Below are 69,478 nucleotides of genomic sequence, written 5' to 3'. Positions count from 1 at the left end.
GAAGAGTCGCTTCCGGCCTGTTGGGCGCACAGTGTCTCCAATATCCTCGTCTCGGGAGACTGAAGCGTTGTCCATCGCATGTTCTGCTCTTGTCGGGTCAGTTGCAACTTGCAACTTGCACTTTTCACCATTGAACTTTTGTTGAGAGATGCGAGTCGTAAACAACCCCGCGCAAATCTCCTCGGCGAGCCGGGATTTTAATAAGAGCATGATGCTGGTACATATGGATTATTATGGATATCCAGGAACGGATCGAGACTGGACAATGGGCATTTATGTCCCCGTGGAGACGGTCAACCCTCCATCCACAACTATTGTATGTCCTGTGATGTATTTTGCTGCTGCACTTGCCAAGAACACAGCAGCATCGGCCACATCAAAAGGTGTACCCATGTGGCCCATTGGCACGTTGTGCTCGGTCACTTTCCGAAACATCTCTCTCTTCCCTTCATCAGGACTGAACTCCATTGCCTCTACCAAGGGTGTCAATATCAGTCCTGGAGCCACACAATTCAAACGCACACCGTCCTTGGCAAATGCGGCGGCTGTCACTCGTGTGAAGTGCATAACAGCGGCCTTGGCAGTGTTGTACGCGATCTGCGGCTTGCCTAGGTATCGGAGTCCTGCGATGGAGGAATTGTTCACGATTGATCCACAGCCCTGCTCTTGCATTATAGGTATGACTTTTTGGCAGGCGAGGTAGACGCTGTTGAGGTTGATGTGGAGTTGCGAGTTCCAAAGTCCCTCGTGTAAGCTCACAGCATCTCCCTGAACTGGGAAGCCGACGTTGTTGATGAGGATGTCTATGCGGCCGTAGGTGGATATACAGGTATCGACGACGCGCGAGACATCGGTGGCAGATGTCACATCAGCGGCCATGACCGTGCATGGGCCCGGCAGTCGGGATTTCGTTCGCTCTGCTGCGGCCATGTCCAAATCGCATCCAAAGACGAACGCGTCGTTTTGTGAGAGTCTGAGTGCGATGGCTGCTCCATTGCCCCAAGCCTCTGGATTGCAGCTTGTGGTCTGCCCGATGCCCATGACAAGGGCGACCTTCTGTCGTAGATCCGGATAGGTTGGGAATTCATCCATAATTTGAGACGTGCCAGGTGCCCGAGCGTAGGTACGATGGACATGCTGACACGCGGCTGCGGGCCACATAGGATATAAGTGCTTCCACAGCACTGTATAGCCTCATCATTATTATTGTCATCACATTGTCAATGTCTTCGGCCTTTCAAAGCCTAGCATCACGGTCGACGGGGGGATGCGTGATGCCCGATGCCCGCGGGCATGTGAGGAGGATTTGGCACTAACCATATATAGCTAGCACAATTTTCGGAGTTGCACTGTTCTCCCCCACATTATTATTGTCTTCGACGTCTGGACGTCCTCTCTCCGAACAAGGACATGCTCCCCTCATCTTCGCCGTCCTCCATGCATTATTATTGAGCATTGACACTATGCAACCCATGGCAAGTTATATGGCCATCTTCTCCCGCATGGGAGGGGCTTGTTCCACTCGACCTGCTATCTTCATCATCGTCTGGGGCTTCTATAAACTCCCGAGTCGTTGCACATGGTCTGACTTCGGCCCATAACCTCGTAATAATGCACTTCACAGCTCTGTTCACAAACATCCTCCTTGCGTGCTGGTCGATAGCGTGCCACGCTGCCGAAAGCTCGAGTGTGCGCAATGTCACGACATCCGATGGGGTCCGGCTGGCCGTCATACAGGCTGGACCGGCTAATGGCCACGCACTACTGTTTATCCCAGGCTGGCGCCAAACTGCCGCCCAGTGGAAGAAGCAGGTCGAACATTTTTCCCAGGCTGGCTACCGGGTGACGGCATATGACTATCGCGGTCACGGGGACTCGGAGAAGCCTCACTATGGATATCGACTGTCTAGATTTGGTGCAGACCTCAAAGACATTCTGACTGGCCTGGACCTTCGCAATGTTACCATCATCGCACATTCCATGGGCTCTTCCGTAACCTGGGCGCTATGGGATCAGTATCCCAAGCAACGATGGCGGATGAAAAGCTTCGTAATCGCAGATCAGTGCTCCGTTCTCGTACAAGATCCAACCTGGACCCAAGCTCAACGCGACACATGGTCGTGCGCCTTGTTCGAGCCCTCTCGGGTGTATACCTTGTCCGCCAACCTGTCGAGCGAACTGAGACCATTAATTACCAGCATGTTCACGAAGGAGATCTCTCAACACGACTTGGATTGGATGTTAGCACAGAACTTGAAAATGAGCGACAGCAACGCCGCAACTTTGTTGATCAATCACGCCTCCGCAGACTGGCGAGACCTACTTCCAACTATCAACATTCCTACAAAGGTGCTTTCTGGAGCGGTCAGCATAAATAATGCGACTGGTATCAACTGGGCAGCCACCCAAATCCCAGGCGCTACGACGTATACATTCACAGCAGAAGAGTTGGGCAGTCACTTCGTGTTCTGGGAGAATCCGAAACGATTTAACCAGATCGTTCAAGATTTTATCTCCTCGTAATTGCTCTAATCTGATTTCGAGCATGCCACAGTACATTCTTTGTCTAGCTAGCTGGAATTAATAGCAATGTAGGGAGTAATAATAGGAAATAGGAGAGTATACATCTTGGCGCGAACATTATGTCATCATCACCCCGCGAAGCTCCAGAGTCGCTTGTTCGCGTTTGGCCTGTGCCTGAACCAAGCTCTCAGGTACATGGCACACAACCACAATCCTTTACATGACACAGTCCTTTAGTGCTCCTTGAGCAGATATTCAACGTGGAGTCGCCAGTGCACAAAAGGCTCAAGATGGCGGCTGTGAGCCCGGTGAAGGAGGTTCCGCCGCCTCTGCAAGACTTGCCGACGGCGAAGGAGAGAAAGTACGACCGGCAACTGAGGCTTTGGGTGAGTGAACATGGCTTCAATTGCTGTGGCTGCACATGGCTAAAATGGCTAGGGCGCAACTGGTCAAATCGCTCTGGAAGAATCGCACATCCTTCTCATCAACAATGGACCAGGCGTGACAGGCGTCGAAACGCTCAAGAACATCGTCTTGCCTGGGGTCGGCCAGTTCACCATCCTCGACTCGGCTTTGGTCTCAGAAGCAGATCTGGGCGTCAACTTCTTCCTAGAAGACTCGTCGTTGGGCAAATTCCGCGCAGAAGAGACAGCCAAGTACTTGACGGAGCTCAACCCTGATGTCCAAGGCAACTTCATCACCGAACCGCTTGAGAGCTATGCAACCAAGGATAATCTCTTCGCTTCCTATAACCTCGTCCTGATCGCCGCACCCATCGATCCTACTGTTCTCGCGCTGATCAGTGAACACCTGCAAAAACGCGACATCCCCGCCTTCTACATCCACTCGCTTGGCTACTTCAGCCATTTCTCGCTCTGCCTACCATCTGCATTCCCGATTGTCGAAACGCATCCAGATCCTACTGCCACGACCGATCTTCGCCTATTAACACCATGGCCGGAGTTACTCGACTTTGCGCGGAGAAAGACTGCAAACATGTCCACGATGAAAGAGGATGAATTCGCTCATATACCATACGTGTGCTTGCTGCTACATTATCTCGAAGAGTGGAAGAAGCAACACGGAAAGCTACCAGAATCATACAAAGAGAAGACGGCATTCCGAAGTCTGGTTCGCTCAGGCAGCCCGAGCGAAGAGAACTTTGACGAGGCTTGTGCGGCCGTGCTCAAGACACTGAATCCTCCAACACCGCCATCTTCTGTGCGGGAGATTTTCAAAGCGCCTGAAGTGGACTCACTGACATCCACATCGCCACCTTTCTGGCTCATTGCAAATGCAGTATCCCAGTTCTACGCTAAGCACGGCGAGCTACCACTTCCTGGAGCTGTTCCTGACATGAAAGCTCAATCAGACACATACATCCAGCTGCAAAACATCTACAAGCAAAAAGCTCGGAAAGATGCCGCCGAAGTCTTGACCATTGTCCGCAGTATCGAAGCAGAGACGGGGCGTGCCTCGGATCTGGTTATTTCAGAAGCTGACGTCGAGAACTTCTGCAAAGGAGCTGCTCACATCTCTCTCGTCCGTGGCCGACCTTTCAAGATCGCCACACCCGGCATCAAGGCCACTTTCGGCGACCGGGCTAAGTTCCTCTGCAACCAGCTCACCAATCCCGAGAGTCTCGTCGGCCTTTACATTGCCTTCTATGCATGGGACCTCTTCGCAGCCAGCCACAGCTCTGGCCCAGCTGTGCCCGGCGGACCTGCACTGCAAGCTGCTGGTGCCCACGACTACGAACAAGATGCCGAAAAGCTAGCCGAAATAGCTCAGACTGTCGTCGATTCTATCATCAATGAAGCAGGAACGCGGATTGAGGATCCAGAGTACTCCAACATCAAGACCTCTGTAGGCAACTACGCCCGCGAGCTTGCACGTGCAGGCGGCGGCGAATTGCACAATGTTGCTTCGCTATCGGGTGGTCTAATCGCTCAGGAAGTGATCAAAGTGATCACAAAGCAGTATGTTCCTATCGACAATACTTGCGTCTTCGATGGCATCACCAGTCGGACTTGGGTGGGACGGATTTGAAACCGCATTTCATGACGAAGCGGGCGGCGTTGAGGGCATTGAGAGACGGCTGAGCATTTCGCCGGGTTGAGCAGGTAGCATCACACAGCCGGGTTTGCTATGTTCGCTAAGAGGAGACGTTGACACGAAGTAGATGAGACCAAGTACTGAGCAAAGCGCTCAACAAATGAGGCGCGCAGAAACATTGGATTCGGAGAAAGACGCCGACATGAACCGGAAAGTGCATGACTCCATTTATCAAGCTTCCTCTTCACCGCTTTCGACTTCCAATCTCTCTCCATTTGCTGTCCCTCAAAATCAAATGCAAAATGATCAACATACGCCATATACACCCCAACCCAATATAACAGTGCCATGCAAATATCTGAGCTACTACCTAAAAATCTCACTTCGGTGCATCCGCCAAAGCAGCCCGAATAGCATCACAAGTCGCCTTTGCATCACCAAACAACATCTTCGTATTCGGCTGGAAGAACATAGGATTCGGAATATCCGCATACCCAGATCCCATCCCCCGTTTCATCACAATGACCTGTTTCGACTTGTACGCATCAATAATCGGCATCCCGGCAATCGGACTACACACAACGTCAGCAAAAAAACCTAGACACCCACACTTCCACGTGTCGACTCACCTATCCTTCCTCAAAGCAATAGGATTCACAGTATCGTTAGCCCCAATGACTAACGTCAAATCCACATCATCAAAACCTTCTTCATTGATCTCATCCATTTCCAAAACGATATCGTATGGAACCGAGGCTTCGGCGAGGAGGACATTACATTGTCCCGGCATTCTTCCGGCCACAGGATGGATTGCGAATTTCACTTCCACGCCCATACTTCTCAACATACTCACGATTTCCGCGATGGGATATTGGGCTTTGGCGACGGCCATGCCGTAGCCGACGACAATGACGACTTTCTGGGCATTGCGTAGAGTTTCGACCGTTTCTTCGAGTGTGGTTTTTGTGATTTCGCCTTCGATTTTTTGGTCGGTGGATGTGGGCGCGGAGATTCCGCCGAAGAGGACGTTGGTTAGGCTGCGGTTCATGGCTGTGCACATTATGTATGATAGGATTGAGCCGGAGACGCCGATGAGGGAGCCGACGGTTGTGAGGATGGGGGAGTTTAGCATGAAGCCTTCCGCTACGAGGGCGAAGCCGGAGTAGGCGTTTAAGACGGTGATGACGACGGGCATGTCTGCGCCGCCGATTCCTGCGGTGGTTGTGAAGCCTTTGGCGAAACTGAGGGCAGTGTTGGCGCCGAGGCAGGCGACTGCTATGGCTGGTGCTCCTGGGGCGAAGGCGCAGAAGGCGCCCATTGTTGCGACGTTTGCGGTTAGCATGCTGGCGTTGATGAGGTGGCGGCCTGGGAGGATTGTTGGACGAGATGACATTTTGCCGGCGAGTTTTAGGAAAGCGACGATTGAGCCGGTGAAGGTTACGCCTCCGATTAGGACACCGAGGTATCCGGAGACCATATGCGTCATGTCGAGATGGTTGATAGAGGCCATGATGGCACCGATACTAGTCAAGACTGCTGCGAGACCGACGACGGAATGCAGTGCTGCCACGGTCTGGGGTAGCTCAGTTGGACTGATACGACGACCGATGAGCGCTCCGACTAAGCTTCCGATACCTGCAACACCAAGGAGCTGAATCAGTGATTCCATGGGAAGCCCGACTGCAGCTAGCGAGGCCAGAACACCAGAGCTGACACCCAAGATACCCAGCAGGTTGCCAGATCTTGCTGTAACCTGCGAGGCCAGGCCAGTCAATGAACCAATGCAGAGAACTGAGCTGACGAGATATCCAGCTTGTACCAGGCCGGCCATGCCTGTGGTGGTCGCAGCAATGAAACCACCACCGAAGAGGACACCCGGGATAGCGTACAGCCAGGGATATTCAGGAGGATCTGTAGGTCGTCTGAACATGTCCAGCATGCGCTTCGTGATCACGAATCCTCCAGTGATATTGACAAAGGCCAGCAAAACGGAGGCGGCACCGAGCACCTGTGGCACTGTTTGTGGCAAGTATCCTCCTCCCATGATGAAGAAGCCACCAATACCGACCATGCCAGAGATGGCGTTGGTGACGGACATGAGAGGTGAGTGCAGAGCAGGAGCGACGCCCCAGACAACCCGATAGCCAATCAGACCTGCAAGAGCGAAGGTGAAGAAGTTGCTCATGAATAGTGGACCTGTCGCCTTGCCGAGTGCCAGCGCAGTGGTCATGCCACCAGTAACGACTCCAACTTCACGAACAGCCTTCTGCCATGGAGTAAGCGCAACGACTTCCTCCTCTTTGACTTCCTCCTTGACAGGTGGTGGTGCAGGCGGAGCGACAGGCGGGAGAGCCGGCAGAAGCTCACCATTGTAAGTGACGATAGATCTTCTCACCACTTCGTCATTCAAGTCGATTCCGAAATGACCTTCCTTGGGCGACATCGAAAGCAGGAACTTGGTGATATTGTTGGAGTACAATGTTGAAGCTTGAGTTGGCAATCGAGATGGCAGATCCGTGTATCCGATTACAGTGACTCCCTGATAATGGATAAGTTCTCCAGGAACTGTGACCTCGCAGTTGCCTCCATTCTCAGCAGCCAAGTCAACAATCACGGATCCGGGCTTCATAGCGGCGACCATCTCCTCGGTGATCAAAGTCGGTGCAGGCTTTCCAGGAATCAGGGCGGTAGTGATTATGATGTCGACGTCCTTCGCCTGCTCCATGAAAAGCTTCATCTCCGCCTCGATGAACTCCTTAGACATGGTCTTGGCGTAGCCTCCACCTCCGGATCCATCTTCTTTGATCTCGACTTCGATGAACTCTGCTCCGAGGGATTGGACTTGCTCGCGAGCCGCAGATCTGGTATCGAAACCACGAACGATGGCTCCCATTCGTCTCGCCGTAGCAATGGCACTGAGACCAGCAACACCGGCTCCAATGACCAAAACCTTGCCAGGTGGTATCTTTCCTGCGGCCGTGGTCTGGCCAGTCAAGTATCTGCCGAAGTGGTTACTCGCTTCTAACACCGCCTTGTATCCAGCAATATTCGCCATGCTGGACAGAACATCAAAGGTCTGCGCTCTCGTGATCCGAGGAATCTGGTCCATAGCAAAGGTGGTGATCTTCTTCTGGACCGCGGCATCTACGATCTTCTTGTTCCTCTCAAGATTCGGCTGTAGAATGGAGATCAACACACCGCCTGCCTTGAATCCTTGAAGGAAGTTGTTGGGCGATGCCATGGTACTTCTCAGGCGGGGAGGCCGGACTTTCAATATGATGTCGCTGTCAAACCAGACTCGACTGGCGTTCACCATCGTGGCGCCTGCTTCCTCATACTCGTGGGCCGAGAACTGAGCCTGGAATCCCGCGCCATGCTCGACCAGGATCTGCTTGAAGCCTTTCTTGAGCAGGAGTTTTGCATTCTGAGGCGTGATGGCAACTCTCCTCTCGCCGGTGCGAACCTCGAGAGGCACGCCAATGGTAAGTTCGGCATACGGGACAGTCTTGACCTCCTCAACGTGCTCCTCGGCCGGCTCACTGCGCGGTGCTTGAGCCGCTGCTGCAGCTCCTTGACATCTTCGCGAGCTCTGGTATAGCGGCCTTGTCGGCACGAATGCACATAACAGACTCTGCTTCGGCGGGAGCAGCGATGAAGTCAATGGCCTCCACGGCCCGCATCCGCATCCAGGCCACATTGTGGCGATGTGGTCTTGATCATGTATCGTCCGCGTGAGCCGGGCCCCTGCTTTGGTCGAAGAACGGGCTTCCTGCTTCGTATGACACGTTCCAACCACACAGCTAGAGCTTCGAGCAGATGACTTTGGCAGCTTTGTTGCTCCTTCCTGGAGAAGCCCAGTGTGCAGACGCAGTGGAACGCGCCACGACACGCGTAGACGCAGGAAGTAAGATTCGGCAGCAGGAGAAGGTACCTCTTCAGCCGAGACAGTTCCCCCAAGGCCAAGGCCAAGCACACCCCGCGCGACTCAGACGACCTCAGCGCGATTTTGGTAGAGGAAGCATCGAAGTGGAGTACCGAAGCCGCTACTCTACTGCACCCCAGTGTGGAGCCGCTGCCGCCGAGCCGTGCACGGGCCTCGCCTTGCTCCAGCTTCTCCATGACGCCTCTCCACGCTGCATACCACAACATTGCTGCTTTTCTCGCGTGGCTCATTTCACTGATCACGCTGCTTGAGAGTATATGACAAAGCTTGCGGAACGTGATGGTTTGGAGATGGTTTCTGGACGACGGTCCACACGCGTCGCGCGAGCCCATTCGCAGCACTGCAGCAGCACGTAAGTAAGCAAATATCCATTCGTTCTGACATTTTATGCAGTCGCCACGTGGAGATATCTATATATAATGTTCAATCACTGCTCGTCCTACGATGGCTTCTCTTCGCCCTGTGAAATCGTCAAATGGCCCTGAGACTGGACCTCATACCGCCCGAACTTTTAGACGTGATCATGGAAGCGGTCGTCGAATACAAATATCGAGACAACCGCGTGCTGTACACCGCAGAATCGATCAGGTCTTTGGCAGCGATAAGTTGCGTCTGCAGGCCGCTTCGCTTTGCCGCTCTGCCTCGCTTATACGGAAGTTTTTCTCACACCTTCGACACTTATAGCCGGCAAGCTACGAAATTTTTGGCCACGATTTTCGAACAGCCGAGCCTGGCAGCTCACATACGACATGCACATTTCGCAGCCGCGGCACATAAGAAGCTTCATGTCTCGCTGCAAGACTTGGAGTTCTGGAAAGATGCTCTCGAGCCTTTCGTTAACACTTCTATACACCAATCTTGGATGAAGGCCTTGAGAGCTGGCTGTTTCTTGGCGCAGTGTCTGCTCTTGGTACATCTCGCGAGCGGTCTGCGCAGAATCTACCTGGTCGCGGGCAAAAGAGTGCTGGACTGGACGACCGAAATGGACTTCTGCAAGGAATGTCCGCATCCAGGCCAATGTCTGAAGCACATCTTTTCGAAGCGAAGGACTCGCCCTGTACTAGACCAATTGTATCTAGATGGGTGCAGGAGCGTCCCTCCTCCTCTGTTCCAGCATGCCGTCTCCATCAGCACCGACGATCCAGCCCTCCACGCTATGGCATGTGCGAAAGATATAACTTTGAGAGGCTTGAGAAGCGGCGGTATCGGATCCAACATGTCCGCACTTGATCTTCGAGCATGCACTAGCCTGCACTTGTACGACTGCGAAACGGATCCTGCAAAATTATCAGGCCTCCTCGAGGCATCAGGCCCTTTGAAACTGTTCTCGGTCTCATTCGGCCGCGCAGTGGAACCCAAGCCCCGAGAACTCGAAATTGATCTGCGAAATCTATATGTGGGCCTCCAACACCACCGACAAACCTTGAGAACTTTGATCATTCTCTCAATCGGTCACTTCTTGAAAGTCAAAACACCACACCTGCGTCATCCGTGTGATGGATTTGAGAGACTCAGAAGGTTGGTAATAGATGAAGCCGTACTCAAAGGTGAGAAGGCTTGGGCCGACTTCAAAATCGCTAGATACTCTCTGCCAATCTCATTGGAGAGCATCACCATCTTGTCACGCGGTGGTCTCGACCTATACAAGTCTGTGGTTGAGACTCTTCAACACAGCCTGCCGTCTGGTTTCAGAACTTTGGGCCTCTGGTCTCCCTACGATAACCCCAGCAATCGCCCGCATCGGTGTCATGTGAGGTCAGAACGGAGTATGGGCCAAAGTGGGACCTGCAGGTGGGTACTCCACTGCCCACGAGTCGCTCCCACACGCAGATATCTGATTTTGGCTTGTCACAAGTGTCGACCCTTCACCACCTTTCCACTCATTCTGAAGAAATTTGTGGACAGGATGACAACGCCATACGGCCCAAGTATGTCACCTATCTTCTATTCCAATTTTAAGCTCGGTGGCTGGATCCACTGTCGTACTCCGCAGCAGCTCGACGGCGTGGTGAGCCGAGTCACTCCGTGTACACTTGCGCGACTGCCGGGCCTGGTGCCCGCGTAGACGTCGAAGGAGGCCAAGGAGGCAGGACCTTCTTGGATTTGAGAGCATAATCAATTCGGGTTGACGGCCGGAGATAGTGTAGTATAAGCGACAATTTCTCTGGTGGTCTTGAAGTCGCGGTTGGCCTTCATTCCATCTTGAAACTGATCTTGAGAAATTAAGTACTGCGATCGGTGTGTAAATCTTCCGCTGCGACTCTGATGCACATTCGTTCGTTGATCATACTCAAGCCGAAGGCCAGATTCTTGCGTGATCTTGACCCGTTTTCCCGTTTTCCCAACTCCACGTATCCTAGAACACGAAGTCCTTGGGTATTTGCGAAGCTATGGTGTTCGGCACTGTATAGAGAGTCTACACGTGCTCAATGTAGCATTCTTACATTCCCACTTCAGAGATCTCGTGGCCATTGCTTTCACATCTCAAGCGGCATACTCTTCTCTCTGGAACTACGGTGCACTCCAGCTTCCGGTCTTTCTTGCAGCTAGACTGGTTGGTCTTGATACGGCGGGGTCGAAGGATGCTTTGGAAGCGCAGCAAAGTGCAACTTGGATGGATTCGCGATCGTGGTTTTCGGTCGATCTTATGCTAGGGTCTAATCAATCGGGCGTGAGTCGAGCGACTTTGCATGATTAAAATCGACATGTTAAAAGCTCTTGCGGCGCCCGAAGCAGAGCAGACATGGATGTAGCAATGGAGTGTCCCGGATATGGAGGATGGAGGGTGAGGTATGGCGGCAGATTGACCAAGCCTTTCCAAACCTTGGCGCCTGCCCAACCTCCGCCATAGAAGTCTTCCCCACCTGCCGCACACTCCCGCCTGCCGCACACCTCGATTTAGCTTTCTCGAAATTCGACCCTCTATCTTACAACAACTATAACTATAGACACTGACGAGCAATATAAACGTGCGATAGCTAATTTGAAAGAGCAGAAGAAGCCGAATATTTCTACTACTATAAGAAAGTATTCCGTTAAGCGTACGAAGTTAAGTAAGCTATAGAATAGCAAAGCTAGAACTAAGAAGCAATAGTACGAAGAACAGCAATTACTTACTCCCTAACAAGAACAAACACTATGTAATTACATTAATTATCTTACCGAGATAGCCCTCCCTTCTACTATAGTAATAATACGTAATTTCGCCTACGAGATCTATAGTATAATGCCTAGAAAGAACTAGCCTACTCGCTTTAAACACCGCTAGAAAGAACACTTAGATTTAGAATATATTAGCAACTTAGACAAGGTACGTAAGAAGGCAGACAGTTATATCTCCTATACTTAGTACTTCGAGAAGCTATAAGCAGCTATTAAGAAGTATTAAATTAAGCTAAAGAATATTATAAATATAGATAAGAAGGGCTTTATAATTAAGGTCTTAAGCAAGGTATTAAGATACTTCTTAAAGTATACTATTAAGAGTAGACAACTTATAGGGTACCTATAGAATAGCAATAGAGAGTAGATAACGTATATTATAGCTATCTATATAGACCTTACTACCCTTCTGCCTATATTAATCTATAAGGCTTAACCTAGCAATCTTTAAGACACTTAGGTAGAAGATATAGACCCGGATAAGCATATAGCCTTCTTTATAACCTCTCTAACTAGGTAGACCTTAGATAAACTCGGCTTTAAATAGTTAACTAAAGTATACGATCGCTATATTAAAAAGAAGGCTTGTAATAGCCGCGACTAGAGGCTTCTTATAGTTAATAGATACGGCTCTTATTTAACTATAAAGTTTATTAACTAGGCTCTTAGTAAGCGGAAGATATTAGTAGGCGTATATCTACCTTACTTAACTTATCGGTTATAGCTACTAGATATATCTGTATTCGTACCTCTTGCCTCGCAATATTCTACTACTTTAAACGCCTATCTTTATAGGTTACAAGCTATATAAGGCATTACTAAGAGAGCCTTCTTTATACTATTCTAGTAAGCCTAGACACTAGTATTAACACCTTATAATATAGACTCTACGTTCTCGAAGATAGGCATTAATCTATTCGATCTATAAGTTATCCTATCTAAGCTACTACTACCGAAGCTACGTAACGGTTCAAACGAGTCCTTACGCCCTTCTATAGCTTCTAGACCCTCTACGAGTAGCTTACTTACTATATAAGATTAGCGGAAGATTAGTACGTTAATCCGTAGTAAGGTAAGGTATAAGAATACTAATAAGGTATTAAACCTACTATTAGGGCTAAAGGGGCTATACGTGATTAGTATATAATTAGGCCGAGTAAAGCTAGGGTCTTAGTGCCTTAGGTAGGGCTTAGCGCTTAGCGTTAGGCTAACTAGCCTGCCTTCCTCCCTCTCCTCCTAGCTTCTTATCGAATACTACTCGTATCTACTACTACCCTATCTACCTACTAATATACCCTTCTTATATAGTATTCGATCTACCCTTTAAAGGTAGTAGCTAGATAGTCCTTATTTTAAGCTTTTAGCGGTATAGCTACGAAAACTATCGATTTAACTATATTACGCCCGAAGAACGGGACCTATACGTACTATTCTATTAAAACAACCGTACCAATTATTAAGTAAGGCCTTCTATACGGCCTATTACACTAAGTTAATCGTACTAAGCCGATATCTACTAATTCCGCTATATCCGTATCTTAGGGGCTAATAATACATTATTAGTGTCGCCTCTTATAATAGCCGGTTTATTACGAAACAATAACTGCGGAGCCGCTAGCAGCGCTAGCAACGACAACGCTAGTAGTATAGTGCCTACTAAAGTGCCTACTAAAGTGCCTGCTAAAGTGCCTCCTACTAAAGAGCCTACCGGAGAGCCTGCTAAAGAACTTATAATTCTAGATAACGACCTAGAATTGCCTATCGACGATATTCTTAACAACATTATTAACCGTCGATATAGCTAACTAGCCTTTAGTCCCTAGCTAGTAGCGAGACTTTAAGAAGCTACTTAGAACAGGCTTACTGCCTTGCGTTAGGAATAATAGCTAAAGGATAATCTCCTCGAGATTCGCCGCTTATAGGAAGCCCTAACAACTAATACTAAGCCGATAGTAGGGCCTTCCTTACTACCCGTCCCTATCTAAAAGAAGGATGCTAAGCTTAAGGACTATACTGTATTTAACGGCTCTAGTCGCAAGCAATATAATAATTATATACGCGATTATAAGCTTAACTAACGAAATGCACCGAGGGCTCTTCTAGACGACTATTTACTAGTTGTCTACGCTATATAGTATATTAATAGCGACCTAAAGCGTATATAGGATAACCATTTTAACTCCCTTAACGATTAGACCGCTATTTAGTAGAAAACCTATAAGACTATTATGCTAGACACCCTTAGAAACCCTATACTAAGGCAATAACACGCCTAAGACTAATACCTACGTGCTAAACAAAAGGCCGACTAAACCTCTCGATCCTTCGAGGCCTATCTAAAGACCCTTAAGGACGATTTGCTACCTAAAACCGACTCTATCTAGATATCTAAGATACGCCCTAAATTGAGATAGGAATTAGTCCTTAAACTAGACCGCCGCCGTGTATTCGAACAGGCTAATCTAATACGTATTTAATTTATAGTCGAAGTAGAAACAGCCGAACGAGCTGTTTAGCTCTAGTAACGACTAGAATCGAGGATCCGACTAGCTAGTACTAACCGCGGCAACCGTAGTGCCCGCGGAGGAAACTAAGGTTCCTACTAAAACAATAGCGCTAATAATAGGAATAGTAATAATAACCGTAGGAGAGGCCGTAGCCGTCGGCTATATAGAGGAGGCTACGATAGGGGCCGTAGAAGGGGCTCGTATCCCTATAACGCTAACCGCTCTACTAACAATAATAATAGCTACGGCAATCTACTAACCGGATTAAAGTGCTTCAATTGTAATAGCACTAGCTATTTACTAGGCTAATGCGACAAACCTAAGGACTAGGCCCGAATCGACCGTACTACCGCTAAATACCGAAAGCACCTTTTAGCCGCTAACGCTACCCCTATAGGCTAACCTTCTAATTAGTCGAAAAAAGAGTAAGCGCCGTACTAACTGTTAGCCTTATATAGCGTAAGACTATCGACATTGTACTAGCTATTATACGTACCTGTCTCGTAGGGGATATATATAGCAACAATTATAAAACTAAGGTTACTCTAGACCTAGGAAATTTAGTTAGCGCCCTTATTAGCTATCGCCTAGCTAAGCAATTAGATCTTCGACAACTGCCTAGGACTAACCTACTAACCCTTGCTTAGTTTAATAACGCTCGGCACTTAACCTATAGAGCCTACTATATTTATATAGTTCTAAGAGACGACCTCGGTAATAAGCGCTTACTAGACTTTACTACCTACGTAGTAGATATAGACAACCTATATAGGGGAGCTACTATTATTATTAGCAACTCTGTTCTTAAGTACTATACTATTACTATAGACTTAGGTAGTTAATAATAGCGATTTAGAATCGCTAGAAAAGAGGACATTAAGTATATCGACGTTAGCGAGTGCCCTAACGATATTAGGGTCCTATTTATTAGCAACCTAATACTAGCCTCCGCCTTAGCTAATCCTACTACTAACCTACTTAGTAGTAATAACGATAAACCTATGCCTCCTAATAGCACAGGCCCTAATTAGCTCGCTCGTATACCCTAGACTATTAGGGAGACCTATATCGAGGTATTTAAATACTACCTAGCATCGACATTGCCTATATTTAAAGAGACGGATTATAAGATTAATATTATAGAGGGCAAAGAGGTTCCTTTTAGGCCCCTCTATAACCTTAGTAAACGAGAGCTTACTATATTGCGTAAGTATCTAGAGGAAAACCTAGCTAATAGCCGGATACGGTATAGTAATAGCCCTACTAGCGCCTCTATCCTATTCGTACTAAAGAAGGATAGTAGCCTATATAAGAAGGGTATGTTAGCAGGTAGATAGGGTAGTAGTAGGTACAGGTAGTATTCGATAGAGATCTAAGAGGAGAGGGAGGAAGGCAGGCTAGTTAGCCTAACGCTAAGCGCTAAGCCCTGCCTAAGGCATTAAGACCCTAGCTTTACTCGAGCCTAGTTATATGCTAATTACGTATAACCTCTTTAGTCCTAACATACGCTTCCCTTCTAAAGGCCGCGCCCTCGTAGCCGGTCTATATTCTATTCTTAACCTCTATCGCGGCTAACTTAGCAGGTCTAGTAAGCTTCTTAGTCCGCGCTAAACCAAACACACAATTACCGATTATGCAACCATATTAAACCTTACCTCTAATACAATACAATGTCTAACTCTAACTACGCTATCCTTACATACAATAAAGTAATATATAACTATAAGAATTGAGGACTATCGACTAATTATAATACGAGCGCGTCTTCCCTACTATAATAGGTAGACGTACGAGGTATTGTAGCCCTGCCTCCGTTCTAAGTAATGTCGTACCGAGTTCTTTGCGTCTACTCTTAAAAGACCTAGCAATGTCCGCTTCCGAGGGTTTGTCCGTTTCCGAGGGTTATTGTTCTTATTGTTCGTAGTTTCGCTAGCCCTAATTAGCTAGGTTTAGCGGCCTTCAATTGTTAATCTTATCTTATCTTTTCCGAAAAAACACAGCTCGTCTAGTTTCTATAGGTAAAGGCTATTATAAGTATAGTAGTAGAGGTTCGCCTCGCTTAAAGGGTTAGATAGATTAAGGAGTAACCTATTATCCGCAAGATCGACCCTAGCTAGCTTAGCTTTATAGTTTTACCCTTAGTTAGCTAGTCTATTAGTCGCTTAATCTTTAAGCGACTTAAAGTTTTGATTAAAGTTTTGATTAAAGGTGCCTTAGGCTCGTAGTGTAGGTAAGGTTGTGTCTATAGGTATAGCGATAATAGCAAGTAATATTTAATAATAGCGGCGCTAGTCGTCTTAGCGCTAACTTTACCTTCTTCTAATTTCCTTCTTTAACTAATAACAACTCGGTAATACCGTTACTAATATAGCTATATCCTTCCTTTCTTAAACAGCAACACACTCCGCAATACTGTTACTAATATAGCCGCGCCGGCCGTGCTATCCTTTAGTATAGGCGCAACGCCGTTATTATTATTATCGCTACTATTTATACGCGCGCGCGCCGTCGACCGACTAGGCCTTAGGGCCTCTATAGAATAAAGGAATAAGAGGGGGCGCTAAGAGAAGGGTCTTGTAGGGTGCGCTAGTAAAGAGGTAGATTCTATAGTAGTATAGTCTTATTGTCTTTTATTGCTAACAATTGCTTGCCTCTAATTAGTTAGCTAATAGCACCCCGGGGGTAGCATTAATCCTAGGCTTAGTAGTAACATTATAGGCATTATAAGCTCTTAGCCTTCTTCGTGTTCTTTATACTAGTCTAATACTTATCTAATAACTTAGTTATGTCTTTAAAAGAAGCTTTAGCTTCCTACGAGTCCTATTTAGGTAAATAGCCTTACTATCTTAATAGGTACTCCTTCTTGCCTTTCCTAGTCCGGTACTATAGGATACGTTCTATAGACTACAGCTCTTCGCTATCGGCTAGTATGTCCTCGGATTTAGCAGGTGCTTCATCCCCTTCGCGTAGGTAGTACGGCTTAAGGAGGGATATATAGAAGGTGTCGTAGATAGTGTAATAAGGTAGAAGCTACAACTAGTAAGCCTGTATGCCCTTAGCTTCTCGAATGCGGAATAGGCCAATGTATCTTAGTGCGAGCTTAGGCCTTGTTTTGCTATTAGGTAATAGGTGTTTGCGGATACGGAGGTTCTTAGTGCTTAGCATAACTAGGTCGCCTTGCTTAAAGGTTATTAGAAGGTAGTGTTTATTATAGTAGGCCTTCTAATAGGCCTAGGCCTTTGCTAGTTTGTTAGCTATCTTAGCGTAAATTTCTCGCATCTTTTGAACCCTCTTAATAGCTGCTAGTGTCTTAGGTGTTAGTACTTAACGCGCTTCCCTTTCCTTACGCTCGGCCTTAAGCGACAGGGGGTCTTGTAGCATCGCAGCGTTCTAGCCTATTATAGCTATATATAGTAACACCTTAGTTAATAAGTAGACACTATTGTTATATACGAATTCAGCTAGTTGTAGGAGGTTAACCTAGTCGTTAGGATTCTCGTTAATGTAGCTGCGCAGGTATTGCTATAGGGTAGCATTTTGCCTCTCTGTTTAACCGTTAGTCTATAGATAGAAGGCTATTAATAGCCGATGCTTTAGTCTTAGCTATAGGTATATTTCGCTCTAATAGTGCGATGTGAATATCGAGCCTCTATCGGAGACTATCCTCTTAGGGGTTCCCTAATAGGTATAGAAGATGTTAGTCTATAGCGCCTCTACTATATTAATAGTAGTCTAATCCTTACGCGCCGGGATATATCGAGCGCCTTTAGTAAATCGATCTACTACAATAAGGATAGCATTATATACGTCCTTGCTGCCCCTACGCTTAGTAGGCGGAAGGGCTATAATAAAGTCTATTATAAGCTCTACAAATAGCTTGTAAGGGATTAGTAAAGAGGATAACTCGCTAAAAGGCTAATGCTTTAGTGCCTTAATACGTTAGCATACGGCACACGTGTTAACGTATTCCTTTATATCCCGCTTACTATTTAGCTAGTAGTATATGCGCGATAGTAGCTCGTGCGACCTCTCTATACTATAGTAACCGGCAAGCTTACTATTATAGTATCGCTTAAGAAGTTCTTGTTAGATCGAATGTTTAGCGGGGACATAGTATCTGCCCTTAAACTTTAAATAACCTTTGTTATCGATCGACTAATTGCTACTCTTACTAGATCGAGTCTTTCGTCTACTTATAAGCTTGTCTATACATTTAGTAGCAAAGGCGTCCCTCTACTAAGCCCGTAATAGCTTATCTATAAACGATTGACTATCCCTATTTGCAAGGTTATTTAATAGCACCCTCGCTATTAAACGAGGTACGCATTATATATATCTAATAGCACTAGCAGCCGGATTAACTATATTAGTGCTTTAATCGCTATTACTGTATATTGCGATATCGACTAGGGAGTTATTATAACTTCTCCTATCTGTGTCCTTAGCCCTTGCCTTAATACGTACTATTAATATAGCAAGAGCATTAATATGCTTTAAGCCGTCGCGGAGTCCGGTAAGCCGCTTATCCTACGCTTGCTTATTAACAATACGGGCTATAGCAATCTTATACTGCAGGGTTAGAAACAAAGAATTAATATATTAGGTTTCGCTATCGTAATTAGGTCGCCTCGATAGGCTATTAGCAGGGTTGCTTACGCCTAGCCGATATAATATATTAAAATCAAACCTAGCGAGGTAGACGGCCTATCTAGCCTATCGACCTATAACCCTAGTAACCTTAGTAATGCTACAGAGGTTGTTATAGTCTGTATAGACCTAAATAGTATACTAAGCACTATCGAGATAGTAGCGCTAGTACTTAAAGGCCTCGATAATAGCTAGGAGCTCTTGCTCGTAGGTCTCGTAGCGGCGCTTAGCGTTAATTATCTTCCTCGAGAAGAAGGCAATCGGGTACTAATAATAGTTATTATCTGATTGCTAGGACATAATAGCCGATACAGCGAACTGTAAAGCGTTAGTCTCAATTCGGATCTACTTATTTAGCACGAAATAGTATAATAAGGGGACTTTAGTAAAGCGTCGCTTTAGACCGTTAAAAGCGGCTTATGCTCTGTTAGTCTATCTAAACTCTCTAGTCGGGTTAGCCTTAGTTTTAGTAAGCTTAGTTAGTAGCATTACGTGCCGCGAGTAACCTTCGATAAATCGACGGTAGAAGTTAGCAAAACCTAGGAATAATTGAAGCTCTTTAATACTAGTAGGTGTTAGCTATTTAGTAATGGTTTTAATTCGATTAGGATTAGCCTTAACACCCTTAGTTGATACAAGGAAGCCGAGGAATAACACCTCTTTAGCAGCAAAGATGCATTTAGAAGGCTTGTAATACAAGCTATAGGCTCGTAGGCGATCGAGTACCTTGCGGACTATAGCCTAGTACTCCGCAATGTCGGGGGAGTGTGTATAAACTAGGATGTTATCTAGGTAAACTACATAGAGGTAGTCTAATAGGCCCGAAAGGGCCCGATTAATATAGGACTAGAATGTTGCAGGGGCATTAGCTAGACTAAATAGCATAACTAAGTACTTAAAATAGCTATAGCGAGTGCGAAAGGCTATCTTCTATTCATCGCCCTTACGAATGCGGATACGATAGTACGCATCCTTAATGTCTAATATAGTATAGTAGTAGGTACTAGAAAGGCGGTCGAGGGTCTTATTAATAAGCGGGAGTAGATAGCGGTCTTTAATAGTAACAGCGTTAAGCCTACGATAATTAACACATAGGCGTAAGCTACTATCCTTCTTTAGCACGAATAGGATAGGTGCACTAGTAGGGCTGTTACTATATCGTATCCGGCTATTAGCTAGGTTTTCCTCTAGATACTTACGTAATATAGCAAGCTCTCGTTTACTAAGGTTGTAGAGGGGGCTAAAAGGAACCTCCTTACCCTCTATAATGTTAATCTTATAATCCGTCTCCTTAAACATAGGCAACGTCGATGCTAGGTAGTGTTTAAATATATTAATATAGGTCTCTCGAATAGGCTCCGGTATACGCTTAAGCTGTTTAGGGTCTATGCTATTAGGGGGCACAGGTTTATCGTTATTACTACCGAGCAGGTCGGCAGTTAGATTAGCTAAGGCGGAGGCTAGTGTTAGGTTACTAATAAATAGGACCCTAATATTATTAGGACACTCGCTAATGTCGATGTGTTTAATGTCCTCTTTCCTAGCGATTCTAAATCGCTATTATTAACTGCCTAAGTCTATAACTATAGTATAGTACTTAAGAACAGGGTTGCTAATAATAATAGTAGCTCCCCTATATAGGTTGTCTATATCTACTACGTAGGCAGTAAAGTCTAGTAGGCGTTTATTTCCGAGGTCGTCCTTTAGGACTATAGGAACATAGTAGGCCCTATAGGTTAAGTGCCGAGCGTTATTAAACTAAGCAAGGGTTAGTAGGTTAGTCCTAGGCAGTTGTCGAAGGTCTAATTGCTTAGCTAAGCGATAGCTAATAAGGGCACTAACTAAATTTCCTAGATCTAGTATAACCTTAGTTTAATAGGTAGTGCCCTTCGTATCCTATATAAGGCAGGAACGTATTATAGCTAGCACAATGTCGATAGTCTTACGCCGTATAAGGCTAACAGTTAGTGCGGCGCTTATTCTTTTTTCGACTAATAAGAAGGTTAGCCTATAGGGGTAGCATTAGCGGCTAAAAGGTGCTTACGGTGCTTAGCGGTAGCACGGTCGATTCGGGCCTAGTCCTTAGGTTTGTCGCATTGGCCTAGTAGATAGCTAGTGCTATCGTAGTTAAAGCACTTCAATCCGGTTAGTAGACTGCCGTAGCTGTTGCTGCTATTGTTAGCCGAGCGGTTAGCATTATAGGGATACGAGCCCCTTTTACGGCCCCTATCGCGGCCTCCTCTATATAGCCGGCGGCTACGGCCTCTTCTACGGTTATTATTACTGTTCCTATTGTTAGCATTGTTGTTATAGTAGGAACCTTGGTTTCCTCCGCGGCTACGGTTGCTACGGTTGCTAGTAGGTCGGATCCTTAATTCTAGTCGTTGCTAGAGCTAGACAGCTCGTTTAGCTGTTTCTACCTTAACTATAAATTGAATACGTGTTAGGTTAGCCTATTCGAACATACGACGGCGGTCCAATTCGAGGACTAGTTCCTATCGCAATTTAGGGCGTATTTCGGAAATCTAGATAGAGTCGGTCTTAGCTAGCAAATCGTCCTCGAGGGTCTTTAAATAGGCCTTAAATGAACGGGCTAATTAACTAGTCTTTTGCTTAGCTCGAAGGTACTAGTCCTAAGCGTGTTGTTGCCTTAGTATAGGGTTTCTAAGGGTGTCTAGTATAATGGTTTTGTAGGTCTGCTACTAAACAGCAGTTTAGTTATTAAGGGAGTTAAAATAGTTATCCTAGGTGCGTTTTAGGTCGCCGTTAATGTACTATATAGCATAGACGACTAGTAAATAGTCATTTAGTAGAGCCCTTAGTGCGTTTCGTTAGTTAAGCTTACAGTTACGAATGTAGTCGTTATATTACTTTCGACTAGAGCTATTAAACACAGTGCAGTCCTTAAGTTTAGCATCCTTCTTCTAGACTAGGACTAGTAGTAAGGAAGGCCCTACTGTCGGCTTAGTATTAGTTATTAGGGCCTCCTAAAGGCGGCGAATTTCGAGGAGGTTATCCTTTAGCTATTGTTCTTAACGTAGGGTAGTAAGCCTGTTTTAGGTAGCTTCTTAGAGTCTCCCTACTAGTTGGGGCCTAAAGGCTAGCTAGCTATATCGTCGATTAACAATATTATTAAGAATATCGTTAATAGGCAATTCTAGATTATTACCTAGAATTATAGGTTCTTCTTTAATAGGCTCTCCGGTAGGCTCTTTAGTAGGAGGCACTTTAGTAGGCACTTTAGTAGGTGCTATGCTACTAGTGTTGTTATTGCTAGCGCTGCTAGCGGCAGCACGGTTGTTGTTTCGTAATAAACCGGCTATTGTAAGGGGCGACACTAATAATGTATTATTAGCCCCTAAGATGCGGATATAGCGGAATTAGTAGATATCGGCTTAGTATGCTTAACTTAGTATAATAGGCCGTATAGAAGGCCTTGCTTAATAATTGGTACGGTTGTTTTAGTAGAATAGTACGTATAGGTCCCGTTCTTCGGGCGCAATATAGTTAGATTAGTCTTGTTCGTAGCTATACCGCTAAAAGCTTAAAATAAGGACTATCTAGCTACTACCCTTAAAGGGTAGATCGAATACTATATAAGAAGGGTATGTTAGTAGGTAGATAGGGTAGTAGTAGGTATAGGTAGTATTCGATAGAGATCTAAGAGGAGAGGGAGGAAGGCAGGCTAGTTAGCCTAACGCTAAGCGCTAAGCCCTGCCTAAGGCATTAAGACCCTAGCTTCACTCGAGCCTAGTTATATGCTAATTACGTGTAACCTCTTTAGTCCTAACAGCCTACGCCTATATATTAATTACCGTAGACTTAATACTATTACTATTAAAGACCGCTATCTACTTCCGCTTATTAATAAGACTCTCGATCGCCTTTCTAGTACCTACTACTATACTATATTAGACATTAAGGACGCCTATTACCGTATCTGTATTCGCAAGGGCGATAAATAGAAGATAGCCTTCTGCACTCGTTATAGCTATTTCGAGTACTTAGTTATGCTATTTAAGCTAGCTAACGCCCCTAAAACATTCTAGTCCTATATCAATCGGGCCCTATTAGGCCTATTAGACTACCTCTATATAGTTTACCTAGATAATATCCTAGTCTATACCTATTTACCTAACATTACAGAGCACTAGGCTGTAGTACGCAAGGTCCTCGACCGCCTGCGAGCCTATAGCCTATATTGTAAGCCTTCTAAATGCACCTTTGCTACTAAGGAGGTAGCCTTCCTTAGCTTCCTCGTATTAACTAAGGGTATTAAGGCTAATTCTAACCGGATCAAAACAATTACTAAATAGCCTATTCCTACGTCTATTAAAGAGCTTTAATTATTCCTCGGTTTTACTAACTTCTACCGCCGGTTTATTAAGGGCTATTCGAGGCAGATAATGCTGTTAACTAAGCTTACTAAAACCAAGGCCAACCCGACTAGAGAGTTTAAATAGACTAATAGAGCGCAAGCCGCTTTTAACGGTTTAAAGTAGCGCTTTACTAAAGTCCCCTTATTATACTATTTCGTACTAAGTAAGCAGATCCGTATTAAGACTAACGCTTTACAGTTCGCTATATTAGCTATTATGTTACAACAGGCTAATAATAATTACTAGCACCTAATCGCCTTCTTTTCGCGGAAAATAATCGATATAGAACGTTAGTACGAGACCTACGAGTAAGAGCTCTTAGCAATCGTAGAAGCCTTTAAACACTAGCGCTATTATCTCGATAGTGCTTAGCACCCTATTTAGGTCTATACGGACTATAACAACCTTCGTAGCATTACTAAGGTTACTAGAGTTATAGGTCGATAGGCTAGATAGGCCGTCTACCTCGCCGGATTCGATTTTAATATATTATATCGGCTAGGCGTAAGTAACCCTACTAATAGCCTATCGAGGCGACCTAATTACGATAGCGAAACCTAATCTATTAATTTATTGTTTCTAACCCTATAGTATAAGATTGCTATAGACCTCGTAGTAAGGCAAGTATAGGATAAGCGGCTTACCGGACTCCGCGACGGCTCGAAGTATATTAATACTCTTGCTATATTAATAGTGCGTGTTAAGGCAAGGGCTAATAATATAGATAGGAGAAGTTATAATAACTCCCTAGTCGACATCGCTATATATAGTAATAGCGATAGCACTACTATAGTTAATCCGGCTGCTAGTGCTATTAGATACATATAATACGTACCTCGTTTAATAGCGAGAGTGCTATTAAATAACCTTGTAAATAGGGATAGTTAATCGTTTATAGATAAGCTGTTACGTACTTAGTAGAGGGACGCCTTTGCTACTAAACGTATCGATAAGCTTATAAGTAGGCGAAAGACTCGATCTAGTAAGAGTAATAACTAGTCGATCGACGACAAGGGTTACTTAAAGTTCAAGGGTAGATACTACGTCCCCGCTAAACAATCGATTAGGCAAGAACTTTTAAAGAGGCACTATAATAGTAAGCTCGCTAGTTACTATAGTATAGAGAGGTCGTACGAGCTGCTATCGCGCATATACTACTAGCTAAATAGTAAGCGGTATATAAAGGAATATATACAGACCTATATAGTTTGCTAGCGAGTTAAAGTACTAAAGCACTTACTATTCGGCGAGCTGTCTTTACTCCCTGTCCTAAAGAAACTATTTGCTAAACTAATAATAGACTTTATTATAGGCCTTCCGCCTACTAAGCGTAGGGGCAGCAAGGATATCTTTAATACTATCCTTGTTATAGTAGATCGATTTACTAAGGGGGCTCGTTATATCCCTACTCGGAAGGATTGGACTACTATTAATATAGCTAAAGCCCTATAGAACAACATCTTCTATAGCTATTAGGGAACCCCTAAAGGGATAGTCTCCGATAGAGGCTCGACATTTATATCTTATTATTAGAGTGAAATATGCCTATAACTAAGACTTAAGCATCGCCTATCTGTAGTATTCTATCTACAAACAGATAGCTAAACCGAGAGGCAAAATGCTACCCTATAGTAGTACCTACGTAGTTATATTAACGAGAACCCTAACGACTAGGTTAATCTCCTATAACTAGCTAAATTCGTATATAATAATAGTATCTACTTATTAACTAAGGTATCGCTATATATAGCTATAATAGGCTAGAATACTGCTATACTATAAGATCCCCTATCGCTCGAGGCCGAGCGTAAGGAAAGGGAAGCGGGTTAACCTAAGATACTAGTAGCAATAGAACGTGTCTAGAAGATGCGAGAAATCTATGCTAAGATAGCTAAGAAGCTAACAAAGGCTTAAGAGTATTAAAAGACCTATTATAACAAGCATTATACGCTAATAACCTTTAAGTAAGGCGATATAGTTATACTTAGCACTAAGAACCTCTGTATCCGCAAACACCTATTACCTAATAGCAAAACAAGGCCTAAGCTCGTACTAAGATACATTAGCCTATTCCGCATTCGAGAGGCTAAGGGTATATAGGCCTACTAGTTATAGCTTCTACCCTATTATACTATCTATAACACCTTCTATGTATTCCTCCTTAAACTATACTACTAGCGCGAAGGCGATAAAGCGCCTACTAAGTTAGAAGAAGTCTTAGCCGATAGTAAAGAGCTATAGTCTATAGAACGCATCCTAAAGCACCGAACTAGGTAGGGCAAGAAGGAATACCTGTTAAGGTAGTAAGGCTATTTACCTAAATAGGACTCGTAGGAGGCTAAAGATTCCTTTAAGGATATAGCTAAGTTATTAGATAAGTATTAGACTAGTATAAAGAATAAGAAGAAGGCTAAGGGCCTATAATGTCGCCTAGGAATAATGCTACCCCCGGGGTACTATTAGCTAACTAATTAGAGGCCGGTAAACTAGGATAATAAGACTATACTACTATAGTAAACGCGTACCGAGTATTAATAAACGCGCTATAATGCGTTAACTAATCGTCTGCTCTTTTAAGGATTCTACCTCTTTACTAACGCGCCCTATAGGTCCCCCTCTTGTTCCTTCCTTCTAACGAGGCCTCGAGGCCTAGGCGATCGGTAAAGGCGGCGCGCGCGCGCGTAGTTAGTAATAATAGTAATAACGACGGCGTTACGCTTATACTAAAGGGCGATACGGCCGGCGCGGCTATATTAGTAATAGTATTATAGAGTGTGTTACTAGTTAAGGAAGGAAGGATACAGCTATATTAGTAATAGTATTGCCGAGTTGTTATTAGTTAAAGAAGGAAATTAGAAGAAGGTAAAGTTAGCGCTAAGACGACTAGCGCCGCTATTGTTAATATTACCTACTATTGTCGCTATACTTGCGAAGGTAACTTTACCTATACTACGGCCTAAGGCCGGAAGCGCGCTATACTACTTAAGTTAAAAGAATAGCTATATTAAAGGTTTAATCAAAACTTTAAGGCCGAGTTAAAACTTTAAGCCGCTTAAAAGATTGAGTAGACTAATAGACTAACTAACTAAGGGCAAAACTATAGAGCTAAGCTAGCCGGGGTCGATCTTGCGGATAATAGGTTACTCCTCGATCTTTCCGACCCTTTAAGCGAAGCGAACCTCTACTACTACACTTATAATAGCCTTTATTTATAGAAACCAGACGAGCTGTGTTTTTTAAAAGATAAGATAAGATTAACAATTAAAGGCTACTAAACCTAACTAATTAGGGCTAGCGAAACTACGAACAATAATAGCCCTTGTAATAATAAGAACAAACCCTCGGAAGCGGATATAGCTAGGTTTTTTAAGAGTAGACGCAAAGAACTCGATATAATATTACTTAGAACGGAGGCAGTGCTATAATACCTCGTACGTCTACCTATTATAGTAGGGAAGACGCGCTCGTATTATAATTAGTCGAAGGCCCTCTATTCTTATAGATACACTTGATGTAACTGATGTAATTTAGAAGAAGGACTATCTACGGAAAGTCTAAAGATAAAGTGCGGCAGTTGTAGCCTTAGGCATCAGGCACGTAATAGACCCTAACACCACACACTCTAAGTCACCCCCTTAGCACGTGCATATCGCTATAGAATAAAGCAAACCAAATACAATAGCCATTCAGTTAGCAAAGCAAACAGGGGTATTAGGTATAGAAACAACTAGACCACTTTTAGGCTATTGTAACAGAGCAATTAAACAAACACAAGTAGTTGAACTAGACAATAAACCTATGTCTTCTATCCATTTAGTATTCAGCAGCAGGCTAAGCGGCGCTCTTAATAGCAGCCTTACAATCTACTAAGTTCAACTGTTCAACAAAGCGGCCGTACTTAATCTTGTTAAGCGGCTTAGTAAAGCCATCGGCTATCTAATTATATGTGCTAACCCATTAAACGACAATAGTACTATTAGCAATCTTCTCTCGAATGTAGTAGACACGAGCATCTATATGCTTTATACGGCCATTAACAGTAGACTTAGTAATAGCGATAGCGGACTGATTGTCCTCGTATAGCGTAACAGGCTTAGTAGTGCCCTTATAACCAATCTCTTATAGCAACCGAGCCAAAGCAACGGCCTCCTTAGCGCTAGTTATTAACTGAACATACTTAGCCTCTGTAGACGACAGAGTGACTAAGGTTTGGCGGCCTAACTTGTACAGTAGTGGTCTACTAGCGAGCGTGAAATAGAAGCCTTCTATAGAGCGACGAGTGACCGGATTATTAGCCTAGGAAGCGTTATAGTATCTAGCAAAGTTGAGCTTATTGTTCTGTGTACCTCGGAAACACAGACTACGGCTTAGAGTGCTAACTAGGTACTTAATGAGCTAAAGAAGCGCGGCATAGTGTTCCTTAGTCGGATTGGAAATGTATCGTAATAATAGGCCTATAGTGTAGCAAGTATTAGGTCGAGTGATTATTGCTAGCTACAGTGCCTTACCTACACCTTCCTAATACTAAGTCTTAAAGGCAGCGCTAGCAGTGTAGCCCTTAGGTACACGCTAAATCGATGTCTTAACGTATCGAGGCGCTATTAGCGTAGCTAGTACTATACGGCCCTGCATTCTATACTTCTTACTAAGCCTATTTAAATAGGCATCTTAAACGACGTAAATAGTGCGCTAATTGCGGTCACGAATAACCCGTATGCCGAGATAGTAGTGCAGGTCGCCTAGTTCTCGTATATTAAAACGGTCCTTTAGCAACTAAGTAACGGCTTCTAGTACTAATAGGCTGTAGGCGATAATGATTATATTATCGATGTAGATGACGATAATCGAGCTACTAACAACGTGTTTAAAGACACAGACGTCGGACATTATTAGAATGAAGTCTAGGCTCTTCAAGTACTTCCGAAGCTCTTTATACTATAGCATTAGTAACTGCTTCAGACTATATAGTGCCTTTAGTAACAGGTAAACCATGCCCTTGCCGCTACGGTCTTTAAAGCTATATAGTTGCTCGACGTAGATCTTATGCTTATCCCCGATAAGTGCGTTAAGGAAGGCCGTTAGAATATCGTACTACTTAGCCTCTAGGTCGTAATGAGCGATTAGTATAAACAGCGCTCGCAGTGTAGACGGCTTAGCGATAGCCGTATAGGTCTCGTCGTAATCCTAGCCTTCAACCTGCGTAAAGCTACGGACAACCTAACGAGCCTTAAACCGGCTTACATTTCTATTAGCGTCTCGCTTAATAGTAAAGACCTAACGACTACGAATAACCTTCCTGCCTTCTAGCACCTCTAACCGAGATATATGAACCTATATATAGTTGTTAATTAGTAACTTGTATTCAGCCTCGTAAGCTTCCTTCTACTATAGCTAATATAGCGACCGAGTTGCTTCCTTATAACTCTTCGGAATAGGGATGGTTTCTTTAGGCTTATCGGACTGCTTAGCAATGTAGTAGGAGGCTATAAAGCCCTTTATATAGGCTATTAGCATGTTAGCTAGGCTACGGCGAGTTAATCGATTAATACTAGTATCGGCTAGGTATCTACGCAATAGCTCTCGTACTAACTTGTTGCTTCGAGTAGTACGTATTAAACGAGCGCCTATAGCATTTAGTCGCTTAAACTCCGGCAACTAGCTAGGCTCGCCCTTCTTAGCGTAAGGATCGTACGCTAGTTCTTCCTCGGCTAACTGAAAGCTATCTTTATTACTTAAAGGCGGTTAAACAGCTAGTAGGTTATCGTCGAGTAGTAACGGACTAGCGACCTCGTTAGTTACCTCTATATCCTAAGCAGGCTCGTCTAGAGGCTCTTCCTACTAGGCTAGAAGCTGCTAGACTATACTAGCTGCTTCCTATAGCGACGGTGCCTCGTTGCTTGTAGAATTAAACAGAGCCGGTATAATAGACTCGAGTATAACAAACTCGTTCTTAGCTAGGTCGTTAGGATTGGCGTATAGATTTATACCCTCTAGAAGCGACAACTTGTCGTCCCCTAACTTAATAAACTAGACATCCTTCGAGGCAACTACCTTATATTCGTTAGATAAGTAGATTATGTATTTGCTAGAGTCTACTAAGTCCTTCGCATAACCAACTAGTTTGCTAAGCCTCCTACGAGCGTTAAACTTCTTGCTACGAGCTATACTATAGTCGTAGACAATAGTAGTATAGCTATAGGCTCGGAGGTATTAAAGGCGTAGCTGCTTCCGAGACCAATTGAGCTCCCTAGCTATAATAGCATAGGGGCTAAGACCTTCCAAGTTTCTAGGAGTGATATTGAGGACCTGTATAGTAGTAGTAACTGCATATAGCTACAGGGCCTTTAGCAAATTCGCATAGAGCATTATCTTCCGAGCGGTCGTATACACGATATAGTTGCTAACCTTAGCTAGGCTATTCTAAGTAGAAGAATAAGGTGCTGTAACCTGTAGTACAATGCCCTAATTACGAGCCTAGCTTAATAGCTAATTTCCGCCGTATTCACCCCCTTTATCGAGGCAGTAGATCGGGATCGAATAGCTAGTTTATATACGGACGTATATACGGTAATCCTTAATTGCTACTACAGCCCCTAACTTTAGTAAGCTAGTATATTCGTATCGATAACCTAACTTGGCGCATGTAAACAGTGTGAAATAGCGCTCCTGCAATAGACTAGGATTAGTAATAGTAACTACATCTATACAAACAATGTAATAGATTGTAGATAGTCGTACGCGTAGCAGCCGATTGTATTCCTTGTGTAATATAGCTATTCGACAGGCAATGCAGTTGCGGAAGTCGTTCTTGTTGCTAGTGCTAGTAATAACAATCTAACCCTTAGCTTCTATTCGTAATAGCTTGCGATAATAGATATAGCTATATCGCAGATGCTACTCTTCTATCGTACCTATTAGCACCCCCTTCTTCGACAGAAGCGCAACAACCTAGCTATCCGGACTAGAGGTTAGTATATACAGATAGGGGAGACTATTCTTGCGGTATATCTAAGCAACAGTAACTTCCGAGCCGTTAACAACAGTAAACAGTACTCGCTTATTATTCCGATAGAAACAGCCCTTATCGGCAAGCTTCTTAGTAGACAGAAGGTTAGCTACTAGACCTGGAACATATAGTGTATTAGACAGCTTTATGCTGCTTATACTACGCTTATTAACAACCTTAGTCTAAGCTATACTAACTATCGTAGCGTGCTTCGTGTTGCTACTAAACCGAATAGGAATGTAACAGCCTTTATATTTAATAAGCAATAAAGGGTCGTTAACTATATATATGCTAGTACCTAAGTCGACAACCTAATTAGTAGTACGAGTGCTAGCAGTAAGAGCCGTAGAAACCTAGTCGCTAATAGTAACTATAGTGTTTGCAGTAAAGGCGTAATTGTAGCTTAGGTCTAATAATACCCCTAGGGTAGTATTAGCCGCATATAGGCCCTAGGCACTATTCTGACTAGATAGCGGCTATTGTTGCTGCGCAGTCAGTCTACGCTGCTGCTATTGCTGCTTCTTAGCCTTCTACTTCTCGCGACGAAGACGGTCTTCCTCCTTTAGGTAAGGGTACTTAGTATAGCAGCGGTCGGAAGGGTAAGTGCCTTAACAGTATAAGCACTTCTCGCGATTTTGACTATTCTAGTTGTTTCTACTACGACTACGACTATTGCTGCTTCCGCGGCTACTACGACCGCTACGGTTCGAGTTACCTCGACCGCTATTGTTATTGCTATTGCTACCTTGCTATTATAGTTAGCGCTAAAGACTAAAGAAGCTATTATATTAGGCCTAGTTCAGTTGAGCTACATTCTTATTAAGTAACGCGCTAATAATGTTGTTAAGGGTGCTGTTATTAATAGTATATTCCGAGGCGCGCATTTGCTTACGGCGCATCTATGCGAATGCCTCGTAGAATAGTGCGATCTGTATAATAAACATATAGATAGCCTAGTATTGGCTAATAGCCAATTTAGTATCCTTTAAGGCACCAAGCTTCTTCTTATATTCGTTATAGAACTTCTTAACGTCCTTGCTATTATACCGAAGGGTGATATATTCCTAGTAGAGCATGAATTTAGTAGACCCACCTTTACTAGTATATTTCTTCTTAAGGAAGTCCTATACTTCCTAGGATGTAGATAGACTAAGTAGTAATTGTTAAATATTACCGATACAATTAGCAAAGATCTAGGTACGCGCTGTTTGATCTTTGGAGTCCTATTCATCTTAGCGGTCTTTAAACTCTTTAGAAGACTTACTAGAGGTCTTAGAAAGGGGTCGCTAGCGGGTGCCTTATATATAGCGCCAAACCGACATACCTTTAAGAGCGCCTTTAGCGGCGTACGACTATAATAGGTAATTCTCCTTATTCTTTAGCTTGGGAATGTTGCTTATATAAGCGCTAGAGGTTGTAGGGGGAGCTATTGCGGACAGCGACGGCGATAAGGGGCGGCCGACAGGCGCGCCTATATTATAGTATAGCGGACAGCTAATACTATTATTAGGAACTGGTATAGCGGACAGCTAACACTAATAATAACCGACTCGAGTCGGACTAGCACCTACTAGAACACTCGAGGGCGGCGAGGGTAGCGGCGACAATATCGGTGTCGGCGCAACTATTAGTAACGAGCGCTAGCTACGCAGCAGTCGGAGTAACTATTAGAATACTTATTAAACGTGTTGTGTACGTTAGAAACGTAGGGGGCTTATAACTACTTAATGTAACTAATGTAATTTAGAAGAAGGACTATCTACGGAAAGTCTAAAGATGAAGTGCGGCAGTTGCAGCCTTAGGCATTAGGCACGTAATAGACCCTAACACTACATACTCTAAGTAATACATATTACTTTATAGCTTATTATATATAGAGATAGCGCAGTTAGAGTTGTATATTGTGTTGTTTAGAGGTAAGGTTTAATATAGTTATATAATTAGGTAGTTAAGTGTTTAATTTAGTACGGCTAAGCGGCTTATTAGACTTGCTAAGTTAGTAGCAATAGAGGTCGAGATTAGAATATAGACAGGCTACGAGGGCGCGGCCTTTAGAAGGGAAGCGTGTATTAGGGCTAAAGGGGCTATACGTAATTAGTATGTAATTAGGCCGAGTAAAGCTAGGGTCTTAGTGCCTTAGGTAGGGCTTAGCGCTTAGCGTTAGGCTAACTAGCCTACCTTCCTCCCTCTCCTTCTAGCTCCTTATCGAATACTACTCGTATCTACTACTACCCTATCTACCTGCTAATATACCCTTCTTATACCTACGTAGCAAAGTTAGTACCTTAGTAGCTAAGAATTTATTGCTTACCACTTAAGTTAATAGTCTAAGATAGGTACTATATAATAAGTAGAAGCGCCGTAAACGAGGTAAGAAGCTCTTTAAATAAGTAAGGGCAGAAGACGGCTCTACTTCTACTTTCTATAGTCCTTCTAAGCTATAGAGAGCTAAAGAGATATAGTAAGAGAGAGAGTAATAGAAGGAGGTAGAAGCGGCTCGTAAACAAGACGAGAAGGTATAGAAGGCACTTAAGAAGCAATACGTACTTACTATTAAATAGCTAAAAGCGACTTAGCGATAGTTAGAAGCTAAAGAGAAGAAGGCTAGGCTTGCTAAGGAAGTATATAAGAAGGAGATAAAGAAGGTAAATAATTAGGCTATAAGATAGCTTAATAATAACCTATAAGAGAGTATTAAGAAGACTAAGAACCCTCTCTAGCGTATTGTCTTTGAACAACCGCCCGAGTAAGATATAGTGCTTACCCTAACTAAGAAAGCTAGTAGTTCGGCTTCTAGTAGGGCTTTACGTAGTACGTAATTACTACTGCGATATAGAATATAATCTCTATATTAGATAAAAGAGCGCATTTAGCGCTTTTATATGCACTAATAATAACTACAATCCGTCTAGTATTACGTAAATGCGACCGTGTTGAAGATATAGTGCTAAATAGTATACGGCTGTGCGGCAGGCGGGAGTGTGCGGCAGGTGGGGAAGACTTCTAGAATACACTTACTTTTCCATCGACCGATTTCACGTTCTCACAGAAAAGAAAATGCCAGCCTCTTCCACCCACACGCCCTAACGCTGACACGTGCCCAACGTGCATCGCGTCCTCTGAGAGCGCCGTGAGGCTTGAGCACGATGGATCACACTATGGCGACTATGCGCTGCACATGCATGCATGGTGTTCCATGCAGCTGGCGAGCATGGGCCATATATGTACAATGTAATTGCCATGCCCTGATTCTAATTAGAATTGCCCTCGTGTCCCTGCAGTGCTGGCTCTGACTGCCCGAGTCTTTGGCAAGCTCTCGAGATGTCCGCCCTCACCTTCGTTTCAGCAGCTTTGCTGGCCACCGCCAATGCTCTGCCTCAACGGCCTGGTGGAAGCTGGGGACCTGCAGGCGGGTAGGTAGCCTACGCTATCAATGATCGAGATTGGAGCTCACACTGCTGATAGTAGCCCATGGCACGGAGGCGGCAATGGCCAGCAACCTCCGACGAACAACTATGTCGTCTCGCTCGGCCCACGCCCATATTACCTGGTCCAGAATATGACCGACAGCGCCTTGAAGACCAAGCTAGCGTCGTGCGAGAACCTGGACTTCAAGGTGAATGGCTTCGTCATTGGTCACCGTGGTGGAGGAACTCTGCAGTTTCCAGAAGAGACTGCTCAGTCCGAACAAGCAGGTGCTCGTATGGGTGCGGGCATTCTTGAGTGTGATGTGTCTTTCACGGGAGATAGAGGGCTTGTTTGCAGACATTCGCTTTGCGACTTGCACACCACTACCGATATCCTAGTCCGGCCCGAGCTGGCCAAGAAGTGCGTGGTCCCATTCACTCCAGCCAATGCCTCTTCGCCAGAAGGAGCCACAGCAGTTTGTTGTACTTCTGATATCACAACTGCAGAGTACGAGACGCTTTGTGCCAAGCAGGATGCCTACAATGCTTCGGCCAGAACCCCACAGGACTACCTGGGAGTAGCCCCAGATTGGCGAACCGAGCTCTACGACACTTGCGGCAAGGTCCTCACTCTGGACAGCTACATCGATCTCGTCGAATCCCTGCCTGTTCAGCGCAACTTCACACCCGAGCTCAAGACTCCTCCCACGCCATGGGTTCCTATGCCTTTCCATGGCTATACTCAGCAGCAGTATGCCCAGGACTTCCTTGACACTTTCAAGAGGAAGGGAATCAGCTACAACCGAATCTGGCCGCAGAGCTTTTTGTACGACGATATCCTCTACTGGCTCAAGAACGATCACGAGTTCGGAAAGCAAGCCATTTTCCTCCAGGAATACGACACAGCAGCCGACATCGTCAACGCAACTGCGAACTTGACTGAAGTTCGTGCTGCTGGTGTCAACATCATTGGTCCTTCCATTCCTATGCTTGTACAGGCTGGTGGTCCAAACAACGATACCATTGTGCCATCTGCATACGCGAAGGCCATCACAGATCATGGCTTCGACATCATTGCTTGGACCTTCGAGCGTAGTGGACCATTGGCTACCGTCAAGTCCCGCGGCGAGTACTACTTCAGCAGCATTGCCAACATCGTATCGTACGATGGCCAGTACTATAATCTACTGGACGTCCTTGCGAACCAGATCAAGATCAAGGCACTCTTCACCGATTGGGCTGCATCTGTGACTTACTTCGCGAATTGCTTTGGTCTGCAGGGTCCTCAGAACATTTACAAATAGATTTGAATGGAGCCGCACGTGCGGACGAGGTATAATTAATGAGCAAAATCAATGTTGAACGCTAGACCGATGCTGTACATCAGCTCCTACGAAATCTACATGTTACAGCAACAAGATCACAAACCCTGACCGAGCTGGCACACCGCTCTGGATGTCGCAATTCTTCACTGACCACAGACGTCAATCATGCAACCAGCTTTACTGATTACATAAGCTCCACTCTTCGCGAAATTTTCGAGTTTCTGCCGACATGGCTCATCTCGTGCGCAGGCAAATTACCCTGTCCATACATAGTATGGTAGACTCGAGTCTCGATGACCTTTCTGCTGATTGGATCTCAGGGTAGCCTGGAAGGCCATTTCATTGGCAGAGATGTCATATGGATTTTCCTTTTCAGCCGATGAAGATTCCGACAATGAGGACAAACCGAGACCGACTTTGTAGCTACTGAGAGTCCTCCATCGTCGCTGTCGTTTCGATAGGGTGTCGAAGTCGATGTAGCAAGGTGCGGTTGTAGAAGGGGCCGATGGCGTGGCTGCGGTGAAACTTGATACAGCCGTTGGATGACGAACTTGTCGTGGGGCTGGAGCTCGTTATTGTATCATCGCTTTCTGCGGTGAAGTTGAGGTGGTGTGGGGGCAAGGCGTTCGGTTGATTCGTATTGAGCCAGAATAGGAAGAAGAAGGTGGGAGAGAATTCGAGATCTGCTGTCGTCGAGCCTACGACATTCGAGAACACGATCGCCCGTACCATCGTCATCTGTGACCGAAGTGGAGTCTGGTTTCCTGTCAGCACCTCAAAGGAATATGCCCAAATCAGGAGATCGCTGAGCATGGAGATGGCTACAACGAAGTAGTATTTACGAGGAACATCCCCTGTCATACGCCACTCAATTTCCAGAAACTGCCTGACGGTGTACATTGACCTTCTTCTTCCAGACGGACAGCCTACCCAGAATCCAGGATTTGGTTGAGAGAAGATCTTTGCTTGCTTGGAGCACTTTCGTCATTTGAAGCGCCCGTATCCATCGGCACCCAGACCATATCAGACATTCTGACGCTCACAGCCTGCTTCGGTTCCCACGTATCTCGCGACTGCGTTTGATCGGACTCAGGTTCCTGTTCCATAGAGCTGATCGAAGACCTCGCCCAGAGTCGGATTCTCCCAGCGACCTTCCAGAATGCTCGTCTCGGAGACGCACTTCAACTCCAACTGGATGATCGGAACTGCGCCAGTCTCGCTAAGCAAACGCATCTGGCGCCAAGAAGCCCGAAAGTCCTTGCCTTGGCGCTTTCGCTTGGAGATGCGGTTTCTAGTAGGATACATGCGGTGGACTCTAACCTTGTAGCCCTTATACACTGCTGTCACGGAGTACGAACTATAGTCGTAAATTGGCCAGACCTTGACCTTGAAGGGGCCACTCTCGGAAAGGTCGTAGCCGACAATGCTATCGAGGAGCATTGGGTTTGCCTTCGGGAACCCACTGACAGCTGGCTTCGCATCTTCGCCGAACAGAGCGCGCCGGATTGCGGAAGAGCCGATGATGGTGTCGCGAAAGGCGTGGGAAGTGCGCTGGCTGAGAAGTGCGGTCTGAAGACCGACGATTTGGTCTTTAGGCTGCTGATCAGCCTCCGAGGAAGGCGCGTCGATGAGGTTGAGGAGAATCTGTTCGAGCAGTTCTGGAATGCCAGCGACTCGAGCGCCGGCGGAAAGCGGGACTGCAGAAATTTCGTCAGATACTACCGCACGATCATCGGAAGAGAATACTCACGCTGTGCTTGTGGAGCAGCCATGATGGCGACGTTTTGGTGTTCCACTGCCGTCCGCGGATGCTAGGTAGAACGCATGAGAAGGTCGCATTTAAATAAGTCGAACATCTGAAGAGCTTCCGGGAAGAGCGGTCCGCAAAAGCTTGGCCCGTGCATGCGAAAACCGCCTCTTGCGGAAGTTTTATTACACGTAGCTGGGAAATCAGCAGCGTCGCTATTACAAAAACAAGCTGATGTCTCCTCCTCTGCGCCAACCCAATCACCCGTCGCTTAGTCCTGGTACCACGGCATTTCTCCCTCACTAGGTAGCAAGTGGCTTCGCATGCTCCTTATAGTACAACAAATCGAAGACCTCTCCCAGCGTAGGATTCTCCCACTCCCCATAAACACAATCCTCGACAAAAACATTTCCAACCGCATTGACGCAACCGCGCTCCAATTCCGTAACTTTCGGTCCTCCAGTCTCTTGAAAAATCCGGATCTGGCGCCAAGAACCATGAGTTTTCATGTAAGAAGTCTTCGCATTCGATTCCCGGTACTTCGCTCCGTCGTCGGCATAGCGGGTGATGCGGACTGAATGTTCGGATGTTGTGATAGGTCTCACATGGAAATCGTCGAAAATCTTGCGCCAGTCGACTGTGACTTCGAGGCTGGTTCCATCGGCTAGGTTGATAGGCTGCTCGTCACTGTCTTGGAAGAGTGGATTCAGTTCTGGGCATCCTGGTGCTGATAGGAAGGTTTGCTCGAAACCAAGAGCACGTCGTAAAGATGGCGCGCCAGTAATTTGGTCGCGGAAGGCATGGCAGGTGCGCTGGCTTAGGAGAAGAGTGCGCAGGCCCTCTGACTCGTTTGATGCGAGGCGGAGGAGGATCTTTTCAAGGAGTTCTGGGATATTGGCGACTCGGGCGCTAGCGGGTAGTGGTGCTGGAACACAATCATTAGGCGATGCGCGCATTTCGGAGAGGTAAGTGCTTACGTTGGGATTGGTTGGCCGCCATCGTGGCGATGACTTCGCGGCTCCCCGTTGCTGTCGGACGAGATATGCGTTGATTAAGAAAATTGCAGAGGTGACTCGACAGCAGGAAAGTCGCAAAATCTCGAGGGTGCTGAAACAGCGGCCCGCAAAAGCTTAGTTTTGGCTGCATGTGAAAACTGGGTAAAGGCAAGCGGTGAGACCGGTGAGGAATGTTTCTGAATATTTGCGATAGTCACGAGCCTATGCCATTCCCACTGTACATTACGCTCCGCTCACGACTATAGAACATTCTCTATACCGTAACCTAGTAGCTGAAACTTCAGGTAGTCGCACCGCATCGAGAGCAACGGAAGTCACGCCGTCGAGTCATCGGTTACAAAGCCAAATTAGCCACGCTGTCGTGTTTTGCACTCCGTATCCACTTGAATAAAAGCATCCTCTTCGCCATAGAGGATGGGGTGGCGGTTTTCGTTAGGACAGATCGTCTAAACACGTTCTGGCTCAAGTCTGCCTGTCCGCAGAGCAGCTCGCATCAGATCTGCGGCATATGAAGGCACCAGGTCTGCCACAGCGTCGAAGGCCTCAGATGAGTGCCGTGCGTCTTTTGCAAAGAGCCGTTCAGCTTCCTCTAAGGAGATCTCGATGATGATCCGGCGCAGGAGCTTCTTGGCATCGGACGTGGCTGTGTATGCAAGTTCGACAGCTTTGGCAAAATCGTCGGCCTTGAAGTTGTTGTTTGCATGATAGCGGAGGCGGTTGAGTGCAAAGCGCTGAAGCGGCTCGATGAGATATTTCTCGGCCGCTGCAAAGACGTGGACATTGAAGGCCATCGGCCCACCTCCATCAGCAAGAGCGGGGAGGACTTGATCGCCAGTATCGCAGTACTCGAGATGATAGCAGAAGTCCAGCATTGCTTTGATCACAGATGGCTCGTCCTCTTGCAGGACTATTTGTTTCGCGCCACTCTCAACAAAGCCAGTCGTGATAGCCTTCAGGAACCAGTCCGATTGCGCGGCAAGGACATGGCGGTGAGCCGGCAGCTCGAAAAATTGGCATTTGATCTTGATGTCGCACAGAGTCTCGTCGAGCCGGAACCTGTTTGTTAATGTTAGCTCCGTTGCTTCGAACAGCGTTTTGACGTTCGAATGGAGGTTTGTAGGCAGAGTGCGTAATTTGGCATGAGGACTTACTTCGCCAGCCGGTTGCAAAATGCCGCCCTCTCCACTTCATCATAGAAGACGCGATCAAGGGCCATGACGATTCTGTGTGGAGTAATTTGCAGTCTGTTGGCGCGATGTTGAAGCGAAGTAAGCTGGAGAGCGTTCGCAGAGACGAACTGTTTGTTTGGGTCTTGGCAGCCCGTGCTGTGCGTCTCGAGCGTGAGGGCTGAAGCTGGACTTGTCTCGACGCGTGAGACGGCTGGAGATAGAGACGTTCTATTTTCGCGCAGGGTATCTAGAAATGCTGCGAAGGAGGACAGGACTACAACCAAGCAATATTCTCGCGCGTCATTCATGCAACTGCCAGCATCACAGATCTCAGGTCATTTGCCATAGATCACAGCTCTTCGTCATCCAAGTACTGCATTGTCCTCACCCCTTCTTTCGACTGCTGCTGCTGCTGCCACGTCGAAACTTGAGAGCCCTCCCACCTTGAGCGATAGAGCCACCACTATGACTGCGACTCATGGTGCAAACAGGTGCAGCTTCATCACTGTGCATGCTGGCCAGTGCAAATGAGTCTGTGTTGTGCGCGTAGTAAAGGTAAGCACCATCCTTGGTCACTTTGACGGTGAGAAGTCCAATAGCGCCGGTGCTGTCTGAATGCTGCACTGATGGATGGCCCATGAAGTCGTGCTGAATGAAGCCCTTGAGGATCATCTCCTCCATGACATCGCTTTCCCATTTGCCGTCTTTACCTCTGGATTCTTGCCGATAGACGCGATCACTGCACACTTGTGAAGCCTGCGTCGTACTTATGTGTTCGCCGGTGCCAGATGTGACTGTCGCTACGCACGTCTTGTCCTCGTCATCCTTGTGGACAGGGACGACTGTCGCGCCGGTGCCCACTAGTGCAGCAGGACCGATTCTGCCACGATGCTTCATGCCGATGCCGCCAGATGAGGCACCACATGCAATGTTTCCGAAGTTGTCAAACGCTATAGCGCCTACTGTGTCCGTGATGTGGTCTTCACGCGAGTCCATTTGTGGATGCTTCGATGTAAAGGGACGTTCTAGGATTGGCTTTGGCAATGGTTCAGGCAGATCTTGGAGGTACGGTATCTTTGGAGATGTCGGGGGAGACGGCGAAGATGCTTGTGGGGTGGAGGGACTGAGAACTTCAGTCTGGTCAGAGTCCAGAGATGACAGGGTCTCGTCCGTCTGGGAGGCCTCGAACTTTGCGGATGTCTTCAACAAAGGCTGATGCTCCTCGTCCAAAGACACAAAGTAGTCACGCTCAGCCGCGTCCTCTGAAGAAGTGTTGCCTCCATCTTTGTTCGATCGCACGGAGCTTGAGAGGCCGGTCGGAGACAGCTTCGACGAGCTGTTCGCAAATGGATGATTAGCCATATTGCCATAGGGAGGACCGCCAGGATCGCGAGAAACATCTGGATGGTTGTCTGAGTCGAACTCGGGTGTGGTGAATCCAGTCTCGTCTTTGGAAGGATCTTGGATGGAGACTGCAGAGGACGTCGATGGGCGCTTCGAAGAAGAAGATTCGGCTTCCGGGAAATCAGTTGGTGGCGGTGACATTGGCTGCGCCTCGTTGTACAATGCTTCTGCACCCTGCAACATTTGCAAGGAATGGTGTGATCGATACTTCTCATAAGACTCATGCTCGTTGAAGTATGCCGTCGAGCCCTGCTCGTTGTCGAACAACTTGGCCTCTTCTCGGCGTCTATGTCGTTCGGCCTTGGCTAGATCTGCTCGCCACTTCTGCCACCGATGCCTAGTAAAATTCGATATCAAAGTGTCGTACTGCACAATGCTCATGTCGTGTTCCTGAGCAAACTTGGTAGCTCCAGGGCCAACTAGCAAGTTCGGTGGCACTCGGCGTAATGACAAGGTCTGAGTTGAGTGGTCGAGAAGGAGACGTGCTAGGGAGATCGGGTTCTTGATCTCTGTGGGGTTTTCAGTCGTGTTCTGAGAAATAGTATGTCAGCGTACTTACGGGCGACTGCACCACAGGCGCCACTCCGACCAAAGTGGTCAACCACAATGGCATCACACTCGACCACGCCGTCGAAGCCCAGATTGCTGCCAAATCCAGCATTGGTGATTTCGCGGTCTTCCAACACCCTGATAGCCATCTCAACTGCATCTACAGCCGAGCCTCCGTTTCGTAGTATGGCCATTCCAGCTTTGCATGCACTATGTGCCGGTCAGTCACATGTCGACGTTGTCCGCGTGTCTGCCTCGAACTCACTCTGCGCATGCCTGCAAGTGATGGATCTCATTTTCCTTGGAGTGGTATCCTGCTCCTGCATGGACGAAGATGCACGCGATGTCGCTCGCTTTACGAGGCGCACGAGAATTGCGCTGAAACATGGTGATTGCTCTGCTTTGGAGATTCTGTAGGATCGAGTGGTCGGGCTGAGCTCGGTGTGCTATGCCGAAAGGTAAGGCGAAGTTGTCAGACGGCTATCCTTTAGGTTGAAGTTGTGATGCATTAAAGACGCAGAAGCGCCAGATCGACATGTGCTATCGATGCACCTCGAAGCGAGCGGACCCTTCCGTGCTGGCCGAGATAGAATCTACTTGAGTGAAGGAATGAAGGCTCGTGGAGAGCGGGAGATGCTGGAGTTGACAAAGATGAGATGCTTCGAAGTTCAGGTAGGCCGGCACAGACGTTTCTCCTTCTCCATGTGCTGCTCTTTCCTCCTCTGTGAAGGAAAGAGCGAAGTAGTGGCCCGGAAGTTCGGCATCGCAACGCCTGTGCAGCTTTCACATGACAGGATCAAAATCTACGCATTTCACCATACTGCATGCCCGGCGGTGCTGAAATGGCTCCTATCCAAATAGTAATGAACGTACACGGTGAGAAGTGAAACGTTTGAGGGTGAAGTCAACGGCTGAGGCTCTGCAACGGTCTTGGCACTGGTTCGGGATCGCCCCGCCCCGCCCCGCCATCGTGAAATGCTCCGCCGATGTTACGTATGAAGCTCAGCGTTGTGCAGGCGCCAACTATTCATCTCTATTGCACATCACCACCAGGCAGGAGCGGAAACATTACGAGCTTGTTTAACGACCTGTGCTCCGCTAGGATCGCCACCTCTCTCCCACCAATTGCGTGAAATACAACCGCAATCATGGCCCCGCAAACTCCAGCCGTTGTCATGGACAAGTACGAATGCCATAGAATAGCTGGTGAAGGGCATAGCTAACAGAGAGAGCAGTGGTACTGGATACTCCAAACTTGGATTTGCAGGCAATGATTCACCTTCCTTTGTATTCCCAACCGCGATCGCAACGAAAGGCCCAGGCGGTGGAGGTGGAAGTTCTGGCTCTGGCAGGCCAGCAGTAGCGAATAAGCCTACCTTCTTGACCGGAGGCGCAGGACCACAGGGTCATCTAAGTGCGAAGAGAGGGACGGAGGACTTGGACTTCTTCATTGGAGATGAGGCACTGAGCGCAGCTTCAGGACCCGGTAGGCAGAAGTGCGGTAGCCTGTGTAAGACATTGGCTGATGTGGAACAGGCTATGGACTACACTATCCTATACGGCATGGTCAGATCGAGAACTGGGTATGTCATACCAGTCTCCAATATCCAAGAAAAGCACCAATGCTAACGATAGGCAGGACCATATGGAACGCTTCTGGTCAAATTCCATCTTCAAGTACTTGCGAGTAGAGCCGGAAGACCACTACTTCCTTCTCACTGAACCACCGCTCAACCCACCGGAGAACCGCGAAGCCACCGCTGAAATTATGTTTGAGTCCTTCAACTGCGCCGGTCTATACATCGCCGTGCAAGCCGTCCTTGCCCTAGCTGCATCCTGGACCAGCAGTAAAGTGCAAGACCGATCACTGACCGGAACCGTCATCGATTCTGGTGAGGGTGTCACCCACGTCATCCCAGTTGCGGAAGGATATGTCATTGGAAGCTCGATCAAGAGCATACCTATTGCTGGACGAGACATCACATACTTCGTGCAGTCACTACTGCGAGACCGTGGAGAGCCAGACAGCAGCTTGAAGACAGCAGAGCGGATAAAGGAGGAGTTTTGCTACGTATGCCCCGATATCGTCAAGGAATTTGCACGTTTCGACCGCGAGCCGGCAGAGCGTTTCAAGCAGTACGAGGTCAAGTACCCGAACGGCAGGAGCGCCATGGTCGATGTCGGTTACGAACGATTCTTGGCTCCGGAGATCTTCTTTAACCCTGAGATCTACTCATCCGACTTCCTCACTCCACTGCCAAACATTGTCGATACCGTCATCCAGACCTCGCCGATCGATGTTCGAAGGGGCTTATACAAGAACATTGTCCTTTCTGGAGGTTCTACACTTTACCAACAGTTCGGCCGAAGGTTACAACGAGACATCAAGCACCTTGTCGATGCGAGAATTGCCCACTCGGAAGCACGTGCAGGCAACGCCGCCAAGTCAGGAGGTCTCGATGTGCAGGTCATTACCCACCGAAGACAGCGACACGGTCCATGGTTCGGAGGATCATTGCTCGGCCAAACACCAGAGTTCCGAAGCTACTGTCATACTAAGGCTGAGTACGACGAAATAGGACCAAGCATTGTGCGAAGATTTGCTCTACTTGGAGGTCCCGGCTCCACATGAGGAAAGCCAGCTTCAATTCGAGGAGAACGCGGCTCTGCCAAAGCTAGTCGCGGCCGACATGTAAGACCGACATTCAAAAGTGATAGACATTGACAGAAAAAAGCAATTATAGTAGCTCGTCGGCAGGTCATGCAGCGTTACAGCGTCTCTGGTGTAGGTAGCCATGGCAGCAATGCATACTGTGAAAAGATGAGAGAAGCCAATGCCGTGCAACTCCATATGCCAAGAACGATGATGAGCTTCAGCGCATATTCATCGCATTGAAGCACAATATGATCAACCACAACACTGCCTACATAGCCACGCCAAGTAAGTCGCCCAACGTCAAAAGCAAACCCCATGAAGCACAAGCTCCCAACCCAGCCTCATATGCCTCGTTCCTGGTGCCTGAATTCGTACTACCTCGCACTATCTAATAAGATCTCATCCATAGTCTCTGTTCTTCTGTCTTCTCACACATTTAATCCAACTATGTCCCCTTTTCTCTCCCTCCCTTAACATCCACAATCGCCATCCTCCTAATCAATCTCCAAAAAATCTCTGCCTTTACACCCATCCGAGATTCCATCTTCTTAATGCCTTACAACCCATTCTCTGGACATTGCTCGTCATTGGGGCTTTAATGTAGTAGGGACGTGGGTGTATGATTTTGCGCAATTTCCTTGCAAAAAAAAAAAAAAAAAAAGAGGAGGGGATGGAAAATTTCGAGGAATTCTGTGGACTGGGAGTGGTGATATTCGCGGTTGGCGCAGCTGGCTTGATGGGAAGTGAAGGGAAGTGGGTGAGGAGGTGGAGGTGGATAATGGATGAGGGGAGATTCGCGGATTGATAACGTCGAAGGGACTTGTCGCAGCGTTTTGTAAGGAAAAGTGAAGATTGTGGATGGGGGAATTGAATTGTTGGAGATGGGGAGTATGAGATGGGTGAGTGGATCTACCTTCAAGTTTCTTTCTTTCCTATAGCTGACAGACCGGTAGTCTCTTCTGGTGAGGGGCATCGAGCAAATCTCTTTTGGAAGACTGCAATGGTGTGAAGCGAAGCTTGGGTGGCTTTTGGAGGTGTGCGGCATCGAATGCGAGCAAGCTGGAGACGAAGTTGAATTGGAGAGACGGAAGGTGGCATCCTGAGGTGGGTGTTTCGCGGGAGTTATGGTTGGAATAAGGGCGTTTGAGGAGATGAAATGTAATGCGAATGCGTGTAGTGAAGTTGAGGACGCATCATTGCTCGCTATTGATTTCAAGTCAATGAAAGCAAATTGTCGACGCCGATGCCGAGTGATTCTACGTCGAATCTATAATGTATGGTAGACCTTCAATGATTCTGATTACCTGTCGGCGTTTGTTTGAGCCAGTTTCAAGATCTCATCAACATGACTGCCAAGCTATAGTAATCATGATGACTCCAGTACAGTACTTCCATTCTGTGACCATGTCGACGGCATGCGGCTTCCTCGGCTAGGAATGAAGAGGAGCGAAGAGGAGAGGTCTAGGGTAACCTCGTCTGCCGACTTTACTCCAGCTACAAGTTTCGGATCGGTCCTGAGGTGCATCATATTGTTGCCCGGGCAGATTTGCTGCCTGTAGGCCCTGGATCGCTTCGGATAACAAGACTGATTAGTACCTAAATCACCAAGACGGAGCCCGGCACGTGGTTGAAGACGGGGAGCAGAGCGTTGGATTTTGCGTGCCTTACTTGTAGAGATGTGCCGCCTCATCCACGCACAATGTCCATAACCTTACAACCACGGTGATCCAGTGATCACCGTAGAGGTAATCCGAGGCTGTTACGTCCACCGTCCACGGTATATCGCAAGTTAATATTGCTGGTATAATAGTGTATTGCTAGCAGAATCAGACTATCAGTTCAATCAGATCTGGTCCAATCCTTCGGCTATCCCTTGCGGCTGGCAGGATATCGTGGTATTCTTGGCGGCTATGCCTAATCTGATTAAGACCCGACTTATGGACACTGCTATAGAGATTAGACGTAATGGTTTTAGTAGTGGACATGAGGCTGAAGTTCCATCCACGGTGGAAGCACATCCCTACATACTTGGGATAAGTCGGGCTCGTTTGTCGTTCGTTGTGAGGAGTGGCATCATCATTGGAACGTTTCAGCACAGAATGCAAAGCTGCCAAAGAACTACGGTCCAACGTGAAACTATGGCGTCTTGTCATCGGCGATGCTCGACCTTTCACGGGACCCAGAGGTATTTGGTCGCTCTTGCATATTCTGTCGTTGCAGTCAATCCCAGACTGAGTGTTGCAGCAGATCATTCTTCTACCCTTCACGGATTCCGGTTGTTTCCTCCGTTCAGACACGGGCGGAACACGTACCGAAGGCCCTTGTCTCCGTTCATCAGAGCATTCTCATCGTTGGTTTACGGCGCATTCTCGGTGTAAGGCTCGAGTGGTCCTGGAATTGCAAATGTGTCAAGTGCCATTGTCAATGTCGGTCCGTAACTAATGTCACCGAATTCGATGTAGCAAGGAGTCGGTGTCCACTCCGTGTCGCTTCGGCACTTGAACCGATTGCCGGACCGCTGCTTTGTGGCGAAATGAAGCCCGACGATCGTGCTCCGTATCTTCATGCTGCTCTACTATGTCTTTACGCGCAGGCCAATGGAGACCTGACGCCGCTTCTGATATCGAACATCATTGCAGTGTTATGCTTTCCCATGAGCGCACATATGGAGAAGGTGGTCCAGTATGTTCAACCCATGTCCATTGCAGGTATCATTCCTCCGTAAAGCCGCCGTGGGTGGGCACGGTATCAGGCAACGGCCGGAGGTCGAAAGCTACAAGACACGAAGTTTGGCTGAATGCGTCCCCGTGCCTGGCGTCTCAGTCTTGGAAGGCGATTTGGTTTCGTGGTCCCCGTGAACACACCACTGCTTGTTGTCCTCTGGCGGCTGTCGCGCTCGCGGAGTGAACAGTGATGAACTTTGAGCTTGAAAAGGGGTCAGAGAACAACCACGGGTACCCAGTAATATCTCTGCACGTATAACGGAATGGCCATTGCTCAGATTGAGGATACACCCTAATTAAGCGAGATGGCGGAAGGGGGTGATCCCTGAAAACGGAATCTAACTAGTCAAAGCTAGCGTACTGCCTAAAGGAGTTATCCGCACCTTTAAAAAGTTTACGTCTAACGTTTTTAAGCTAGCTACCGTTTATAGAGATTATTCCCGTCCGCTATCTCGCTTAGTTAGGGTATATAGTAGTGTTTTTTAAAGTAGCTACGTCTATATAACGTTCGTATATCGGTATATACCGTAGGGAATTAACTAACGTAATAGATAGAATATACTAGAAGCGGCTCTATAGGTATAAAATATAGGTACCTAAACTATTTAAAAACCTACTCTAAACCTTACTAGTTTCTTTAAGCGAGCTAACTATATCGTAAGAATCTAATACCTCTATATTATCGATACCTAAATACCTACCCTATAGGTACTAGTAGGAGGCCTAGTATAGGTATATATATAGCCTTAGCGACCTCGGCTAGACTATAAAGGAACCTATAGCCTTAACCCCTATACTACGTATAACCGTTAGGCGTATTCTAAAAGGTAGAATTAAAATTTAAAGGCTTAAAGCATTAGCTGCTTAGAATACTAGACCCTATAGATATAGAGAGATAATAGATTAGCCGAGGCCTATTTAGATAATCTAACTAATCGAGATAAGCCGTTTATTTAGATAATCTAACTAATCGAGATAAGCCGTTTATTTAGATTATAGCTAGACTTAGTATCTACGTACTAAAAGCCGTTATTAACCGCTCGCTTAGGGCGTAGGGTCTTAGCCGCTATTAGCGGATAAAAAAGCCTAAAACTTTACCCTATATTCGAGCTAACCGGATTTAATAGGTAACGAATCTCCTACAGTAGAGTAAAGTTAGTATACGTTATATCTTAGTACTAGACTAGATTGCCTTTAGAATTAGTATAGGATAATAGGAGTAGTTAGGCTACGCGACGTTACGCGAATATAGGGTAACTATAGGGACCTGTAACCCTAGTTATAGATAAATATAGTAGTAGCTTTAAGACCTCTTATTAGATAGATATAGACCCCGTAGTAGTTCGGGTTGGTTTAGTTTAGTTTGCTAAGCCGAAGATCTAGTTTAGTTTAGGTTAGTTTACTAAGCAACTATAGGATTAGCTAGTTCGAACTATAGAATTTATCGGTTTCTAAGAAGTATAAGAATGTCTACGTAACTCGAAGCAAGCCCTTTATAAGATACGAGAGTATAGCCGGCAGCGTAGCCGGCATTTTTCAGTTATAGGAAGGTACTTATATAACTCTAAATCTATAGACAATTAGCTAAGGGCACTAACTAATTAAAAGCATATACACATATATAAGCTATTATAGTTTAGTTTAGAAACTGTACTTATTAGGTATAAATTTTATCCTTTCGCTCGCTATTTAATTCCCTAACTACTCGGTAGAATATTATTATCTAGATCTAGGTAGAACTTATCGATTTCCCTAGAAGCCCTCCTTAAGAAGTTCGAACACTTTCTAACTAAACTATTCTCTAATATTAAGTACTAGGATAGCTCCTCCCTCGGTATCGGTATAGTATATAAAAGAGCTATAAGGCAGCTCTATAGAACGTTCTACTAGTTACTCGCTATACTAAGGCCGAATACTAGTTCGTTCCTTAGAACTCTTAGTTATTTAGGAGATATTAAGGATAGGGCAGGTAGTAACTTCGTATTATATAAGGAGGTAGAGGCTACTATAGAGGAGTCCTTTAACCTATAGAAGATAGTAAAAGATATAGAGGCAGCTATAGGTCTAGGTACCTAGTTGAATTTCTAGTAGGTAGAGTATAAGGATATTTAGAGGGAGTATTAGGTAGAGTTGCGAAGGCAGGTATATAATATAGTCTAGAAAACAGGGATAATGCCTATAACTATAAATATTAGGCTCTTTAACCTTCCTTATTTTTCCCTATTTTCTTTTTATAAAAATCTAAACTAATACAAATCAACCGGAATATATATCTTCTTTTAGTTCTTTAAAAACCTAGTAGCGTAGCCGGTAGCGTAGCCGGTAGCGTAGCCGGCCTTTTTACTCCTTAGAACTAACGGGATTTTCGAAGACTTCTATTCCGTACGGCTAATAAAGCATACTATACTATATATATATACTTAGAGAGTATTTAGAGCGCGGTATACAGCGCCGTATAACAGCGGCTTATTTCGTATATAGAAAAGCTTATAGACGATACTACGAATATCCTTCCTACTAGAATATCTATCCTACCTAGTACTATCTCGAATATAGACATTCTAGCCTTTTAGAATCTAATCGAGTGCTTTGAAATCCTTATCTATAATCGTTATACGCTTCGCGTAGATAGCTATAAGGTTAACCGCTAAAATAGTATTAGTATAGTCCGAAAAGAGGTAGGAGAGAAATATATATTCGAAGATACGAACTAGGTAGGCTTCTATAGCCTCTTAAAGGGCGCCTATCGCGGAGGCTTAGAAGCGAAGGTCCGTTCTATAATCCTAGGCAATTTCGCGAATAAGTCGTTAGAAAGGAGCTTTACGGATTAGGAGATTAGAACTCTTCTAATACTTCCGATTTCCGAATCTTACGGAGGGCTACGGCTAAAGAAGGATTAGTAAAAAGATAGTAAGAATACCGGCTACGCTGCCGGCTACGCTACCGGCTATAAATAGAACTTACTTCCTAGGCGCTATCGACGCTTCGTACGATTATTACTACTAGTAGTAGAAGCGCTAGTCGTCGTCTTACGTAGAGCCTTACCCGCCGTTATCTTACGCGGAGCCTTACTCGCGACGCCCTTTCTAGTACCGGATCTAGCGGTAGTAGCAGCAGCCTTCTTACGTTAATATACTATACTCGTTCTACTATTTCCTGTCTTATTACGACCCGTAGAAGTAGTAGGTCCCTTCTTACGAGGCGTCGTAACTTAGTTAAGTAGACTCGGTATTATAAAAGTCGTCGAATTAAGGAAAAAAGTGTATTACGAAGGTATACGAAAGCGCGCGCGGAGCGAGGGTATTACGGAGATAGTAGATATAGAGCGAAGAGATATAGGTATCGATACGAAAGTTAAATATAGCGAGAGAGGTAGCATCGCGGTATCGCTAGGTAATAGAGTAAGCGTCGCGCAAGCCTATATTATAGTAACGTTAGAGCAAGGAAAGAAGGTAGGTACGGCTAAAAAAGGTAGGTACGGCTAAAAAAGGCAGGTACGGCAAACTTTGAAATATAGCCGGTATATATAGCTGGTATAGTACTAGGCGAAAGCCTCCTTTTAATAAATAGCCGGCGTAATAATAGTATCCTACTATAGTATAGATATTCTTTAGTAATGCCCTTACTAGCTATAGTAATCTTATAAGTAACCTAGGCCTATTGCTAGTAAATATAAGAAATATTAGGTAGGCTATACTAAACAAGCTAGTTATTTAGTAGGAAAAGGCCTACTACCGTCTCTATATACCGGCTACGAGTACCGGCTATCGCTCTAAATTCAACTCCGCTCTATCTCGGAGGCTAAGGTACCGAGCGGAAACCCTATAGCTTATATTTACTCGGTTGTCGCGGAGCGCTTATAGGTAAGGTATTAGAAAAGAGTATAAAAAGTATAAGAAGAGTATCCTAGGATATAGGTCGTAAGTAAATAAGAGTAGTACGCCTAGTTATTTATATAGTACGTTACTCTATACGACTAAGAGCCTATATTATCTTATACTTCGCTTATAAGACCTCGACTCTACTAGTATACTATCGATCTCCTCCTCGGTCGCTAATACGCTATCTTAATTCTTCTTCGAGTTGCCGGACTTAGTGCGCATCTATAGCTATATAATAGCGCTACGTATTATAGAGAATCAACTCCGCCGTATCTTAAAGGCTAAGGTACCGAGCGGAAATCCTGTAGCTTATATTTACTCGGTTATCGCGGAGCGATTATAAGTAAGGTATTAGGAAAGAGTATAAAAAGTACGAGAAGAGCATCCTAGGATATAGGTCGTAAGTAAATAAGAGTAGTACGCCTAGTTATTTATATAGTACGTTACTCTATACGACTAAGAGCCTATACTATCTTATACTTCGCTTATAAGACCTCGACTCTACTAGTATACTATCGATCTCCTCCTCGGTCGCTAATACGCTATCTTAATTCTTCTTCGAGTTGCCGGACTTAGTACGCATCTATAGCTATGTAATAGCGCTACGTATTATAGAGAATTTCTCGTTAAAGTTTCTCTCTCGTAGGCTTACTATCTGCCTCGTAGTATAGAGGATTAAAGTGCTAATACTAAAGAATCTCCTTATAGTTAAGATACTAGGGCTCCTTAGGACCTTTATATTTTAGGTCTAAATAGAGACGTATTATAAACGTTCTATCGCCCTTTCGCTTACTACCCGCTAGGTCGCGATATACGAAGAAACTAATCTAAATATAGCTCGTCTCTATAATAGCCGGGTAAATATAGAGCGCTAGGTTTCTACTTCGTACCTTAGATTTAGGGACTATACGGAGATAAAATCAGAAATATAGCCGGTACCTATAGCCGGTAAAAGGATACGAAAATAGGCCTCCTCCTAGGTTAATCTACCGACTAAATACAATTTCTAACTAATCCGCTATAAACCGACGCCGAATTTTAGCTAGAAGCTATATATCTTTATTTTAAAGAGTAACCCGCTTCGTATAGATAGTAAGTAGGTTTAAAAGCTTAAGCTCGGTTACGAGAAATGCCTCCGTAGCTTCCTAAAGAGTACTAATCGCCTTAGCCGTAAATCGTATACTAGACCGAAAATCTAATATAATTTCTCGGACGAGTCGCTAGAAGGGAGTCTTAGGGATTAAAAGCTCGGTCCCTCTTTTGTTTTAGAAAAGCCGGATCTAGCGAAGGGTAATAGTACCTAGTTTAAAGCGCCGCTTCTTTATCGTCGAGTTCTACCTTATTCCCTTTTTTTAATAGAAAGATAACTTTTCTTCGCGATAGCCTTCGTCCGCCTACTCTTCTTAGCCTTCTCCTATCTACTTAAAGCCTTCTTATTTTTCGGTACTATTTTCCGAGGAACCCCTTTCCTTCGTATATACTATAGAGAGTCTTACTCTTCCGATATCTCGTTCTCGCTATAGTCTCCCTATACCTAGCTTACTTTACCCTTGCCCTTTAGGCTCTAAAGATATTTATCTACGCGTTTAGGCGACGAGGATATATCGGTAGGACCTAGAAAATTAATAAGCCTATAATCGTAAGGAGACATTTATACTTCTTACCTTCTAGAATAAATAGTCTTCTATTAAACCGCCTTAGTAGGTTATCGTTAGATTCGTATAAAGGATAGTCGCTTAAGATAGGGGAGGTAGCCGGCTTAGAAAGGCCTAAAGAGCCGAATCCTTAAGGTATATTTATCTTTAAGAATATAGGGAAAGGGAAGAAGGAGAGGAAGAGCGAATAGAGAATTAGAAATAGTCCGTAGGTAAGCGGGGTAGGTTGCTATAGTAACTAGTCTGTTTAGGTCCTAGGAATTCGAAACATATTTCGGATATATACCGGCTATATACGCCGGCTATATTACCTTATACGTAAACGCTTCGTCTCCTTAAAGCTACTCTAAGCCTATATACGTTTCCGCTTCTCGACCTAGTATCGCCTTCTACCTCTACCCTCCTCCTCTTCGTTATTACTAATTAGGGTTTCGCTTAGACTAAATTTCGTATTCTCTTCGCGCTCCTAGGTTTCTTCGATCTTAAGGTTTTCTAATTCCTCGATTTACTCCTTTAGTATAATCTTTAGTAACCTACCTTAGCGACTCTAGTAGAGGAGATAGTATCGGAATACTATAATAGATTCGAAGGGAGTAGGCGAGTATATTCGATTAAAGCGGCCCTAGTAACGAGCGATACTAAAAGACCTTTTATAGCCTATACCTACGCTCGGTATAGCGAGGACGTCCCGAGCGACCGACGCTATCGTTAGAAACTTAGGCTCTAACCGCTACTATATAGCGAGAATATCGTCTCCGAATTCGTTTAGAAGACCGGTAAGATCTAGAGATTATTAGCCCTCTTTCCGAGCCTACGGGTTTATACTTACTCGCGCGCCGATAGAGATCGAACTCTTCTTTATTTACTTTAGTAGTTGCTTCCTCTTCTACCTCTACTTCCTACCTACGAAATAGGTATAATATCGGAGCCTTCTAAACCTTCTTTTTCTTTATAGGAGCTATATTTTAACTAGTTTCTTTCCGACGCTCGTAGAATATCTTTTCTAGAATAGTCTAGTAATACTTCGGCTATACCTCGTCCGCCTTCTATTCCGGCCTCTACTAGTATATATCCTTTTCTACTAGGTTAAGCAAGTACGTAACGCTATAGATATCCCCGAACGACTAAAAGGTAGCACTATAATATTTATATAACTTAGTATAGGAGGTATCTATAGCTTTCGTTATAGCTACTTTCTAGAGAACGCTCTTCTTAGCTAGCTTAGCTACGGTTTCCTTAAGCTTATTAAAGAGCTAGTTATAGTATATAAAGACAAGGTAGATCGTCGGTCCTCGGATTCTTCTAATCGTAGTAGTAACCTTCGCGTAATACTTGCTAATATCGACGAGATACTCTACTTAGCGCTATTCGGCGGTAGTAAGGCTAAGCTACTTAATACCCTCGGAACTCTAATAGATCTCGAGAGCGGTACGTAAAGTATATCCCCTCGTAACTATATAGAAAGTCGAATCGAACTAGGTCTTAATATCTTAGGTAAAACGGAGTAGGCGCTAAGGAGGCCGCTTTTACTATCGCTTATTCTATACGATATTCTAGGCATTAGTTTTAGGGCGCTCGATTAGGTTCTTTTAAATAGCCTCGAATCGGTTATATCTCTATAAGCTCGAGTTCGTATATATTACTAGACGACGAAGCTAGAGAAAAAAAGTTAGAACTATACTAGGTTACTAGCTATAGGTGCTAGCTACGGACAAAAGTCGTACCTTATATAAAACGAGAGCGAGGCTCTCGGCCTTATCCCGTTTTATTGCTATAACGAGTTTCTCGACTTTCGACTTTGCTTTATCCTTATCTAGGATCTTCTATTAGTCGTCGTTTAATAGTGCAATTTTAAGCGTCTTAAAGAGGGCTCGGATCGCGATTTAAACTATATAAGCGAGGTAGGGAAACTTATATAGGGATATAACTAGCAACGACGTCGGCTCCGATTTAATAGGGCTAGGGCTATTACTAGGCTCCTCTTTATCGTTATTATTGTACGTATTATCGTACGTATCCGGAATCGTAGCGAGCTTAACATTCGGAAGATTAAGCTAGATTATAGACCTTATAATCTCCTCTACGTACTCGACCCTATCGATACGATTAGTAATTTTAAAGATATATATAAGTAAATTATATATATAACGCCTTATATAATATTCGATTATTACTAGCGTTGTCCGTAGTAATCGAGATTAGTTTCGTTATTACGCTAACCCTATCTATTGCCGTATAGACAAGCTTCGCTATATCCTTACTAGTATAGGAACCTAGAATTTTAGGGAATCCGATTATAAGTTCCTAGAGTTTCTAATCCGAATTAATAAAGTATAGTATAATCGAGAGGAAGGAGGCTCTTATAGTCCGGCTTAACTAGCTATCGATAGTAATAGCTACTCGGCGAGTATTACGGAGGATCTCCCGAATATCGTCTAACGCAGCCTCTTTGTTCTTTTCGAACATAACACGCTAGGTTATTACGCCGAGAAATAGGGGAGGGTAGTTTGTAAGATATAGGTATATCTTCTATATAGACTCCCTTTCGTAGAAGTCTTCCGGAAGACCGTTTGTAGCTAGCATTTCGTTTGCTAGTTACTTAAAGTCTTCGGGGGAGAAATCGGTAGCCTTTAATCCTAGAGCTTCCTTAAGCGCAGCCTATAATAATTAGCTAGATCTCTACGGTTGATTTAGGTAGCCGGAATCTATAGCCGGCAGCTGTAGCCGGCAGCTATAGCCGGCATTTTAGAAGACATACCTCTTTCTAGAACGCTATATCTATATTAACTCTCCTCTCTCCTTAAGATTCCCGATACCGTTTAGAATAGAGATGGTTCGTAGGCGATGAGTTCCTATCCCCTAGTTTCGGGTGTTTTAAGATTGAACCGTAGAAGTTGTAGACAATTACTAGTTAACCTTTAAGTCGAGAAGTCGTATAACGGTACAATGCCCCCTCTATAAAGAACTTCTAGAATATATCCGTTCGCTCCTTACTACCCTATCGTATCGAGTACTTCCGGAGTTTATACTCCTTCGAACGTAAGTATAAAGGGAACTACATCTTATAGACCTATTAATTAAACTGCTCGGGATACTCGGGTTTCTAAAGATACGCCTAGCTAGCCTTTTCGAAGATATCTAGGTTAATACTCGATATTCTTATATCTCCGAACAACCTTCTACTTAGACTCCGTAAAGGTAAGGACTAGGTAGTAGTACCCTATAATAAATTCCTACTACTAGGATTCGGAGAGGATAAATCTAGCCCTAACCGTCGTCTAGGACTTAATAGGCTCGAAGGTAAGTATACGACCTCCTCTCGGCGTTATCGCAATCTCGCTCGTATACTAGACTATTTTAACTATCGTCTCGTTGTTACCCTTCCTAGTATAGCGCCTAGTATATATACAATATCGGTCGGTATGTTTTAAAGTTTCGTACGGTAAGGTAAGGACTTAGGAGTAGTAGATATATACTAGTAGCTATAGGGAAACACCCTTTCTTTTATAGTATCGTATCGTTAGGAATAGCTAGGTAGTAAATAGCTAGCTACCTTTTTTTTTGTTTCCCAGCTACCTAACTACTAGATTTTTTTTCCTAGCTACCCTAGCTAGCCTAACTACTAGAATTTCTTTCCTAGCTACCCTAACTACTTAAATTTTGCCTTCTATACGGTAGCTCTCTCCTACTAACGGAACCGAGCTACTATACCTAACGAATCTAAGCTCGTTTTTAGTCTTAATCTATCCTCTTTCGGCGTAAGATACTCGATAAGCGAATGCTTAGGCCGAGTCTAACTACGAAACCTAAGACTAACTAACAGCTCTATTAACTAATCCTAATCCTCGAACTCCTTCCGCTTCTTAGTAAAGACCTTAAAGAGCGCTCGAGCTTCGTCGGGTACCTACGAAGTAGTCGAGATAAAGCCGTATCGCTAAAATAGGTAATCCTTCGGAGGCTTATATAGAGATTTGGAGAATTCTAACGCTAACCTATCCTACTAGCAGCTTAGATTCCGGATACAAGCCCTCTCTGCCTTAGTAAAGATTTTATATAGTAGTAGTACTATAAGAAGGGTTATGTTAGCAGGTAGATAGGGTAGTAGTAGGTATAGGTAGTATTCGATAAGGAACTAGGAGGAGAGGGAGGAAGACGGGCAAGTTAGCCTATTACTAAGCGCTAAGCCCTGCCTAAGGCATTAAGACCCTAGCTTTACTCGAGCCTAGTTATATACTAATTACGTATAACCTCTTTAGTCCTAATATACGCTTCCTTTCTAAAGGCCGCGCCCTCGTAGCCGATCTATATTCTAATCTTAACCTCTATTACTACTAACTTAGTAGGTCTAATAAGCTGCTTAGTCCGCGCTAAATTGAACGTACAACTACCGATTATATAACTATATTAAACCTCACTTCTAATATAACACAACGCTTAACTCCAACTGCGCAATCCTTATACACAATAAACTACAAAGTAATATATATCTATAAGAATTAAGGGCTATTAACTAATTATAATACAGGCGCGTCTTCCCTGCTATAATAGGTAGACGTACGAGGTATTATAGCACTGCCTCCGTTCTAAGTAATATCGTTCCGAGTTCTTTGCGTCTACTCTAAAAGACCTAGCAATATTCGTTTCGAGGGCTTATTTCCGTTACTTCCGAGGGCTATTTACTATCGTAGTTTCGCTAGCCCTAATTAGTTAGGTTTAGCAGCCTTTAATTGTTAATTAATCTTATCTTTTTAAAAACACAGTTCGTCTAGTTTCTATAGGTAAAGGCTATTATAAGTGTAGTAGTTAAGGTTCGCCTTGCTTAAAGGGTCGGAAAGATCGAGGAGTAACCTATTGTCCGTAAGATCGACCCTAGCTAGCTTAGCTCTATATTTTTGCCCTTAGTTAGTCTATTAGTCGCTCTATCTTTTAACTTTTTAAGCGGCTTAAAGTTTTAATTAAACCCTCGGCAGGTTCAATCTTTTAACTTAGTTAGTATAGCGCTTTAGGCTCGTAGTATAGGTAAGGTTATGCCTGCAGGCGTAGTAATAATAGCAAGTAATGTTAATAATAGCGGCGCTAGCCGTCTTAGCGCTAACTTTACCTTGCTTCTGATTTCCTTCTTTAACTAATAATAACTCGGCAACACCGTTACTAATATAGCCGTGTCTTTCCTTCTTTAAGCAGTAATATACCCCGTAATACTATTACTAATATAGCCGCGCCGGCTGCCGGCACACTACTAGCTCGTAGCGCAATACTATTATCTTTATTACCGTTATTCGTACGCGCGCGTATCGCCGATTGCCTAGGCTTCGAGGCTCTATAGGATAAATAAACAAGAGGTAGAGTTCCTAAAAGAGCAGTAACCAACTAGCGCGTCGTAGCGCGCTTATTAACACTCGGTGCGCGTTTACTATAGTAGTATAGTCTTATTATCCTTCGTTGCTAACAATTGCTTGCCTCTAATTAGTTAGCTAATAGCACCCCGGGGCTAGTATTATTCCTAGGCGACATTATAGGCCCTTAGCCTTCTTCTTGTTCTTTATACTAGTCTAATACTTATCTAATAACTTAGTTATGTCCTCGAAGGAACCTTTAGCTTCCTACGAGTCCTATTTAGGCGAATAGCCTTGCTATCTTAATAGGTATTCCTTCTTGCCTTACCTAGTCCGGTACTTTAGAATGCGTTCTATAGACTACAGCTCTTTACTATTAGCTAAGACTTCTTCCAACTTAGCAGGCGCTTTATCGCCTTCGCGCTAGTAGTATAGTTTAAGGAGGGAGATATAGAAGGTATTATAGATAGTATAATAAGGTAGAAGCTATAACTAGTAGGCCTAGCTATTACCCTTCGGTTCTCGGATGCGGAATAGGCTAACACATCTTAGTGCGAGCTTGGGCCTTGTTTTGCTATTAGGTAATAGGTGTTTGCGGATACGGAGGTTCTTCGTACTAAGCATAACTATATCGCCTTGTTTGAAGGTTATTAGCGTATAGTGTTTGTTATAATAGGCCTTCTAATAGGCCTAGGCCTTTGCTAGTTTGTTAGCTGTCTTAGCGTAAATTTCTCGCATCTTTTGAATACGTTCTATTGCCGCTAGTGTCTCTAGTACTTAACGCGCTTCCCTTTCCTTACGCTCGGCCCCGAGCGGTAGTAGGTCTTATAGCAAGGCAGCGCTCTAGCCTATTATAGCTATATATAGTGAAATCTTAGTTAATAAGTATATACTATTGTTATATACAAATTCTATAGGCTATAGGAGGTTAACCTAATCCTCGGGGTTCTTATTAATATAGCTGCGCAGGTACTGCTATAGGGTAGCATTCTGCCTCTCTATTTAACCGTTAGTCTATAGATAGAAGGCTATTAATAGCCGATACTTCAGTCTTAGCTACAGGTATATTTCGCTCTAATAGTGTAATATTAGTGTCGATCTACGATTAGATACTAAACTCTTAGGGGTTCCCTAATAGGTATAGAAGATATTAGTCTATAGCGCCTCTACTATATTAATAGCAGTCTAATCTTTGCGCGCCGGGATATATCGAGCGCCCTTAGTAAATCGATCTACTATAATAAGGATAGCATTATATACGTCCTTACTGCCCCTACGCTTAGCAGGCGGAAGGCCTATAATAAAGTCTATTATAAGCTTAGTAAATGGCTTTTTTAGAACAGGAAGCGAAGACAACTCGCCGAATAGCAAGTGCTTCGGTGCTTTAACTCGCTAGTATACTATATAGGTCTGTATATACTCCTTTATATGCCGCTTACTATTTAGCTAGTAGTATATACGCGATAGTAACTCGTACGACCTCTCTATACTATAGTAACTAGCGAGCTTACTATTATAGTGCCTCTTTAAAAGCTCTTATCTAATCGATTGTTTAGCGGGGATATAGTATCTGCCCTTGAATTTCAAGTAACCTTTATCGTCGATCGACTAATTGTTACTCTTACTAGATCGAGTCGTTCGCCTACTTACAAGCCTATTAATACGTTTAATAGCAAAGGCATCCCTCTGCTAAGCACGTAATAGCTTATCTATAAACGATTAATTGTCCCTATTCGCAAGGTTATTTAATAGCACCCTTACTATCGAACAAGGTACGCATTATATATATCTAATAGCACTACTAGTAGCAGCCGGAACTACTACAACCTCTTCTATAGTACTGTCGCTATAGATAGCAATATCTTTAATCGAGTCGTTATAGCTCGAGCGATCTACGTCCTTTCTAACGCGCACTAGAAGAACGACAACTCCGCTATAGTATTTGTTACCGCCGCGGGGTCCGGAAGTCCGCTTATCCTACGCTTACTTATTAATAATACGGGCTATAGCAATCTTATACTATAGGGTTAGAAATAATGAATTAATATACTAAGTCTCGCTGTCGTAATTAGGTTGCCTCGATAGGCTATCGGTAGGGTTACTTACGCCTAGCCGGTACAATATATTAAAATCGAACCTAGCGAGGTAGACGGCCTATCTAGCCTATCGACCTATAACCCTTATAACCTTAGTAATACTACGCAGGTTATTATAGTCCGTATAGACCTAAATAGTGTACTAAGTACCGTTAAGATAGTAGCGCTAATGCTTAAAGGCTTCTACGATTGCTAAGAGCTCTTACTCGTAGGTCTTATATCGACGTTCTATATCGATTATCTTCTATAAGAAGAAGGCAACCAGGTGCTAGTAACAGTTATTATCTGATTGCTATATTATAATAGCCGATATAGCGAACTATAAAGCGTTAGTCTTAATCCGGATCTGTTTACTTAGTACAAAATAGTATAGCAAGGAGACTTTAGTAAAGCGCTTCTTTAAACCGTTAAAAGCGGCTTGCGCTTTACTAGTCTATTTGAACTCTCTAGATAGGTTAGCCTTAGTTTTAGTAAGCTTAGTTAGGGGCATTATATGCCGTAAATAGCTCTTAATAAAGCGACAATAGAAGTTAGCAAAACCTAGGAATAATTGGAGTTCCTTAATGCTAGTAGGTGTTAGCTACTTAGTAATAGTCTTAATCCGATCAGGATTAGCCTTAACACTATTAGTTAATACGATAAAGCTAAGGAATGCTACCTCCTTAGCAGCGAAGGTGCATTTAGAAGGCTTGTAATACAAGCTATAGGCCCGCAGGCGGTCGAGTACCTTACGTACGGCGGCCTAATATTCCGTAATATTAGGTAAGTATATATAGACTAGGATATCGTCTAGGTAAACTATACAGAGGTAGTCTAATAGGCCTAATAGGGCCCGATTAATATAGGACTAGAATATTATAGGGGCATTAGCTAGTCTAAATAGCATAACTAAGTACTCGAAATAGCTATAACGAGTGCGGAAGGCTGTCTTCTATTTATTACCCTTACGGATACGGATGCGATAGTATGCATCCTTAATGTCTAATATAGTATAGAAATAGGCGCTAGATAGGCGATCGAGGGTCTTATTAATAAGCGGGAGTAGACAGCGGTCTTTAATAGTAATAGTATTAAGTCTACGATAGTTAATATATAGGCGTAGGCTACTATCCTTCTTTAGAACAAACAGGATTAGTATACTAGCAGGGCTATTGCTATACTAGATTCGACTATTAGCTAGGTTCTTATCTAGGTACTTACGCAATATAGCGAGTTTACGCTTACTAAGGTTATAGAGTAGCCTAAAGGGGACCTCCTTGCCCTCTATAATATTAATCTTATAATCCGTCTCTTTAAATATAGGCAATGTCGATACTAGGTAGTGTTTGAATATATTAATATAGGTCTCTTAAATAGGCTAAGGTATGCGAGCAAGCTAATTAGGGTCTATACTATTAGGGGGCATAGGTTCGTCGTTATTACCTAATAGGTCGACGGTTAGGTTAGCTACGGTAGGTATTAGGTTGCCGATAAATAGGACCCTAATATTGTTAGGGCACTCGCTAACGTCGATATACTTAATATCCTCCTTTCTAGCGATTCTAAATCGCTACTATTAGAGGCCTAAGTCTATAGTTATAGCGTAGTGCTTAAGAATAGGGTTGCTAATAATAATATCGGATAGAAGGTTGTCTATATCTACTACGTAGGCAGTGAAATCTAGTAAGCGCTCGTTGCCGAGGTCGTTCTTTAGAACTATAGGAATATAGTAAGCCCTATAGGTTAAGTACCGAGCGTTATTAAACTAAGCAAGGGTTAGCAGGTTAGCCCTATTCAATTGTCGAAGGTCTAATTACTTAGCTAGGCGATAGCTAATAAGGGCACTAACTGAATTTCCTAGATCTAGTATAACCTTAGTTTTATAGTTAGCGCTATATAAGTCCTGTATAAGACAGGTACGTATAATAGCTAGCACAATGTCGATAGTCTTACGCCGCACAAGGCTAACAGTTAGTGCGGCGCTTATTCTTTTTTCGACTGGTTCGAAGAGCTAATAGGGGTAGTATTAGCGGCTAAAAGGTGCTTCTTATATTTAGCGGAAGCACGGTTAATCCGGGCCTAATCCCTAGGTTTGTCGTATTAGCCTAGTAGATAGCTAGTACTATTATAGTTAAAGCACTTCAATCCGGTTAGGAGATTGCTATAGCCGCTATTGCTACTATTATTAGTTAAGCGATTAGTATTATAGGGATACGAGCCCCTTCTACGGCCCCTATTACGGCCTCCTCTATATAGCCGCCGGCTACGGCCTCTTCTACGGTCGTTGTTACTGTTCCTATTATTAGTATTATTGTCTTAGTAGGAACCTTAGTTTCCTCTACGGCTACGGTTGCTACGGTTAGTACTAGCTAGTCGAATCCTTAATTCTAGTCGTTACTAGAGCTAAACAGCTCGTTTAGCTATTTCCACTTCGACTATGAATTAAATACGTATTAGATTAGCCTATTTAAACACACGGCGGCGGTCTAATTCGAGAATAAGCTCCTATCTAAGCTTTAGGCGTATTTCTAAGATCTATATAGAATTAGTCTTAGCCGGAAGGTTATCTTCGAGGGTCTTTAAATAGGCCTTAAATAAGCGAGCCGATTAATTAGTCTTTTATTCAGCCCGAAGGTACTAGTCCTAAGCATATTGTTGCCTTAGTATAGGGTTTCTAAGGGTGTCTAGTATAATAGTTTTGTAGGTTTGCTACTAAATAGCGGTCTAGTCGTTAAGGGAGTTAAAATAGTTATCCTAGGTACGCTTTAGGTCGCTATTAATATACTATATAGCGTAGACAACTAGTAAATAGTTGTCTAGAAGAGCCTTTAGTGCATTTCGTTAGTTAAGCTTATAATTACGTATATAGTCGTTGTATTGCTTTCGACTAGAGCTATTAAATACGGTATAGTCTCTAAGCTTAGCATCCTTCCTCTTCTAAACGGATAATAAAGGCTCTACTATTAGTTTAGCAGTAGTTATCGGGGCTTCCTAAAGGCGACGGAGTTCGAGCAGGTTATCCTTTAGCTACTATTCTTAACGTAGGGCAGTAAGCCTGTTTTAAGTGGCTTCTTAAAGTCTCCCTACTAGTTGGGGCCTAAAGGCTAGTTAGCTATATCGTCGATTAACAATGTTATTAAGAATATCGTTAATAGGCAATTCTAGATTATTACCCGGAATTATAGGTTCTTTATTAATAGGCTCTATACTACTAGTGTTGTTATTGCTAGCGCTGCTAGCGGCGCCGCGGTTATTGTTACTTCGTAATAAGCCGGCTATTATAATAAGGGGTAGTACTACTAATGTATTATAGCCCCTTATAGTACGGATGTAGCGGAATTAGTAGGTATCGGCTTAGTACGGTTAACTTAGTATAGTAGGCCGTATAGGAGGCCTTGCTTTATAATTAGTACGGATGTTTTAATAAAATAGTATATATAGGTCCCGTTCTTCGGGCGTAATATAGTTAAATTAATAGTTTTAGTAGCTATACCGCTAAAAGCTTAAAATAAGGACTATCTAGCTACTACCCTTAAAGGGTAGATCGAATACTATATAAGAAGGGTTATATTAGCAGGTAGATAGGGTAGTAGTAGGTATAGGTAGTATTCGATAAGGAACTAGGAGGAGAGGGAGGAAGACGGGCAAGTTAGCCTATTGCTAAGCGCTAAGCCCTACCTAAGGCATTAAGACCCTAGCTTCACTCGAGCCTAGTTATATACTAATTACGTGTAACCTCTTTTGTCCTAATAAGTACTCTGCCCTCGAGAAACGCTTTCTATTTAACTGTTAGTATCTACCGGCTACGAACGCCGGCTATATATACCGAGCATAGAATAATTACCTATACCCCTTCCTCCTTTAGTAACACTTCTACTGTCCCTAGATACCTAGCCCCGATCGCATTAATCGCAAGCTACTTTGCCTTTATAGATATAAAGGCTTCGCTCTAATACTAATAAAGAAACTTCTACTCTATATCGAGGATATAAAGACGACTAGCCTCGATTCCAATCCTTACTAGCTTTTCGTAGTAGCTTTAACTATAATTTTCTAGATTAATAGGACTTATGCCTTAGCCCTTTACTAGTATCTCGTCTCTTTAACTATACTCGATCTACTCCTAGCGCTTATCGTCTATAGCGTTAGGCCCTAAGACTATACCTATTACTAGATCGACGTATAGTATCTCTTCGCTTTTTTTAGTCCCTTTATTCGCAGTATTAAGCTCTGTCCCGGTATCCTAAACTCTAGCATTATTGTTATCGGCTATCTAAATATCTCCGTTACTATCGGTCGTATCGATAGAGGTAGCGGCTATAGGTCTAAATACTATTAGTTAACGTTTTAAAGAAAAATATACCGGCTATAGCTACCGGCTATAGCTACCGGCTATAGCTGCTAGCTATAGCTGCTAGCTACGGCCGCTAGCTAGATTAACTTACGCTACTAGAACTTCGCGCTCGAAAACTAGCCGTAATTCTTTCCTCCTCTTAGCCTTCTCTTAGGTTATCTTCTAACCTTTACTTTTTTCTATAGGCGCTAGCTATCGATAGAATGCCTTATTCCGCGCCTTTCTTCTCTTATCCTTAGCTCTTTTATCCTTATCTATCTTGTCCTTTCTCTCGCGGTCTCGTACGGAATTCTTCTTCGTAGAGTACTCCTCTTTAGTCTTACGCTTTTTAGTTAGACGCTTAGGCAAAACAAACTCGCGGTCTTTAGTTCTATCTTCTGTTTAGCGCGCGGCGCGCTTCTCTCTTACTATTATAAGGGAAAGGGGCGGGGGCGTAGCGTATAGTAGTTATTGTCGGTATAGGTATAGAGGAAGAAGTTAAAAGGTATAAGAATATCGCGAAGCCCTAATTGTTGCCGCCTACGTAACGTTATATAGGTAAGCTTTCGTAACTACGGTAACTACGCCACGGTAACGGCAACTACGCCCTAGTAACGGTAACTACGCCCTAGCAACGGTAACTACGCCCTAGCAACGGCAATAGAGTATAGTAAATATAACCTAGTAACTATTATAGCCGGCAATCGTAGCCGGTAGTCGAATAAGAGTGTCCTTGTAGTAAAACTACGCCCTAGTAACAGCAAAAGAGCGTAGTAAATGTAACATAGTTACTAATATAGCCGGCAATCGTAGCCGGCAGTCGAATAAGAGTGTCCTTATAGTAAAACTAATACACTCTCTAGTTCAAACTAGGAATCTATATAGTTCGAAAAAACCAAACCGGAACTAGGGAGCTAGTTCGCCGCTAAGAAACCAAACTATATACGTTTAGTAGTTCGGAAACCGAACTACTACGGGGTCTAGATAGATATAGTAACCTCGGTAGAGAAGGGCCCGTTTTAGAAGTAGGAGATTACCGAATTTAGTAATTACGACTAGGTAGCCTTAGCCCTTTATTTCTCGGATTGTTCTAAAAATAGCGCATTTTAAAATAAAGCTAGAAATATAGGATATCTACCCTATACTACTTCTTAATAACGCTCCTATATACCGCGTACGCGCTAGTTAGTAGGCGTTTTAACGGGCCGGTTATATAGAGGCCTTATATAGGTAGCGGACTAGCAACTTCGAGCCTTTTATAACTATAGGTCTTTGTTCTTACTAGACTCTACGTACCTAACTAATAAGCTAAAATAGCCTCTCTCGACTATATATATCCGTAATAGCTATTTAGAGTAGCTTCTAGCGGCTTACTTCCTTATAGACTATAAACAAGTATACCTAATTAAGAAGGCTATTTCTAGGCTTAAAGAAATAGCTAAATTAGACTATAATTAGAAGGTTAGCGAAGACGATAGATATACGAAGCACTTCTGCATTAGCGGCGCTTATTCTAGTAAAGCTAAAGATAAAGACTATTTAAACTAGACTAAATAGTCTTCTTAGGTAGCGCTATAGTTAATTACTAATAACTTAGTAAGTAAGCAACTCGGTATAGCTTAAGGCCTCTTAGATAGCGGTATTGTTTAACGCCTCTACTAACGCTACCTTATTAAAACCCTTAAGAAGCACTTTAAGCGCTTTCCGGCTATAATAGCTATTTTAAAAGTAATAAACAAGGCTCTATTTATTGCTTAAAACTAAGAAGAATGCTAACACTTTATTAACTAGGCAATAGTAGCCTTTAAGTCCTATAAGAACACGGTTATAGCCGCTAAAGAGTTAGCTTATCTAAGAGCAAATTAGAAGGCTTCCGAAAAGGATCGCTAGGCAACTTAGTTACGACTCGGAGACCCGATTTTAATAGCCGTTCGTACTACTAACCTACTCGAGGGCTATTACGTATACTTAAGGCGCCGAGATAAGCGTTAGATACGTAAATAGAGCTTGCGAGGTGCGTATTCGTCCTATTCTTATAGTGCTATCGGAATTTACTATAAAAGCTAGATTTTTTAGAATAGAGGAATTCCTTAGTATAGCGGCTTTTAGTATTATTCTTATACTTCTATAGCTTCCTAGCTATTCTATATAATAATAAATGACTATTATAGGCATAGTTCTATACATCGTTTAGCCTAATAGCTATATTCGCGACCGAGTCCGTTAGAATAGCGTAGTTAAGAAGTATAGATAGCTTCTAATATAGCGGTAAAGCAAGACTATTAAATTTAGGCGCTTATCTCTCGCAATATAGAAGAAGTTAGCAGATTAGCTTATATAGTACTATAACGATATTAATAACTATAAGCCTACGGTGCCTACCTAGCGGATAGTACTACCGGCTCCGTACGATAACGTATATAGTAAATGCTTCTGCTACTTCTCGTATAGCTATTACCTATCTTATAAGTATATTTAGCGCTTCTATATTAGGGGAACGAGTATTCCTATACTAGAACGTTGCCGGCTCTATATTAATCGCTTATAAGGTCTGAATAGCAATCTAATCTGCCCTAAATAGCACTAGACTAAGCTAATTATAGACGATAACAATTAGTTAAGCCTAGTAGGTACAATTAAGGTCTATAGGGCACTAGGAGTATTATAGAAGCGCTAAGTAAAGGACTACTTCTATTCTATACAAGAATTAGTCTCCTAGGCCTTCTTCTAGTTCTACGACTCGTAGGCTTATAACCTAACTAACGCTTAGCAATATAAGGCCCTTCTATAGTAGGTTACTAACTACGCTTTAATAAGCTATAACTCAATTAACGCGTATATATAATAGTAGTTTAATAACGACTATTAAGAGGCCGAGTTAATACCTCGTCGTACCGCTAGATAGCGAGGCATAGACGATAGGCTATTACGCTAACCTATCTTCCGGTTAAAGCTGTTACTACTAGTAGCACTACCTAACTCTAAAGGCTTAGAGGTTAGCAAAGCAATAATAACTAAGCCTCTAATTAGGCCTCGTATCGTAGTTAACGGCTATATACTTAGGCTAGTAGTTTATAGTCTACCTAACTACTACGGCATTATAGAGGTTAGCGATCTACCTACCTACTCGGATAATAGAAGCGATAGTAGTAATAACGACGCTCTATATAAGATAGACAAAGTCTAAAAGACGACCTATTCGATAGCCTATCGGATATAGACCTTCTTCTATAATCTACGCTACTTAGTCGATTACCGCTATCTTTACTAAAAGACGCTAGTAAAAGTAATTAATACGATAACAACGAGGTATTAAGGCATTAATTGTCGTTGCTATCCTTACTAGACGATTTGCCTTTACTAAGAAGTCTGTTTCTACTATCTATAGTAGAGCTACTAGCCTACTACTATCTAGACTCTATAGCACTATTTATAACTCTATATTTGTTACCTATTCTATTATATACTACTAAAAATACTTTACTTAATCGAGTCGTCGTTAGAAGCCCCTAACTAGTAAGCTAGTAATACCTTCGAAATACGCCTACGGAAGATTATATATAGGTATACTATATTTACCGCCCTATATAGATTAATCCTCTCGTAAGCTATCTCCTATACTAATAAGACTACTAAAACGACGTCTCTAAAGAAGATTTATCGCTTCTAAGCGGTAGCAATAGTACTACTAAAATACAGTCGTAGACTGTTCGTTTTCGAGCGATTATAGCTATTCGGAATAGTAGAAATCCGAGGTAATTAGCTTTTATAGGAGTAATTTGCAATACTCCGATTTGTATACTAATTTACGTAGTTTTAAGGCACTTTATAGGGTCGCATAGAACCCTAGAGGTATATATAATTTACTTTCTTAGTTAATCTACTCGTACCTTTACGGCAAGCCTTATTATAGTTAAGCGTAGTAGCTTCTCTTAAATTGTAAGTATGCCTATACTACTCTTTATATATATAGTAGTATTTTTTAAAGTAGCTACGTCCGTATAGGATGCTAATACGGGCCGCTAACGGACCGTTAATTGCTACACTAATTCTAGCTAATGTTTAGTTAGGTACCCCTTATTTCGAGTAACGGCTTTATAGCGCTTACGTATAGAACCTATTATAGTTTTAAGTACGTAGTCCGGTAGATCCCGCTATAACCGCCCTATCTCCCGATCTAGCTACGCGACCGTTTCTATCTAATATATACGCTAGAGTTTATTTTTAATCTATAGCTAAATATACTCGATCGGGTTTAAATCCGGCGAATTAGAAGATAGCGCTAAGAATCTAATAACGGCGGCGTCTATATAGCTTTCTATTACTTCTACGAGACTTAACTATCTCTACGTAGCTACTTCTACTACTAAACTTAGCCTATAAGTACTCGTATGCCTAATATATGCTTATAGGCGGCTACGCGTACCTACCGAGTACGAGCGAAGCTTTCGCACTCCGTAAAGCTAATAGAATGCCGCCGTCGTTATCGTATTAATTACTTTTGCATCGTATTGCGCGGTACGTAGCGCGTATATATCGTGCTTTAAAGCGGGTATTATAGGGGTATAGTATTGCTATTATTAGCGCGCTATCGTACTTTATTATTATTATCTAGAAGTCGCGTAAAAGTTAATACCTAAGAGTAACTATATAGGATTTAGCTAATTAAACAATCGCATTCTAGAATCCGGAGAATTACGTAGATAGCGAAACGACGTACTAAACTACTAGCGGGCGAGACTACTGTAGTAGTGCGAGCTTCGCTTATAACTAAAGCTATTTCTTACTATCTAATTTCTTACTATCTCTTCGCTTATCGCTTGTGCGCTTTAGGGCTTTACGATTAGCGCTACTAATACGGTGTTAAGTAATAATAATAATAGCTCTAGCGTCGTACTATACCTACTACTATTTAGGTCGTCTTATATTACTAACTAACTAAGCGATAGTTATTAATCCTACTAGAATAGTTAGTATTTAGCGCTAAGAGCTTACTCTATAATACTAATTAGCTCGAGAATCTAGTAGGTGCTTCTAAACAGCCTTTATATTCTCGTTAGTTGCTAATCTATCTATATATTCGAGACTATACGAATAATCTTCCTTTAGCAATTCTAGCTCGACGTAGGGCGGCCTAGTAGCCGTTAAATTAGTAGGTAGAGCCTTCGGTACGTAGTTATCGAGGAACTTATCTAAATAGGCCTTAGGCCGCTTCTCGTAGACCTTAATAATAGATAACTTCGTATAGTAGTCGTCTAAGGGCTTCGTTCGCGCGATACGCTTTCTACTAGGCTTAGTAACGACTATATTCTTAGAAGCCTTAGAAGCGTTAGAAGCGCGCTTAGGCGCTATTTACGGTCTACGCGGTCGTAGTCTATATAGCCCTTATAAATACAATATTTAGGGCGTAATTGTTAATATAAGCGTTTATTATCGTAGTCTACTAATAACTTCCTAGGTAGATCTTTATAATACTATATATTCGATACGAAATAGCGGTATTCGTCGTATTCGAAGCCTTCTATTCTATAAATACTATTCTTACTATCTATAGGTGTTACGGGTAAGCAACGCGTACGTAGATACTAGATATAAGACTTAATAGATTCGATAAAGAGCTAAGTCTATCTACGTAAATCCGAATAGTTTTATACGGTACGCTAAGCGCTAAGTAGTAGGTTAGAGTCGCGTAGGCCGAACGCCTAAGGCTAGCGCTTTCTACCTAGGGCGTAGCCCTTTATATTACCCCCGTTATTAGGGCTAAAGAGGCTATACGTAATTAGCATGTAACTAGGCCGAGTGAAGCTAGGGTCTTAGTGCCTTAGGCAGGGCTTAGCGCTTAGTATTAGGCTAACTAGCCTACCTTCCTCCCTCTCCTTCTAGATCTTTATCGAATACTACCTGTACCTACTACTACCCTATCTACCTGCTAATATAACCCTTCTTATATAGTATTCGATCTACCTTTTGAGGGTAGTAG

General features: G+C 44.0%; 15 protein-coding genes across 15 annotated transcripts in view; 6 read left to right on the top strand and 9 right to left on the bottom strand.

Moving 5' to 3' along the window:
- MYCFIDRAFT_205123 (uncharacterized protein) overlaps positions 1-80 on the bottom strand; it is a gene marked incomplete at its 5' end in the record, with an annotated part of 2,381 nt that extends 2,301 nt beyond the window's left edge. Inside the window, one exon of the mRNA XM_007932789.1 lies at positions 1-80. This exon is cut by the window's left edge and continues 12 nt beyond it. Coding sequence (XP_007930980.1) covers positions 1-80 — 80 coding nt within the window.
- A 193-nt stretch (positions 81-273) lies between these two features.
- On the bottom strand, positions 274-1,092 carry MYCFIDRAFT_78368 (uncharacterized protein; the record flags this gene model as incomplete). The annotated part of the gene is made up of 1 exon (XM_007932568.1): positions 274-1,092. The coding sequence occupies one exon, from the start codon at positions 1,090-1,092 to the stop codon at positions 274-276; it is 819 nt and encodes a 272-aa protein (XP_007930759.1).
- Positions 1,093-1,611: 519 nt separating this feature from the next.
- MYCFIDRAFT_31072 (uncharacterized protein) lies at positions 1,612-2,523 on the top strand (the record flags this gene model as incomplete). Its single annotated transcript, XM_007932292.1, has 1 exon — positions 1,612-2,523. One exon carries the CDS (start codon positions 1,612-1,614, stop codon positions 2,521-2,523), a length of 912 nt encoding a protein of 303 aa, XP_007930483.1.
- Positions 2,524-2,813: 290 nt separating this feature from the next.
- MYCFIDRAFT_31437 (uncharacterized protein) lies at positions 2,814-4,572 on the top strand (the record flags this gene model as incomplete). Its single annotated transcript, XM_007932297.1, has 2 exons — positions 2,814-2,909; positions 2,962-4,572. 2 exons carry the CDS (start codon positions 2,814-2,816, stop codon positions 4,570-4,572), a joined length of 1,707 nt encoding a protein of 568 aa, XP_007930488.1.
- Positions 4,573-4,782: 210 nt separating this feature from the next.
- On the bottom strand, positions 4,783-8,456 carry MYCFIDRAFT_50085 (uncharacterized protein). Its single transcript, XM_007932377.1, has 2 exons — positions 5,208-8,456; positions 4,783-5,150 (listed from the first exon to the last, which is right to left on the bottom strand). The coding sequence occupies exons 1-2, from the start codon at positions 8,273-8,275 to the stop codon at positions 4,958-4,960; spliced, it is 3,261 nt and encodes a 1,086-aa protein (XP_007930568.1). The 5' UTR covers positions 8,276-8,456; the 3' UTR covers positions 4,783-4,957.
- A 1,536-nt stretch (positions 8,457-9,992) lies between these two features.
- On the top strand, positions 9,993-10,747 carry MYCFIDRAFT_212444 (uncharacterized protein). The gene has a single exon (XM_007932788.1). The coding sequence runs from the start codon at positions 10,290-10,292 to the stop codon at positions 10,584-10,586; it is 297 nt and encodes a 98-aa protein (XP_007930979.1). The 5' UTR covers positions 9,993-10,289; the 3' UTR covers positions 10,587-10,747.
- Positions 9,993-17,571, bottom strand: MYCFIDRAFT_209031 (uncharacterized protein; the record flags this gene model as incomplete). Its single annotated transcript, XM_007932787.1, has 6 exons — positions 9,993-10,750; positions 10,783-10,909; positions 10,944-10,995; positions 11,044-11,178; positions 11,227-11,402; positions 17,555-17,571. The coding sequence occupies 6 exons, from the start codon at positions 17,569-17,571 to the stop codon at positions 10,637-10,639; spliced, it is 621 nt and encodes a 206-aa protein (XP_007930978.1). The 3' UTR covers positions 9,993-10,636.
- A 16,084-nt stretch (positions 17,572-33,655) lies between these two features.
- On the top strand, positions 33,656-35,009 carry MYCFIDRAFT_157414 (uncharacterized protein; the record flags this gene model as incomplete). Its single annotated transcript, XM_007932786.1, has 1 exon — positions 33,656-35,009. One exon carries the CDS (start codon positions 33,656-33,658, stop codon positions 34,931-34,933), a length of 1,278 nt encoding a protein of 425 aa, XP_007930977.1. The 3' UTR covers positions 34,934-35,009.
- Positions 35,010-36,043: 1,034 nt separating this feature from the next.
- Positions 36,044-36,726, bottom strand: MYCFIDRAFT_78362 (uncharacterized protein; the record flags this gene model as incomplete). The annotated part of the gene is made up of 2 exons (XM_007932564.1): positions 36,044-36,651; positions 36,705-36,726. 2 exons carry the CDS (start codon positions 36,724-36,726, stop codon positions 36,044-36,046), a joined length of 630 nt encoding a protein of 209 aa, XP_007930755.1.
- A 277-nt stretch (positions 36,727-37,003) lies between these two features.
- Positions 37,004-37,700, bottom strand: MYCFIDRAFT_78361 (uncharacterized protein; the record flags this gene model as incomplete). Its single annotated transcript, XM_007932563.1, has 2 exons — positions 37,004-37,626; positions 37,679-37,700. 2 exons carry the CDS (start codon positions 37,698-37,700, stop codon positions 37,004-37,006), a joined length of 645 nt encoding a protein of 214 aa, XP_007930754.1.
- A 463-nt stretch (positions 37,701-38,163) lies between these two features.
- On the bottom strand, positions 38,164-38,933 carry MYCFIDRAFT_78360 (uncharacterized protein; the record flags this gene model as incomplete). Its single annotated transcript, XM_007932562.1, has 2 exons — positions 38,164-38,773; positions 38,869-38,933. The coding sequence occupies 2 exons, from the start codon at positions 38,931-38,933 to the stop codon at positions 38,164-38,166; spliced, it is 675 nt and encodes a 224-aa protein (XP_007930753.1).
- A 370-nt stretch (positions 38,934-39,303) lies between these two features.
- Positions 39,304-41,199, bottom strand: MYCFIDRAFT_117759 (uncharacterized protein; the record flags this gene model as incomplete). The annotated part of the gene is made up of 4 exons (XM_007932785.1): positions 39,304-39,891; positions 40,360-40,799; positions 40,850-41,049; positions 41,105-41,199. Coding segments are annotated over 4 exons (1,323 nt in total), but the record flags the coding sequence as incomplete, so codon positions are not given.
- A 788-nt stretch (positions 41,200-41,987) lies between these two features.
- MYCFIDRAFT_144618 (uncharacterized protein) lies at positions 41,988-43,471 on the top strand (the record flags this gene model as incomplete). The annotated part of the gene is made up of 4 exons (XM_007932784.1): positions 41,988-42,022; positions 42,075-42,325; positions 42,376-42,422; positions 42,479-43,471. 4 exons carry the CDS (start codon positions 41,988-41,990, stop codon positions 43,469-43,471), a joined length of 1,326 nt encoding a protein of 441 aa, XP_007930975.1.
- Positions 43,472-43,608: 137 nt separating this feature from the next.
- On the bottom strand, positions 43,609-46,126 carry MYCFIDRAFT_178766 (uncharacterized protein; the record flags this gene model as incomplete). The annotated part of the gene is made up of 15 exons (XM_007932783.1): positions 43,609-43,835; positions 43,881-43,919; positions 43,977-43,989; positions 44,024-44,404; positions 44,439-44,698; positions 44,781-44,831; positions 44,872-44,925; positions 44,967-45,065; positions 45,101-45,180; positions 45,217-45,251; positions 45,328-45,726; positions 45,763-45,820; positions 45,856-45,886; positions 45,944-46,047; positions 46,083-46,126. 15 exons carry the CDS (start codon positions 46,124-46,126, stop codon positions 43,609-43,611), a joined length of 1,875 nt encoding a protein of 624 aa, XP_007930974.1.
- Positions 46,127-46,148: 22 nt separating this feature from the next.
- On the top strand, positions 46,149-46,540 carry MYCFIDRAFT_178765 (uncharacterized protein; the record flags this gene model as incomplete). Its single annotated transcript, XM_007932782.1, has 4 exons — positions 46,149-46,177; positions 46,204-46,398; positions 46,437-46,471; positions 46,503-46,540. 4 exons carry the CDS (start codon positions 46,149-46,151, stop codon positions 46,538-46,540), a joined length of 297 nt encoding a protein of 98 aa, XP_007930973.1.
- Positions 46,541-69,478: the final 22,938 nt, after the last annotated feature.

This window comes from Pseudocercospora fijiensis, assembly GCF_000340215.1.
Source record: "Pseudocercospora fijiensis CIRAD86 unplaced genomic scaffold MYCFIscaffold_9, whole genome shotgun sequence".
Lineage (NCBI taxonomy): Eukaryota > Fungi > Ascomycota > Dothideomycetes > Mycosphaerellales > Mycosphaerellaceae > Pseudocercospora > Pseudocercospora fijiensis.
The sequence above is the reverse complement of the archived record's forward strand: the minus strand, read 5'-3'. Positions and strand labels throughout refer to the sequence as shown.

Bases quoted from the DNA above. Each gene is read 5' to 3' on its own strand.
- MYCFIDRAFT_50085 (XM_007932377.1), bottom strand. From the start codon at position 8,275: ATGTGGCCTGGATGCGGATGCGGGCCGTGGAGGCCATTGACTTCATCG. The intron at 5,151-5,207 runs GTGAGTCGACAC...CGTTGTGTGTAG, and splicing joins ATTGCTTTGAGGAAGGATAG to TCCGATTGCCGGGATGCCGA.
- MYCFIDRAFT_212444 (XM_007932788.1), top strand. From the start codon at position 10,290: ATGGGCCAAAGTGGGACCTGCAGGTGGGTACTCCACTGCCCACGAGTC.